The 68900-nt window shown below is 39.2% G+C and overlaps 3 protein-coding genes across 3 annotated transcripts; 1 reads left to right on the top strand and 2 right to left on the bottom strand.

Moving 5' to 3' along the window:
* Window positions 1-22424: 22424 nt before the first annotated feature.
* On the bottom strand, window positions 22425-22952 carry LOC110697659 (uncharacterized mitochondrial protein AtMg00860-like). The gene is made up of 2 exons (XM_021875337.1): window positions 22835-22952; window positions 22425-22735 (listed from the first exon to the last, which is right to left on the bottom strand). The coding sequence occupies exons 1-2, from the start codon at window positions 22950-22952 to the stop codon at window positions 22425-22427; spliced, it is 429 nt and encodes a 142-aa protein (XP_021731029.1).
* Window positions 22953-24135: 1183 nt separating this feature from the next.
* On the bottom strand, window positions 24136-24891 carry LOC110696781. Its single transcript, XM_021874407.1, has 2 exons — window positions 24436-24891; window positions 24136-24318 (listed from the first exon to the last, which is right to left on the bottom strand). The coding sequence occupies exons 1-2, from the start codon at window positions 24889-24891 to the stop codon at window positions 24136-24138; spliced, it is 639 nt and encodes a 212-aa protein (XP_021730099.1).
* A 28267-nt stretch (window positions 24892-53158) lies between these two features.
* Window positions 53159-56595, top strand: LOC110704388 (F-box protein At5g46170-like). The gene is made up of 2 exons (XM_021882193.1): window positions 53159-54869; window positions 56109-56595. Exon 1 carries the CDS (start codon window positions 53588-53590, stop codon window positions 54851-54853), a length of 1266 nt encoding a protein of 421 aa, XP_021737885.1. The 5' UTR covers window positions 53159-53587; the 3' UTR covers window positions 54854-54869; window positions 56109-56595.
* Window positions 56596-68900: the final 12305 nt, after the last annotated feature.

Here is a 68900-nt window from a genome sequence, read left to right as displayed (position 1 = left end):
CTCTCTAGTTTTGGAGTAGTGTAGAGAGAAAGTTTGGATTTCCATGGAGTTTTTGAGAGATTGAAGAAGCAACTTTGTGGAACTTCTTCTCATCTATTCAATTAGCATCTTCTAACTTTCTCTCATCTTTATTTCTTTGCTTAATTATTAGTTTTTTCTTTTTGTTTGTTGATTTGAGTAGATTAATTAGTTTGTTTGTTTAATCTTGTTTTTATTCTTATTTTACCTTGTTTTTCCATGTCTTTCTTCATTATGTTAGCTTAGGTCTTGTTCTAGGGAATTGGATGAAGGTTATATTAATGAATTGAATGATTGATTGTGATTAGTATGACATTGTTTCTTGATTATTGTGTATGGGTGATGCTTTTATGGATTAGAATCTTTCTAGCTAATCGATTCTATGCTCTTAATTGTGCTTTCAATCAATTGTGCGAGAGTGAGTTGGTTGAGAGCCTTAAATTCTTCCATACCTTTGCTAGGCTAGTTGCACGAGATTGAATTAGTTTAGTAGGATAATTAACATGCTTAATTGTGCGAGAGTGAGTTAAATGTGTTGATGTTCCTAATCGAGGTCATTTTCATCTATTTGTATGATGTTGTTTAATATATTGATGTGATTGGATTCCACTTTCCCTAGTTTTAGTTAATTGCTCTTAGTAGTGTTTGGTTTAATCTCTCTCTATCGCACAACCTTTCCCACTAGTCTAATTTGCACAAATTGATACACTTAGTCCTTTTGGGTTTGACCCTTTACTTACCACTAACTAGTTTAGTGTAAGTTTAGGTAATATAAATTTCTAATTTACTTAGGGTTAGTAGTCCCAACGACCTACTTCTACCTACGATCAAATTTTGGCGCCGTTGCCGGGGAAGCGGCTTGTTTAGCGTCTATTTTTGCTATTGTTAGAGTCATTTTATTTGCTTTCCTTTCTTTTATTTTGCTTGTTTTATCCTACTTGTCATTGCTAATCGTGTGCTTAGCTTTGTTGTATTCAAAGTGAGATATGGCAAGACAAGAGGATGACCTTCTTTTTAGGGAGTTTGGAAACCCGGAAATCTATGAGCTCACGAGTGGTATACTTCTCCCGACCACCGAGACTAATTTCACAATCCATCCACAATATGCTAGGATGGTGCAAATTGAGCAATTTTTCGGAGGCGTAAGTGAAGACCCCATTGAGCATTTGGACCGATTCCTTGAGTTGTGTGCAATGATGCAAACAAATGAAGTGAGCCAAGATTACATTCGTATGTATCTCTTTCGGCAATCTCTCATCGGAAGAGCAAAGAAATGGCTCAAGCTTTTGAAGCCCAACTCTCTCACCACATGGAAGGAAGTTGCAAAGGCCTTTCTCAAGAGGTTTATCTCCGATGAGAAAACCGCAAAAATGAGGAGGAAGATAGCTTCCTTTGAGAAGGAACCGGATGAAACTCTTGGGGAAGCATGGGAAAGGTTTAAGGATTTGATTAGAGCATGTCCTCATCATGAATTCAACCGTAATTTTCTCATGAGATTATTTTAAGATAGCTTGGAGCCAATATCAAGGACCAATCTAGATGTGGGTGCCGGTGGCCAATTGATTAAGATCCCTCAAAGCCAAGTTGAAGCTACAATTAAAGAAGTGGCTACTAGCTATTCTTGGGGAGGCCAAAGAAGGTCCCAAGGGAAGCAAGGAGATCTTTATGAGTTGGATAAAGTCGGCCAACTTAATCACATATTTGAGCTCTTGAATGAAGGTCTTTCCAAGTTGAACTCAAGTGTTGGTTTGTGTTCAAAACCTTCACAAATCATTGATTTCTCATGTGCTCGTTGTGGTGGGACAGATCATGATGCATCCTATTGTAGAGAGTTCAATCTCAAGCATGGTGAAGTTTTAACTTTGAGGGAAAAGAGTTTGTAACCCAAGCTCAATCCCAACAACTTCAACAACCTCCAAGGCAAGAAAACTCCTACCCTCAAGATGGACCTCTCTTCAATCCACCAACCCAAAACTTTTCCTACCTTTCCAACCAAGTAGAGAACTCTCAAGATCAAAATCATGACCTATGTCCTCAAGCGTATGAAGAAAAATCCCCACCCGACCACACACAAACCCAAATTCTTCAACAACGTCAAACTATTACTCCACAATTCCAAGAAATCAGATCTTACAATGAAGTTGTTGATTCCCAACTAGCCAAAACTTCTTTTCTCCATTTAACCACAAAACTCCCCTTATAATCATCTACTAACCCTTCACATACTTATCAACCAAAAACTTGCAAGGAGGACAAGGTTGTAGATGATGTGGTTGAGAAGAAGGTTCAAGAACAAAATGAGGAGCCATTTGATTTTAGTGAACCAAACAAGTTTGAAGGCCCGATTCCCTTTCCTTGTAGGCTAGTTGAGAATGTCGTTTTGAAGAGCCCTATGGCGTGAGCGTATGTAGAGTTGATGTGGTCGATGATGTGATGGCTAATGAGATCTTACCTCCACGTGATGATAAGGTGACAATGAGGTATGATGACTTCCTTGAAGTTCCCGCTTGGTTTGAAGGCTCTCTTGAGGAAGGTGAGGTTTCCCTTCCTAATATTGAGGATTCCAAGCTCGATCCCTCTTTTAGAAGGAAAAGAAAGAAGAGTGAAAAAAGAATAAGAATCAACAAGAAGAAGAGAAAGAGAAAAGATGAGCCACCATTGGCTCTTGATTCATTCCCTCCTTTTCCTTGTGGTGATGTGAGACCTCAAGGAATTCTAGTTTTCAAGTTTGGGGGCATCTACGATTTAATCCTCAAGTTGATGAGGGTGATGTTCTTTAACCCACCTTGAAAGAGGTGAAGGGTCAAGCTAGAGACCATAAACAAGCGCTTCCCGGGAGGCAACCCGGAGGTTTTCTAACCCTTTTCTCCCCCTCCTTTCTTTTTCTTTTTTCTTTATTTCTTTGTTCTCTTTTAATGTTTTCTTTTGTTTCTTATCTTGCCTTGTAGGTTTCTTTTTGGAAGTTTGGAGCGGAGTGACATTTGGTGAACTCTATTTTATGCTCCTTAATTATTTTAAGCTAACCTCCCGGTGAGACCTTTCTTATTTTTACTCTTTTACTCTTTCTTTGAGTGCTTAGTTTAGGACTAGCTTAGGGGATGGTATAAGTTTGAAAATTATGATAAAACACGCATTAATAAGTCTAATTAATGTTTGTTTATTCTTCATATATCCATAACCCTTAAGGTTATGTTTATCATTCCTAAAAAAGAAATACATTTGTTGTATATCATCTTTGGATAGTAATACTTTATTTGAATTATCTAACAAATGAGAAAAAAATTTAATGTTTGTTTTGAAATAATTTAAGAATATTCAAATTATATTTTTGTTTTTAGGGATATATCATTTGTATCATAATGACAATATGATGACAGTTGAAATTTTGCATTATTAATCAATACTACTTAGATTTTTTTTTCTAACCCTAACTAAACCAATTTACTACCTCTGCTTCACATTATTACTCACTCCGTTTTTAAATACCTGCTCCACTTTTCTTTTTCGGCCGTTTTTTAATACTTGTTCCATTTCTTTTTTTGGAAATCTTTTATAATATTTAGGGTATGTTCACATTTACTTAATTTCAGTTCAGTTCAGCTCCAATCAGTCCAGTTCAGTTTAGTCCAGTTCAGCTCTAATCAGTTCAGTTCAGCTCTTAATTTCTCTCTCTCATAAAATATTCATTTCAACTTAGTTCAGTTTAGTTTAGTTTAGTTCAGTTCAGCTCAACTCTAATCTACTCAATTCAGCTATGTTCAGTAAATGTGAACAAGCCCTTAATTTATTTTTCTCACCTAGTGGACCCAACATAAATCATATTTTATTAATTTCATATTCTCTCTCTTACAATTCTTTCAACTACTTTTTCTTTTTACAATTTTTTGTTCTTCCTTCTACCCCACTACCTCCATATTTTATTACTTTCACCAATTTCTCTTAAAACTCCGCGCATGGAGAAATGGAGCAAGTATTTAAAAACAGAGGGAGTAGCAACGATTAGACCACATTTCCTAATCAGACGTTATGTCAAATAATTGCAAATAATATGAAAAGAAGGTAATATAAAGAATAACGATATATTGATTCACACCACCACTAATGGAAAAAATGCTATTAGCAACTGACAAAAATTGGCTTTTAGCAGTTGGCGCGTAGGGCTGCTATTGCGGGGGCTACAAATAAGAATATTTTTTGCAACTGACATTTGTTCGCTGCTAATAGCATTTATTCGCAACTGGCGTAGGAGTAGGCCAGTTGCTAATAGTGTTTATTAACAGTTGGCGTAATATAATGCCAACTGCTAATAGTGTTTATTTGCAGCTGGCGTAGTACTAGGCCAGCTGCTATATTCTTTTTTAGTTAAATAAAAAAAACTATTTTCAGCTGGCTAAGGACTACACCAGCTACAAATAGTCATTTTTTGAATAAAAAAAATTGCAATTTTTCCAAATTGATACATAAACTACATTATATACTATTGTAACAAAATTTATGTTATTTTTGAAGTAAACATTAATTACAAATTATAAAATATGATTCCCTAAAAAAAATTTAAAAAAAATATGCAAGGCTTCTAAAGAAACACAATAACAAAAGCGTCCCGAAACAATGAAATTTATGAGCAGTAGAGATAAGAGGGCTGTTTCGGGTGATTTTTGGATTTACTCGGACACTGGTCACGTTCTTTAGGCAATAGAGACTTGGACACCTACAAAATTAACAAATATTCCTTTACCGGAATATTCGCCTCCGATGATTAAGTTAGTGATCTGAAACGGAAAGGCTAGAAGGAGAAAGTAGAGAGAAGTTGGAGCTATTTATTGCTCTTTTTAATGTAATGTCACAACCCACCCCTCCCATCATAAATGATTTGGGTATTTATAAGGGTGGGAGTTTGTGCCCCATTAGGGTTTGTACCCCAAATTTACTTGACCTGATTGGCTGCACAATCAGGTGGTGCCACGTGCAGGATGGGGGCACCGCTTTGCGGCTTTGAACAGTATTTCTCGGGATTTGGGCTCTGATGTAAGAAAGGCCCTTTTCTCTTATCTCAGGTGCTCTTTTTGAGCATTAGACATGTGTCATCTTCCCATATGGACACGTGTTGCCCTTTGGTTCAGCCACGTGTCACTATGGGATTGGACCACGTGTAAGGGGTATTTTTACTCTAAACATTTGCCCCTTAGAGGGGGTGGCTCGTATGCTACATGCCGCCTCCTCTGATCTTCTACTCATCTTGATGCGTCCGAGTACATGGAGATTTGGCGTGTAGCTAAGAAGGCGAATAAACATGTCCTCTTCTTCAAGGTTGGCCGCCTTGGGCTGGATGACTTGTCTTGTCCGCCTGAAGCTCTTCTAGGGGACGTTTGAGTCTGAGAGTTAGGCGGACGAAACATGCCACCGAAATTTTCGGAGGAGAGCTTGGACGCCCGGATTTTCAGGATGAAAACTTCAATTCCGTTCACTTGGTCGTATATTTGGATGCACCGTTACTCGTCCGTCTCTTTCTCCATCCAAATTAATTGAACCATCTTTTTAACTTTTTGAATTCTAAGTTAACTTTTTCAAAAAATAACCGTTCGGATTCCTGGGCGGGAAACATGAATTTACCATTTTGCCCCCATAAATTCGGCCTATAAATAGAAGAGGTTTAACCTCATTTTAGCACTTTAGCATCTTGAGAATTCTAGAGAGAAGTCAGAGCTTTTTAGAGAGAGAGAGAGTGATTTTTCCCCTAATCTTCGAGAGCTCCGCCGTGTAATTGAGTTTTCTGGACATATTTTTTTAGTGTTTTTTGGTCAGCCTTCAAGACTTTCAAGAACTTTTCAAGTTTTCTACACACATAGAGGTAGCCCATCTGTTTTCTCTTCCTTCTCCTTTACTTGTATTATATTTTCTTTGTTTTTAAATCTGGCTCAACACTCGGCTTTGTCCGTTTCTCCTCATGAGGCCGTCCGTTCGCCTGGGACAGAGGAGTCAAGAGTGGACGGAGACTAATTGTTTCCTTTATGAAGTGGTCCATTTTTTTGTGCGTACCAACTTACTTCCACCTATTCTTCTTTGTCCCTACAGTCGAACATGGCAAAGACGATGCAAACGCGCAAACGTCACGCGACCAGAAACCTAGACGGCAGTCTGGTTAATCCTAGGGTCCCTTATGACCCAAATAGTACAGACATAGAGACTGGGTCTACTACCCATACAACCACTTCCACGGTACTCATCACTCGATCGTGGAAGTAACTTCTTCTTTTGAAGAGCGCCAACGAATACAAGGCGTTTCTTTTGCTGCGGGAGCGTCCGGTCTAACCCCGTAACTTAGGTCCCCATAATATGCCAACTCGGTCATGGATTCGGTCGAGTTGCTATCTCGAGAGAAACCTCCTTCCCTTTCTCGGGCAGACGCTGCTGGTCCGTTCGTGTTAGTTCCTGCACAACCCCATCTCCAACATAGCAGGTCGAACAGGCCAAGGGTTAGGATATCCATTAATGAATTGTCCGACCTGCCTCCTCGCAGTGGCCCTTCTTCTAGAAATAGGGAGGCCACTACCAAGGACAAAGGCAAAGGCCCCTTAGTGCCTGAAGAGTTTCCCTCAGCTAGGGGCAGCTATGGCTCTAGGAGCCGAAGCTCGGCCGAGGCAGCAGATTTGGACAGAGTGCTGTCCTCTGAATTTGGAACTGCCCCTCGCCAAGAGGACGATGAGGCATAAAATGAGGCCGAGGGTGAGGTGGTCGAAGGTGAGGCGGTGGTCGAAGGTGAGGCGGTGGTCGAAGGTGAGGCGGCGGCCGAAGAGGACGTCGCCAATATTGACAATTTTAAGGACCCGTACGCCTGTAAGGTGGGTAACACGGCCTTGGGATACCTTCATGATGGGTCCGAGGAGTACAAGGCATTCCTCTTCCTTGGGGAGGAATTTGAACTGGTGGGGCCAAAGAAGTCTCATTCTATGGTCGCCTGGGAGGACGAGCAGTCGCGCAGCAAAGCTTTTAGCGTCTATAGGGCCACCCTAGACATTGGACTCCGCTTCCCCCTTCACCCCTTCATCTGCACAGTCCTGGACGAATACAACATTTCTCTCTTCCAGATGATGCTGAACAGCTAGTTGAATGTTTTTGTGTACTTGGTGACGTGCATCCACAAGGGCTTCAAGCCAGACTTTTCGGTTTTCTGCGAGATACACTCCAAGACTAAGCTGGAGAAGCACATGGACGGCTGGTTCATCCTTAGCACCACTAAGGATTAGATGGTAGTGGTTGACGAAGTCTCCAAGTGGCGAGACTGGAAGAACCGTTTCTACCGCATCAAGACTAAGGACGTTGAGTTCAATTTGCGAATGAATCGGTTTAACTCCAAACCGATCCAGCTTGGACGAGGGGACCACAAACCGTACAAGCCACCCGTCCATCCAAGCCAGGAACACAACCTTGACTACTTTAGAGTCAAGAAGGTGAAGAGGGACGGAAAAATGGTGGTCGTGCCAAAGAACTGGATTATTTCATCCAGTTAGCTTTTGGAACCAACATTCATGTCGGCCTACAACCTGTACAAGAATTTTCCCTAAGGTGGGAAGCTTAGATTTTCCTTGTACGCATATTGTTTTTCCTTTGAAAATTTTCTAACTATTTTATTCTTCTTTTTTGCAGCGAACGCGTACGCCATATTGGACAAGGAGCAAAAGGGGGAGGTGGACATGTCGGAAATCGACTTGGCCAGATACAAGGCTCGTGAAAAGATGTACGAGCAAACCAAGGAGATACATATTTCTTTCTCAGAATCTTTCGTCCGTTTTGATAGGTGTGGAGGAGACTCCTTCTCTTTTTCACGTGGACAACTCTTTACGTCCGTGTTGGTATGTTGGGAGGAGGCTCCTTCCTGATTCCACACGAACGCTGGTACATTGCTTCATTTCTGTTTCACTAACTTTTACTTGTTCTTTTCAGCTGACCACTCCCATCCCCAGGTCTAAGCAAAAACAGTCGTGCACAGCTGCTAAGGATGGGAAGGCGTCCAAGCAAAGGAAGATGGTTGCCCCCAAGACCTCTTCCATATCAGCGGCAAAGGCTACGTTGCAGGCTGCTTCAATTCTAAGTAGTCTCAAGGAGAGCCAAACTGGCTGGGTGATAGCAGGGTCTCCAAGTATGTGGATCCGGCCGCTAGGCCGTTCCATGATGAGTCCGTGAAGACGGACAACGGGATTAAGTAGTCGACCCCGGCAAAACCGATCAGCCCCTTCTCGACTTCGCATGTCGAGAGAGTTAAAAACTCTTATTAGTAGGAGGCCTCTCAGTCGGTTGGTGATTAACTCGGCCGCACCGGTGAGGAGGGTGATGAACCTATGCCGCCTCCTCCATTCACCTTCAACACTCTTTCTCCTCCGAGCTTATCGGACGGTTAGTTTAAAGCACCTTTTACACAATTTTACTCGTTTTGGTACAAGTCCTTTTGCTCGATCTAACACCCTTTTGCGGTCGTATGCAGATATTGCGGAGGAGATTAACATGAAGCTGCCCGACCAATCTCTTACTAGCGCGGGCAGGAAGGCTATGCGAGAAGCTAGGGCCAGGGCTGTCCCCCCAGCGCAACGAGACAAGTTACAGGGGATCCATAAGGGCTTCCTTGGCCCTATGATTTACTGCAACGCCGAGGTAACATTTTACAACCCTTTCCAATTTCATACTAAGAGTATTTTCCTTATTGTTTTGCTAACTTGTTTAGTCCTGTACGCAGCTCTTCCTCTGGCTTAACGCCTTCCTCGAATAGAAGGATAAAGAAAATGAGAGGCTGAAGAGGGCTTGGAATGAGGTTCAGAAGGTTGAAGACGCCGCCACTGGGACGTTTGCGATCCAATGAATCAACCTAGAAACCCAGATCACCGCGTTGTCCGACAAGGCTGTGCGGCAGACTGAAGACCTAGTCAAACTAGGTAAGGCTCTTGAACAAGAGTCTTTGGCTAGGGAGACCATGAGGTAGGAAAGGGATGCGGCCATCCTGGATGGCTAACGCTGGAAGGAGGGCTTTGAGGCCTCTAAGAACCTGAAGGGGGATGTGGCCCTTGCTCAGCAAAATCTTAAGGTGGCCTTAGATGAGGCGGACGCTCTTAGGGCCGTGGTGGAAACTTTAAAGAAGTCGGTTTTGGACTTATCATAACAGATGAAAGCACCTCGGCCGCCCAGTGCCGATAAGGTCATCTGCATAGAGCACAGCGCTGAAGAGAGGCTAAAAAGCCATTCCTTTGATGCTTTTGAACAGATGGTAGACGCAGGCGACGCCGCCTACTACCAAGAGCGCTTTACCAAGCGCCTTGAGTACGTCTGCCTCAAAGAAGAGGCTAATAAGGCTAGGCAACCTTCTCCTGAACTGATTGTTACCTCTCCCGAGTCTGGAGAGGACGAAGAGGAAGAGGAAGAGGCAGACGGCGGCGGGGAGAATCCAAAAGAAGAGACGTCCACCCTCGCCTCGGCCAATGAGAAGGAATCGGCCGTGGAGGAGCCTGCCAAGGATGACAATCCGGCTACATAGAGCTTAGGTCCTCCAATAGCAGCTGCCAAGCTTTAAACTTCTTATTCTCAGCACTTAGTTTATTTTTCTTTCTATTTGAACAATTCTTTTTTTATTTGGTGTCGCTTGTTTTGAGCGGCTTTGTAAGATATTTTACCGCCTTCTGAGCAGCTTTATTTTTAATGTTAATTTTGTCGGCTTCTGAGCGGTTTTTTATATTTGTTCAATACTTAGAAAATTTTTGTGGCGATTTTTAACGCTTTATTTCTTTTGTACGAACCTGGGGGTATGCCCCTTTATTTGTCGTTCGCCTAGTCCATACTCTGAGTGGTTTGATTGACTTGGTAGTTCTTATACCTTAAAGGGTATGACAACTAGCAAGTTAATCAAATCATAGTAATGATTGCCCTCGGACTAGGTGAAGCGCCAAATCAACAGCTTATGCGTCTGATTGATTAGCTTTATGTGAGCCGTTCGTTGAAACTATCGATCGGACGTACTCAAAAAATTTCAAGTAATATCTCAACTTGGAAATTTCTAAGTTTGGCTGGGCTAGAATGCCTAGGTATGCCCTTGCCCCAATTTTTAGGAGGTGAATGCCTTAGACAAACTTAGGATACCTGGTGTCTTTACCATCCGCCCCGGTGGGGGTCGGACGTTTACTTGTGACTTTCCAGTCAGTTTTTTTTTTTACCAAATTAATTGACTTAAGGTTGCCCTTAGCTTTGTGACCGGATTACTATATTGTGAGCAATCTTGTTTAGCCTTTATAGGTCGTGTTGCTATGTTGCAGGCAACATCATTATAGTTTTCACTCGGCATTTCAGCTCAAATAACGAAAGCATACGTAAACAAAATTAGACAACTCAATAAGATAACATTGCCTGACTTTTACATTAATTTGTCAAAGTTACATTTTTGGGGTCGTACGACTTTAATTACATTGCTCGGTCATTAAGATCTAGCTGTATATACAGCTTTTTGGCTAAGTACAAGGAAAAGAATTAAACATAATATTTTTTCAGATTGTCCGTGTTCCATGTTCGTGGAATTGGACGGCCATCTAAGGCTTCAAGAAGGTACGTGCCATCTCGAACTTCTTCTCTGATCCGGTACGACCCTTCCCAGTTTGGGGTTAACTTGCCATCCTCATTCGCTCGGCCTACCACTTCCATTTTTCTCAACACCAGATCCCCTATTTTTAGCGGCCGCTTAGACACTCGACAGTTGTAAGCTCTTGTCATTCTCAGATGATAAATTTCATGTCTAAGAGCCGCATTGCCCCTTGCCTCAGGAAGAAAATCCAAGGTGGTCTTCATAGCCTCCCAATTGGCGTTCTCATTGTATAGCATCACTCGGAGAGTTGGTTCTTACATCTCAATTGGGAGCATAACCTATGCGCCATAGACTAAGAAGAATGGGGTCTCCCCTGTGGAGCTCTTTGTTGTTGTCTGTATAGACCACAAAAGATTGACTAACTCATCAGCCCATAAGCCGCCTGCTTTCTCAAGCTTACGCTTGATACCATTGGAGATCAGTTTGTTGTAGGCCTCAACTTGGCCGTTAGCTTGAGGACGGTCGACCGAAGTAAAACAGTGAGTTATGCCCTGGTCACTTAACCATTCCTTGAGTTGGCGCGTCTCAAACTGAGGTCCATTATCAAATACCATGGACTGTGGTACCCCATAACGAGTAATGATGTTCTTCTAGATAAAGGTTGACACGTCTGTCCACTTAATTCCTCGGACGGCCTCGGCCTCGAACCACTTGGTGAAGTAGTCTACCGCCACCAGCACATACCATCTTGGGCCGGACGCTGGAGTGTACGACACTAAGATATCCATGCCCCATTTTACAAAGGGAAGTGGACTACTTATGGCGGAAAAACTATTGGCCGGACGGTGGATCAAGGTTGCAAATCTTTGGCATTTATCACATTTCTTTACCATTTTCCTTGCGTCCGCGTTGAGGCTCGGCCAATAGTACCCCAAGTGAGTAACTTTCTCAGCCAAGGTGCGTCCTCCTATATGCGACCCACAATGGCCCTAATGGACGTCGTCCAACACATCATGCCCCCTTTCTGGAGTCACACACTTCAAATACGGTTTCACAAAAGGCCTTTTAAATAACTCCCCTTTCTTCATCTCGAACCAGGTCGCCTTCTTTTTCATCAACCAGATCTCTTTTGGATTGTCCGGGAGAATTCCATCCCTCAGATAGGAAATGATTTCGTCCATCTATGTTGAGCTTCTATCAATAATCTGAATGGGCTCGGCATCAATACTCTGCTTCTCTTTTATTTCCCAAAACACTGATCTGGGAGTGTCACATGATGCCGAGGATGCTAACTTATAAAGTGCGTCCGCTTGATGATTTTTTGAACGGGGGACCTGCTGCAAAAGTTAAATATTCTAGGCACCCGACCTCTTCTTTTACCATTTGCAGGTCTTATTGTGCGCTCGTGTGCGCTCGCAAGGTCTTATTGATAGTCACTAAGCATGACAGCTTTAAATGGACTTGACAGTGGGTTCAACACCGTGATCTCATGAAAGCGTGGCTTGAGAACGCAAGAGCTAGAACTAGGAGCATGCCACTTTCTTACATCTTGAGTTTTCTCAATGCTATAATCTTGCTCCAAAAACATATTCCAGCTTAGTAAGCCACCAATATCAATACCCAAACCTCGTGGAATACCTACAACCACAAAAAGAGAACAAATAAAGGAGAAAACACAAAAAAAAATCATAAAAACACAAAATAAGATAGAAAAAGGAAATTAAATAGAAAATGCATAAAACTAATCATTTATAAGAAAGAAAGTTATGAAAAGTAGGTAAAAACAGCCTAAAAACTCATCAAATGAGTGCCATTTATGACACTCATCAAATATCCACAAGCTTAACTTGCTCATCCGCGAGCAAAACAAAAAACAAGCTAAGCAAAGGAAAATGATGATCTTATTCAAACAAACAAAAGAAATGGAGAGACGAGAATATACACTAACTCACTTTCGTAGGAATCACGATTTCTTTTAGCTACAACAAGCCCTTAAATCCCCAAAGTCGCCAATGACGAGTGAGTTCTCGTAAGGGTTTCCCAAGAGGTTAACTCACAGCTATCTCAAATCATGAAAATGAAACCAAAAGAAAAGAAAAAAAATGTTCATGAATGGACTTTTGCAACTAAATAAGCATAAATGAATGCAATTCTTTCTAAGCTAATAAGGGAGTGCACGTTTCAAGATATCCAAGGTTAATTGAAACATAAAATATGCTAAGCCTAGAGAACTTATAAGACACAATTCACCTTCATCCCAAAAAATCTTACCACGTTCTCCCTACTAGTTTCAAATCCACCTCTAGTGAGCATCTTAATGGTCCTCGAAGGAACCGAAAAAGAAGAGATTTTAGGGCTAATCGACATCTTGAATATGCAAACCGATCCATAGGCTTGACTTATATCTCCATCCACCGAGTTGTGACTCAACCAAAAAGGTCAAAAGGTCTTGGAAAAAGTTGTAACGTATGGGCGAAGAGGGTAAAGGTAGTCTAAAATTTGAAATTTGATGGTATACCTAATTTTTGAAGCAAAGGGTGATCAATCCTCAACACCATAATCAAGTTATCACCAAACAAAAACACCAACACCCAAAGCTTATTCAAAGAAAATATCACAAAAATATATATATATATATATATATATAAAGCGTAATAACGTTTCCCCCCAAGCTTAAATGGAGCATTGTCCTCAATGCTCTAAACTAGAGAGATCAAACTTACATCAAAATATTTTGTGCTTTTCATTTCTTAATTTTCATTTTTTTCTTCATGCTTCAAAGCATTTGCTTTTGCATTTCATCACTTTCTTTGAACGTTATTGGTTTGTCCTCGCCTCTTTTAACTATGGATGTGTAGGCATCGTTCGAAGCGCACCTACGTTAGCATATTGTGAATATGCTTGGCACTCATAGGAAATGGTAATTGACATACTATTAGGGACAACTATTAGGGAAAAAGCAAAGCAGGGAGACGTCAACAAGTTTTTTTATGAACTTGTAAACCATTCACGGATCATTTAAGGCAACAACGATGGTTGACCTGTGAAGGTTACACCCCATTCCTAATCCATGAGATTATTAACTCCATATGGTTTGGAACCATGAAAGGAGGATCAAGGATGATGGTACGAAGTGAGTCATGGAGTCACATTCTCTCATATTGGCCTCTATTCGATTCTTATTGTGAAAAGTATTTCCTGCGATCTCAAAGGCATACAAACAAATTCAATTTGCTCCAAAATTTAATTATGCTATATTGGTTGAATGTTAATGCAAAATATAATTCTAAAATATTTGTGATCACTTGAATTAAACAACAAGATTAAAAAGGAACCTAAACCGGTCGTCCAAATTATCTTATTAGGTGTGATTTTCAATTACATGCCTTTAAACATGCAATATGGTGATCAACAATAAAAAAAAAATAGAATAAAAATCAACATTGGAAGAAATTTAACAATAATATCGTTAGTCAAATAAAATTATAATAGTAACCTTAATCATGGTACTAGCAATATAAAATAAAATAAGAGTAACTAAGTGATTAATTACTCACAATCCGCATTTCCTTGAATTGCTACATCAAGAATAAATTGTTAGTAACTTCAATAAAAAAAATATAAATCAAATTGAAATTAAATTAAATTAAATAAAAAGTGGAGTTGATTTAGTCAAATCCCCTAGTTAATTAATTCTACCTTTCACGCCTTGGTTTATGGATGGAATCTCGGATCAAGTATGGACTCCTTGGAGTGCTTAAGGAAGGAATGATGTAATTAGGAATTTAATTTTAAGGCTTAGAATATGACAGAGAAGAGAGAATGATTTTTTGGTGTATAAGAGAGGAAGAGAGAATGATTTTTTATGCCCCGAAACTGATGAAATCATGTTCGTATTAATAGAGAAAATGCGTAGGGTGAAGCACATAACCCTAGAAGTGAAAAGGCGCCATGAAAAACCTTGGGAAAACACCGCATTACCATATATGCACCTCGACATGGCTCAAAATACCATGACACGGTGCACAATACCATGACACGACATTTATACCGTGCTGCGGTATTTTCCAATTTTCACGCGTTTTTAAAAGTATGATAACTTTTGATCTGTATTTCAAAATAAGGCATATAATAATTGTTGGAAATCTTATCAAGTCTAATTTCCCAATCCCTCGAAAAGTGCATTTATGGTCGTTTTTTGGCAAAAAACACAGTTCTTAAAGGGTAAAACCATTTCCAAAACGCCTTTTCCACCCAAATTTCACTATTTTTGGGCTAAAATCTGGGTTTGGGGCTTAAATCAGCTCTAATACGGGCTTAAAATTAATAAAACCGAGCTACTAATCTAATTAGCAACTTAAAACCAGAAAAATTAAGCCATAAAATACCTTGAAAAATATGGTTATAAAAATAAATGAGCAAGGCTCCGATACCGCTGTTGGGTTTCGGTGCAACTCACCGTGCAAGGAAACTCGACCCCAAAATTAAACTCACAATAATTATAACCATAAGCATAATTAACATAAACACAAGACTAAGTAAGAGATTATTACCTTTGAAGCGTGCTTCGCTCACCAAAACGAGCTCTTACTTGAAAGCTCTTTAGTCCCGCTCACACTGCAACCTCTTTCAAAGTTCACTCGCAACACGAGCACCAAACTCGATCTATTGCCTTGGAGTTACAAAGGCCCGACCTTAAAACCCGAGTAATTTGTGCTCAAAGGTTTTCACACTATGATGCCTTTTTCAACACTTACTCAAGTGAAGAATTCCCAACTCCCTAGGTTGGTATTTGTAGGCAAAGGCTCACAAAATTCCCATCATCTTTCCATGTGGGAGATTTTGATTTTTCCATTTTATTTTAAATCTAAAATAAAATAAATAAGCAAGCTACTAATAAATCAACAAGTGTCAAGCTCACATGAGGGGTTACGTGAGGATCACGCTAGGCCATATGTCCCTAGCACTCGGTTTGCTCGGGGCATTCCGATGCTAGGGGTATTTTTGTAATTTTGTTGACTTATTAGTATTTCCGATTCTAGGGGTATTTCCGGGGACCTCGGTTTTCTCGTCTTGTCTTTTATTATTTTTAACTCGACTTTCGACGCTCGGTTTATTTCGATGCTCCAAGCTCGAATTTCCGACGTCTGAATATTAATTACTCGGGCGACTCATTAATTCCTTCCGAATTAATTCGTCGCTTCGGTTTGCCAGTTGCTTGGGTGTGACCCGAAGGGTTCTGTTAATATTAAGCTATAATATTAATTATACATTAATATAATATTATAAGATCGGAAGCGGCCTCCACCCAGGCATTCCGATCACTTGACCTCACTAAATAATTAGCTTTCTAATAATTCCAAACTCTCTATCGGAATAATACACTTGTTTGAAGGACACCATTCCTTTCAGTTTATACATGTTCATATTTTTTTAAAGTCATCCTAGGTCCCTATAGTCTAGATTAATGATCAACCTTTTGTTGTTACTCGTAATTACTTTATTTGATATTGTAAAAAAAATTACAAATAATTTTGATATTAGTTAGAAATATGCAAAGTTAACATCCATAAAATACGAAATTAACATCATAATCTTGATGGATCAGGTGTAGGTGGTGGGTTTTGCAGGTGACTAAAGAGCAGATGGACTAAACGAGTGAAGCAGATAGAGTTAGAAGGTAGATGCTAATGAAGCTTCACCCAAACTAAATCTAAATCGTTGTCATCCTGAGGCAAGATGTGGCGTGTCGCGCTGCAACCAGACAATCCCAGTTCTTATGATTTTTGTTTTTATCATAACTTTTGATCCCAAAATTGTATTAAGGAAAATAAAATATCGTTAGAATTCTATGAAATTCTACTTTCTAACCCGATTAGAATCAAGTTAATATAAATTCTATGTTTTAAGTTATGGCCAAAATAATGCAAAGGTATTGGTTTTGAATTTATTTTAATATTTGGCTCATATTTATTTCGTTATAATTTGAAATTAGGCTTATGTTATATAATTGTAATGCTTATTTCAAGGGCTATCCATAAATTTATAATTTTGTTAATAATTATGAAGTACAAGGGACATATAGCTCAGTTTCAAGATGTAGTATGAAAAGAAGAAATCGGTTAAGGTTTGCGGATTTTGGGCTTAAAAAAGTGCTTGGGCTATTAAAATGGATAAAATGATTTATGAAATGATAGGAAATAGAGATGCCTTGGTTTTCTGAGCAAGGCTCTAGTGTTACTTTGATCTGATACATGACTCAAACTAAATGACAGTAAAAGGTTTTTCATCACTGGGTTTTGGTTGGGGAGACTTTTTAGGTGTCTACAATAATTAAGTAGTATTTTAAATCAAATACTCTTTAGTTTTATAATATATTTTCAATTGTGATTTTAACAAATCCATCCCTAATCAATTAATTCTCTATTACAACAAGATTATGTTTTTCATTCATCAATCTTCCCATTTATAAATCTATAATTACCATTAATTCATGAAAGTATTCATTTGATGTATAAAAATACTCACCTTCTCTTTTTTAAATTACAATGCCTTTAATATTCTTTTTATCTTTCCCTTACATATGACCATGTATTTCATTTATTTAGTCACGAATTGATCTATATTATTATTGGTTACATTAATTGAATAGTTACTAACTACATATATACTTCATGGTAATTGAATCTTATTTTATTTGATACTCCTTCTATATTTTGTTACTTTCTTAATTATCCATGCGCGGAGTTTTAGGAGGAATATATAGTTGAAAGTAATAAAATATGATGGAAGTGGGGTTAGTAGAAGAATAAAAAATCTTATAAAGCAAAAGTGTGTGTAAGCGGGGAGGATAGATTATATGAGAGCATGAATATTATAGAGTATGGATTTATCCTCTCATTCATTCTCTTTCCTTACCCTATTTTAACACCTCATACTCTCTTTCATCCACCTCATTTTTTACTATCTCTTTCCCCTCTTCCATCCTCTTCCATTTATTTTTCCCACATCAAAGGGTATCCTCTTAATATATTTTATACTATAAATATGGCCCCACCATATTATTATTGATTTCTTTAATGATAAGATCTAATAATAATAATAATAATAATAATAATAATAATATTAATAATAATAATAATAATAATATTAATAATAATAATATTAATAATAATTAGTATTCGATAATTAGCATAATAAAAATTATCATACTTTACCAACATTTTGATACAATAACACATGGCTTTAGGACTAAAAACACTAATTGATACACTAAAGTACAACAATACAAGAAATTAAAGACAAATAACTAAATATCCTCCTTTTTCCTTACCGATTACTAGTATGCCCAAATCTTGCCCACAAATGTTCTACCAAATCTTGTTTAAGTGACATATGAGTTTGTTTATCGTGGAGATTTTCCGTTGCTGCCATTAATGTGGTTAGGTTAGGATTTTGGTAGCGCAGGGTTATGGTGAAAGTCGTTGCTCTTCGGTTTGAAGTTCCTGCTAAATACTCGGGTTGTTCAGTAGCAAACTCATTAGGATCCCAATATTTAAGATAACTTTTGCGCTCATCTTCCACGATCATATTGTGCATGATAATACACGCCATAACAATTTTCCACAACATTTCGACACTCCATGCCAAAGTAGGGGATGAATAAAAAGTTATACCGCAAGTGCACGATGTCTGTTGTTAGCGCAGACTTAGCACAAATACAGGTCGAATCCCACAGGGAGACATGTTCTATTAGTTTTTTCCTAATTATTATAAACTATTTCGATAAACGAAGAGTGATTTGATGATTAATTAACTAAAGAATGACAATAATGAAAATAAGGTTGTTCACAGATAAATTAAAGTCTAGGGCATACGGTCGGTCCACCATGCTTATACCAAACCAAGAAATGCAAACAATCCATTAATAAACAAACTAAGTCGAATAATTAAAGCACTTGTTAATCCTACGATCGGGAATTAACACTTACGAATTAACATATGTAGTTTAGTCGCTAACATAATCAAATTCGCCAATTGTAATTAAGCCTCTAAAAATATGATCTTTCAATTCTAATTTTTATTACTAAATAATTAACTCATGATATTGGCCAATTACATGAATCAAACAATAAAGAAAAAATCAATTGGAATTATTCAAACCCTAATTCATAAATTTATAAATAATTAAGCACAAATAATCATGGTATAAACATGGCTTCCCTCACTTAACCCTAGAAAACGACTACTCACTCATAAATGAAATAAACAAAACAAAAGAGATAAATAAACTTGAATTCATAATTAATAAAATAAATAAAGAACGAAAGATTGAATGAAAATGCCTCAATGATTGAGTTAACGGAGAATGAAAAGCTAGGGTTCAACAATGGAGAGAAAAAACTAAGTGTTTAATCTAGAAAAATAAAGCATAAAAGAGGAAAATAAAATCCTCTCAAGTATTTATATTAAAGCTTAATCCTAAGTAAAATAAAATAGATAAAATAAAATAAGGAAATAAAAGTAACAAAGGTCATCTTTTAATTGGTCGCGAGAATTACAATCGACGGAAAGTAAGATTCCCGCACGCCAGACCCATCGCCCGATGGATGGCCGATGGTCGAGTGATCAAGGGCTACGACGACGAACATCGGCCGATGGATTTCCATCGGGCTAGGCAAATTCGAAGGGTCGTGTGTGCGGCTAAACCATCGCCCGATGGCTAGGCGCTTGCTGGCAGATTTGCTGGACCAATTTCGGAAGGTTGTAACTCACAATATAAGAATCGTATGAAGGCGTGCGACCTTTCATTGGAAATATATTCAAGTCTAGTTTTTAACCCAACTTGAATCACCTCAATACAATCTTTAGAACTTGAGATATGGCCGAAACAATGCACAAAGGTCATTTTTGATACTTTGCAAGCCTTCGTTTTCCTTTGTTTCTAACTTAAATTCAATTCCAAAAAGTGCATATTGATACTTGTGGATGATATTTTCAATTCCCATGCATATAATCCTTAGAGACAACATCCACGAGCATAAATCCCTCGGTCAATGAACTCGATCCATCTATTTCCATTCAAATATCATTCGAATCATCTCCAAACACTTCGAAAGCGTCCAAATGACTACAAAATCACCTGAAACATTAAGAAATACACAAACGGAGCATAATAGAGAGATATATGATGACTTATGCAAATATGACCCTAAAATCGACCAAAAAGATTAAGAAAAAGGTATAAAAACTAACATAAACGTGCCTAAGAATCTTATATAAATATGATTCATCAAATTCCCCCAAGCTAAACCATTGCTTGTCCCTAAGAAAAACTTGACTCAAGACGGAGAAACAAGAAAAATAACACTTTTAGGGAACCAGAATAAGACCGACTTGACTCTCGATAAAACTGTCAAACCAAAGTTAGCAAAACTGAAATCTGGCTCGGATACATATAGAACCACGTAGCACTCATAGTCCTGCAATTAATTCGCCAATCTAGAGGCCACAAACAGTCTCTTTCCAAGCTAGTCTCCGCCGATTCCTGTAGATATGCTGAAGTCGAGCACGAGAGGTGCCCTACCAGCTTAGGGTTATAACAGACACTCAACCTATACCATGTCGACTCGGAATGCAACAAATACTCTTTAACTTTGACTCAAAACTCATTTCACTTAATCATCACTCATGCACGAAGATCAAAAGGTCTTTATGAGGGTTGTAATGGGGCTAGGGTGAGAGGTAGGATTAACATTTTGGGAGATGTAAGAGTTGAACTAGCTGGGAGAGTGATAATAATAGTTTATAATAACAACACAACCATAAAATAAAATTTATACCTTCACTAAAATTTAAAAAGAAAAACAAACAACGTTAATAGAGTTAGTGAAGTAAAACAAAAACAAAAAAACTAAACGAAACTAACACTAAAAAAAAGAAATTAAAACTAGAAGAATAGCATACATAAATAAATAAATGAATAGAAAAATTAAAAATAAAAAAAAAGAAGGAAAGTAAGAAAAATTAAAAACAAAAAGGAAGAGAAACTAAAAAGAAAAGGGAAAAAAAAAACTAAAAAGAATCATAATAAAAGAAGAATTAGGAAATCTGTTTGCCTCCCAATAAGAGCTCATTTTGAGTCGTGAGCTCGACTTCTTACCTTAGTATCAATCTCAATTGGTGTATCGGAGAGATAAATCGTCTCCAATTTGCCGATGAAAGCACCCTCGGTATATAACTTTAAACGTTGTCCATTTACCTTGAATTTTGTGCCTTTTTGCTAGCAACCTCTATGGCTCCATATGCTTTGACATCGGTGACTGTGAAAGTCCTGAACCATCTAGACTTAAGCTTTCCAGGAAAGAGTCGAAGTCTTGAGTTATAAAGCAACACCTTGTCACCATTATTGAACTCTCGTTTTTGGATCTTCTTATTATGAAACTTCTTTGTTTACTCCTTGTAGAGCCTATGATTCTCGTAAGCATCGAGCCGAATCTCATCTAGCTCGTTCAATTGAAGAAGTCTCGCTTCACCGGCCTTCTCTAGATCTAAAATAATCTCCTTGACGACCCATTGTGAAAGGTATTCCATTTCGACCAGTAAATGACTAGCTTTGCCATACACCAACCGATACGGAGTTGTCCCTAACGGAGTTTTGTAAGTCGTTCGCAATGCCCACAATGTATCATCCAACTTCAATGACCAATCTTTGCGGGATTTGTTGACTACCTTTTCAAGGATTCTCTTGATTTGTCGATTAGACACCTCAACTTGGCCGCTCGTTTGAGGATGATAGGCCAAGCCAACCTTGTGAGTAACTCCATGTTTCTTAAGAAGAGACTTGAAAGTTCGCTGATGGAAATGAAAACCACCGTCACTAATAACAACTCTTGGGACTCTGAAGCGCAAAAGGATGATCTTTTTGAATAGCTTCATAACGACCTTCGAATCATTAGTAGGCGACGCAATAGTTTCGACTCTCTTGGTGACATAGTCAACGGCAACCAAAATGTACTGATTTCCACAAGAAGAGGGAAATAGTCCCATAAAATCAATGCCCCAGACATCAAAAGGCTCGACCTCAAGAATCCCATTTTGTGGCAACTCTTGCCTCTTCTATATATTTCCTGTTCTTTGACACTCATCACATGCATTGTAAAAGGCACGAGATCCTTGAATAATGAGGGCCAATAGAAACCACATTGAAGCATTCGGTAGGCAGTTGCAGTAGAACTAAGATGTCCACTAGAAGGTAGATTATGGAAATTATGAAGGATACCATGAGTATCCCAATCTGCTACACATCTCCGAAACATTCCATCAGCACACTTACGATAAAAATGAGGGTCATCCCAAAAGTACCGCTTGGCATCATGGCGTAGAACTTCTTGCGTTGTTGGTAAGTCAAATCTGGAGGATGTGAACCACCTACACAAAAATTAGCCTAGTCAGCATACCATGGAGATACAGAAGAAATAGAGAATAATTGATCATCGAGGAAAGAGTCATTTATAGGGCTATCTGAAGTAGACTGAAATCTCAATCGAGAGAGGTGATCCGCAACAATGTTCTCGACACCCTTATACTCTCGAATTTCTAAATCGAACTCTTGAAGGAGCAAAATCCATCGAATGAGCCTCGGTTTAGCCTCTTTCTTTGGTAGGAGATACTTCAGAGCGGCATGGTCAGTGTGGACAATTACTTTCGAACCAATGAGGTAAGTTCGAAACTTGTCAAGAGCATACACAATAGCTAGGAGCTCTTTATCAGTGGTGGCATAATTCATCTGAGCCTCATCCAAGGTTTTACTAGCATAATAAATGGCATGCAAAACCTTATTCTTTTGTTATCCAAGCACGACTCCCACAGCATAGTCACTCGCGTCACACATGATCTCGAATGGCAAATCCCAATCCGGAGGTTGTATGATTGGAGCAGTTATCAATGCCTCCTTAATCCTATTAAAAGACTCCATACAAGCATCAGTAAACTCAAATGTGGCATCCTTAAGCAATAATTGAGTGAGGGGTTTCGCTATTTTCGAAAAATCTTGTATAAATCGACGATAAAACCCTGCATGACCAAGAAAACTTCTCACTCCCTTGACATTCACGGGAGGGGAAAGTTTCTTAATCACCTCAATTTTTGCTTTGTCAACTTAGATGCCACGATCAGAAATAAGATGACCAAGTACCACTCCTTCATTGACCATGAAGTGACACTTTTCCCAATTCAAGACCAAATTAACGTTAGTACAACGTTTAAGCACCTTAGAAAGATTATGCAAGCACATATCAAAGTCGAAACCATAAACACTGAAATCATCCATAAATAACTCCATGATGTTCTCAATGAAATCAGAGAAAATGGCCATCATACACCTTTGAGGTGTCGCTGGGGCATTACACAACCCAAATGGCATTCTGCGATAAGCAAATGTATTATAGGGGCATGTGAACGTTGTCTTCTCTTAATCTTCCGGATAAATGGGAATCTAAAAGAAACCTGAATATCTATCCAAATAACAGAAAAAACTATGTTTTGCTAATCTTTCAAGCATTTTATCTATAAAAGGTAAGGGGAAGTGATCTTTCAAGGTGGCCGTATTCAACTTGCGATAATCGATACACATACGGCAACCTGTGACAACACGAGTAGGAATTAGTTCATTCTATCATTTTTAACAATAATTGTCCCCCCTTTCTTAGGAACGACTTGTACCGGGCTCACCCACTTAGATACTGAGATGGGGTAGATGATGCCCGCGTCAAGAAATTTCATTACCTCTTTCTTCACCACCTCTTGCATATTAGGATTCAATCGACGTTGTGCTTGGATGCAAGGGCGATGATTCTCTTCCAAATTGATTCTATGCATACAAAAATTAGGACTTATCCCTATAAGATCGTCAATGCTATACCCGATTGCCTTTTTATGCATGCGAAGCACAGTCAAAAGCTTAGAATTTGGCTATCATCGAGTTTAGCACTAACAATTACAGGGCATTCCCTATTATTATCAAGAAATGCATATTTAAGATGAGAAGGCAAAGGTTTTAACTCTACCTTTTTTACTTGTGACTCAGAAGTAGAACAAATAGTTTCCATTACCTCAAACCCCTTAGTGTTAGGGGCATCCAAGTCACGAATCAAGGAGTCAATCTCTGCATCTCCTTCTCCTTCAGAGACCTCTAGGGTGAGAACAGCTTCTAATGGATCATTAGCTAACTCACGAGGCGTATCATCTCTCACAATCTCATCAAGAACATCAATCCTGCAACAAGTATTCTCAAGCATAGGCGATTTCATCGCATTAGTTAGATTAAAAGTCACTGTATCATCACCAACAGACAAAGTAAGGGACCTAAACTTGGCATCAATAACATCACTTGTAGTACACACAAAAGGTCTACCTGATATGATCGGTATATTACTATCCTCCTCCATATCCAAAACTACAAAGTCAACATGAATGAAAATTTTCCCAACCCGAACGGGGACATCCTCCAAAACACCTAAAGGGTATTTTATAGAACGATCCGACATTTGCAAAGTGATCTATGTGCATTTTAAAGCTCCCATATTCAACCTGTTACAAACAGATTGAGGCATAATAGACACATTAACACCTAAGTCACATAAAGATTTATCAATGAATAATGCACCTACATGACATGGGATGGAAAAACTACCAGGGTCCTTAAGCTTAGGTGGGGATTTATTGCAATATAGCACTACACTCTACAGTTAGAGCAAATGTTTCTACACCACCAAAGTCTTTATTCTTAGTAATCATTTCCTTTAAAAACTTGCACACATTGGAACTTGAGAGACCAAATCATTAAAAGGAACAGTTACCTCAAGGTTCTTGACCATAGTCAAGAACTTACCAAATTGTTGATCTACCTTGTTCTTTTGCATCCGATGTGGGAATGGTAGCTTTAGCTCGATGGATGGAGGCTCGAAACCTTTCTTTTTCTCTTTATCAACCTCACTTGTTTTAGCTTTCCCATCCTTCAAGGTGGGAACATCATCCACATCTTTCTCTACAACCTCACTATTCTCCTTCTCAAGATTTGCATCATCAATAGGCATTTGGGGCCCTTCATAGCTAACACCACTACGAGTAGTGATAGCATTGGCGGTCTCCTTAGGGATAGGTTGTCCTGGTAAGTGGCCAGGTTGCCTTTGGATATTGGTGCCAGCGACTTGTGCGATTTGGTTCTCCAAATGCTTTGTCGTATTTTTCAACTCCTTGATGTTATCTTCAGTGTTTTGCTTCATGGATGTCATCATTCTCATAAGGTCAGACATAGTCGGCTCTTGAGTGCTAGCATTTCCATGAGTAGATTGTTGAGGTGGTCTATTGAAACCCGGAGGAGCATGATGAGAGGCTCCTTGTTGGTTGAGTGGAGGCCTTGTAGCATATTGTTGAGGCTGAGGGTTCTGAGGCTGTGACCACTGTTGCTGAGTTTGAGGGTTTTGAACATTGTTGCTTTTATATGAGAATTAGGGATGATTCCTCCAACCTGGATTGAATGTGTTAGAATATGGGTCATTTGGTTGCCTTTGTTGAAAAGCATTCACTTGCTCCATCTTATTGGTATCTTGAGAATTCTGAGCACATTGATATCCAAAGTGACCCTATATACCACATAATTCACAAAAAAGTTAGTTTGTAGAGGTTGAGAAGACATAACATTAACAGATACAAGATAGGATTCCTAAGTGGCCTGTAATGCATCAATCTTTGCAGTTAATTGAGCCATCTGAGAATTCAAGATTGAATAGGCTTCAACTTCCATCTTCCCTTTCTTTGCTCGCGTTCTTGGAGAAGAGAAATGATTGGCTGCAAGATTTGCAAGAAAATCATACCCTTCCTCGATTGTCTTGTCAAGGAAAACACCACATGCGGCAGAATCAACAATACATTTAGTCTCGGGTTCTAGTCCGTTATAGAAAATACGAACAAGATTCCACTTCTCAAAATTGTGATGCGGGCATGATCGTTGAAGATATAAGAATCTATCCCATGCTTCCCTAAGATATTCTCCCGACTCTTGAGAAAATGTTGATATTTGATGTCGAATCTTTTCAGTTTTTTCAGGAGGGAAATACGCTTTGAGGAATGCTTGAGAAATTTCGCTCCACTCCGTCTCCTTAACGGTATTCAACCATTTTTGAGCTCTATCGCGAAGGGAAAATCCGAACAACATCACTTTCAATTGATCTTGATTGATTCCTTTGTGATGAACAGTGGAGCACAATTGTTGAAATCGCTGCAAGTGATTAATTGGCTCGTCAATAGGATGGCCGCTAAACTGATTTTGTTGGACCATACTAAGAAATGCGGGTTTAATTTCAAAGTTCTCTGCAGTGATTGCTGGCATTTTAAGACCCGTTGGAATGCCATCTTGGGATGGTACCCCGTAAGAATTAAGACACCTATTATCAGTCATCTCTTTGCGTATGTCAAACTGTGTTGTAGAGCTCTTCTATGAGTGGATCTTTTGTTTCTTTCCTTTCCCTTGTTTTTTGAGTTGCCTAAGGGTCTTGTCTAAGGCCAGATCCGTAAGGATCAAATCACCTGTTCGTTTTGACCTGGGCATAAACAAAAAGAAAAGAAAGCAACGACAATGTCCCAATTAAAACTAGAAGTTCCAATGGGACAATGGAAACAGTTCAAACAATCAAACTAAAACTAATAGAATCTAGCCGTCTCCCCGGAAACGACACCAAAAACTTGATGAATAAAAAGTTATAGCGCAAGTGCACGGTGTCTGTTGTTAGCGCAGACTTAGCACAAATACAGGTCGAATCCCACAGGGAGACAGGTTCTATTAGTTTTTTCCTAATTATTATAAACTATTTCGATAAACGAAGAGTGATTTGATGATTAATTAACTAAAGAATGACAATAATGAAAATAAGGTTGTTCACAGATAAATTAAAGTCTAGGGCATACGGTCGGTCCACCATGCTTATACCAAACCAAGAAATGCAAACAATCCATTAATAAACAAACTAGGTCGAATTATTAAAGCACTTGTTAATCCTACGGTCGGGAATTAAAACTTACGAATTAACATATGTAGTTCAGTCTCTAACATAATCAAATTCGCCAATTGTAATTAAGCCTATAAAAATATGATCTTTCAATTCTAATTTTTATTAGCTAAATAATTAACTCATGATATTGGCCAATTACATGAATCAAACCATAAAGCACAAATCAATTGAAATTATTCAAACCCTAATTCATAAATTTATAAATAGTTAAGCACAAATAATCATGGTATAAACATGGCTTCCCTCACTTAACTCTAGAAAACGACTACTCACTCATAATTGAATAAACAAAACAAAAGAGATAAATAAACTTGAATTCATAATTAATAAAATAAATAAATAACGAAAGATTGAATGAAAATTCCTCAATGATTGAGTTAACGGAGAATGAAAAGCTAGGGTTCAACAATGGAGAGAAAAAACTAAGAAGCGTTTAATCTAGAAAAATGAAGCATAAAAGAGGAAAATAAAATCCTCTCAAGTATTTATATTAAGGGTAATGCTATATGCAGCCCTTAGGTCTACATATAAGCATTTAATATACTTCATTTTTTAGTATTAAGTTGGGAATTTATCGACAATTCACGAGTAAATCGGTGTAATAAATGTTTATTAATTGTCAATTCTTTCTATTTTTGGCTTCTTATATGCAGCCCTTAAGGCTGTATATATCTTTTTCCTTATATTAAAGCCTAATCCTAAGTAAAATAAAATAGATAAAATAAAATAAGGAAATAAAAGTAACAAAGGTCGTCTTTTAATTGGTCACGAGAATTACAATTGACGGAAAGCAAGATTCCTGCACGCCAGACCCATTGCCCGATGGATGGCCGATGGTCGAGTGATCAAGGGCTAAGACGAAGACCATCGTCCGATGGATTTCCATTGGGCTAGGAAGATTCGAAGGGTCGTGTGTGCGGTTAAACCATCGCCCGATGGCTGGGCGCTTGCTGGCAGATTTGCAGGACCAATTTCGGAAGGCTGTAACTCACAATATAGGAATTATATGAAGGCGTGCCACCTATCATTGGAAAGACCTTCAAGTCTAGTTTCCAACCCAACATGAATCACCTCAATCCAGTCTTTAGAACTCGAGATATGGCTGAAATAATGCACAAAGGTCCTTTTTGATACTTTGCAAGCCTTCGTTTTCCTTTATTTTTAACTCAAATTCAATTCCGAAAAGTGCATATCGATCCTTGTGGATGCTATTTATTCTCATGCATATAATCCTTAGAGACAACATCCACAAGCATAAATCCCTCGGTCAATGAACTCGATCCATCTATTTCCATTCAAATATCATTTGAATCATCTCCAAACACTTCGAAAGCGTCCAAATGACTACGAAATCACCTGAAACATTAAGAAATACACAAACGGGGCGTAATAGAGTGATATATGATGACTTATGCAAATATGACCCTAAAATCGACCAAAAAGACTAAGAAAAAGGTATAAAAACTAACATAAACGTGCCTAAGAACCTTATTTAAATATGATTCATCAGTAGGACGTCTTATAATGGAAAATTGAGCTTACAACACTCCAAATGCAATTTCTACATCTTTTCTAATACTCTCTTGTTTGGTAGTAAACAATCATTGTTTAGGGATTTGCGGTGCAGTTATTGCATCTATAAATGTTGCCCATTTTGGGTAGATCCCATCAGTGAGATAATACCCCTGATTGTAAGTATTTCCATTAATGGTGAACTGAATTTGTGGAGCATGACCATTTAAAATGTCGTCAAAGACGGGTGAACGTTGAAGGAAATTAATATCATTGCAGGATCAAAGTGTTTCGAAAAAGGCATGCCATATCCACAAATCACAAGATGCAACAGCTTCTAAGATAACCGTTGCCGTTTTCGATCGCCCTTAATACATCCCTTTCCACCCCGCTGGACAATTTTTCCACTCCCAATACATGCAGTTGATACTTCCCAACATACCAGGAAAAACTTTTTCCCCTCCTTCTCTTAGAAGGTGATTCATATCTTAAGGGATTGGTTTCCTCAAGTATTCTGCTGAGAATTCACGAATCACTCCATCAACAAAGTGCGTGATACAATGCCTAGCCATAGTTGCCCCAACCTTGAGGTACTCGTCAACTTGATCAGTTGCACAGCCATATGCTAACATCCTTATAGCCGCTGTGCACTTTTGTATTGGAGAAGCACCCAAACTCTTACTAGCATCTAGATGTTGCTGGAAGAATCAATCAGTTTCACTTAGTTGGTTCACTATCTTCATAAATAGAGGTTTCAGCATGCGAAACCTACTTTGACACTTATCATATAATGGTTGTTCGCTGAAATAGTCAGCAACCAACTGATCATGTGCTGCTTTGCGATTATGTGGTATAACTTCCCTTCGTTTTCTCTGGTGTGGAACATCTTCTTATTGTTGTTGCATGGTGGTGTTAACCACATATCTCAATGACTCGATGCATCTTCTATGATTTGTTGTTGCCAATTTTCCTCAATAAAATCAAGCAACATGTAGTCATAGATTTCATCACTAGAAGTGGAAGAATTTGAATTACTACTCATTTTAAAATTAGTAATATGTAGTTGTAGTTGTAATAGTGAAAGTGTTGTAAGTGAAATAGGTCAATTTATAGACAATTGAGATAAAATTAAAGATACAAAAAATGATTTGCAATCTGGTAAGATAAGATTTTTTACCATAAGATAAGATTTTCTAACAGAAGATAAGATTTTATTAACAGTGGATAAGATTTCGTTAGATAAGGTCATATTTTATGGCAGATAAGATAAGATTTTTTGGCAAATAAAATGAGATTTTTTAACAGAAGATAAGATTTTTACCAGAGGGATAAGATTTTTGGTAAATAAGGTAAGATTTTGTTATAGATAAGAGTAATTAACATAAAATATTTTTCATGTGAAAAAACTTATATAAGCTCTACTTAATAGAAAATTACATTTTTTTTTTGTAGAAACATAATATTATTACTCCAACACATAAGATTACAACATCTAATATCATTTAAAAATACATACGATTAAATTACTACTACATACTACGTACGATTACATCTTAAGTACTACAACAAGTCTTAAACATAATGTTAATACATAACAATAACAAGAACTTAACTTGATACAGAAATGAAAAGATGAAATAGTTAATACATAAAAATAACAAGTACTTAACTTATATATTTTAAAAAAAAAACCTATTACTAAACTCCTTTATAAGCTTCTTGTACATTTCGGCTTCAAATTCATCGAGGACGGGTTTTGCCATCAATGAACGTAACATGCCGAATTTCATCTCCTCCTTCTTTTGCTTTTTCCTATCTTTTCTCCTTTTACTTATCAAGTCGATCATTCGTTCTCCTTGATCAAGCCGCTTATCACTAGTTTCGTCAAGAGTTGTGATGAAAGCTTCAAGGTTTATTGATGTAAGAAGAATTACTACCTTTTGCAGCTTTGATTTTTTTTATACCTAGAGGTCGCTTTCGTCCAGCACCCACACTTGGTGATTCTGGTTCAGATCGTTTCCCACTTCACTCGCTATCCAAAGGAAGCTCTTGGACCATATGTGGGTCCCATTTAGGAAAATTTTGCATTGTTTCAAAACAATGCATCATAGTAAAGTGTTTTCCATGATTGAGTTTTGCATAATACTCATGGGCACGTTGGACAGCGTCCCTGCCTGAGTTTCCACTTTTTAGGTGTCTTAGGATACAATCGTATGCTATAACCCATTTTGAAACTCATTTGCTGATAAAATCCCAACGTTGTTGCATGGACTTAATGGTCCGTTCTTTTATCTCTTCAAGGTTCTCTACTCGTGCCTCTTCATATAACTTACCAATTGCAGCCCATAAATCGGATTTAGTTCATTTTTTATTTATGGTAACATTTCCACCGGCATTGATAGATGTGGCCTAAAACAAGCGCCTTATCTTCTCTAGTAATTTCAACAACATCATCATCGAGATCTTCTAGATGTTGAGCTTCCCGTACATCTTGTGTTGGAGAAGCAGTGCTACTAACATTTATTTCATAGAGATTGATCCATGGGTTGGGTAAAATGTTGGGACATGGGAAATAATGGGACATTTTGTGAAGATGAACTCTTATGAAATTGGTGAGGAATTTGGGATGTATAATTCAGGTTATAAGTCTTTGGTGGCTACCAAACCATTACAAAGCAGCTTGAAATTGTGGATTATTGAATATATTTGGATCAAAAGGGGAGTATTTGCATTGCATTTAGTTGGGAAATTCATATTTCTTCCATAATTAGGATTATTTGGATCCATTACATAAGAAAATTTTTAAAATAGAGGAAAGAGAGGAAAAATATGAAAATATGAAGTGCATAAAAAATGGCCAAAATTAAGTTCATTTTATAGAGAAAAAAAAATATAAAGTTGTTGGTGAAATTAGTTTTTTTAAATAAGTTACCGTTTGTTATTAATTACCGTTATAAGATTTTTGTGCTAGTGAAATCATGTAACAAATGTAACAAATTAAAAGATGACACTTGTCAATGTAGACACCCAAATGTGTCTCCCCAAAACCAAACCCAGTGATGAATACCTTTCATGTCATTTGATTATCGAACAAAGCGAAAGTGTGAAAAGTCTAGCTAGTGATGGTGATGTTTTTATTAAAATATCTCTTCTTTCTGTTTTTGAAAATATTTCTTTTCTTACCTTTTTTTTTAAAAACGTGCATTCAAGTTTAGTTTGGTCCATGATATGGGTCCAATAATGGTGTAGTTGGATGGGGCTTGAAAAGACCTTTCCAACGATATATTATAAGCCCAATTCCGATGAATAATGAGGAAGTTATGACCAAAATACTAAACTGGGCCCAATCCGGATTTTATCTGCGGCTGAATGATCTAGAGGAGGGCCTATTATTAATTATCATTCCTAAAGATATTAGGATTTATTATAGTCTTCTAGAATACTCTAGAAGGTTCTTTTAAATCCTAATGGAGTTAAGATTGATAATTATGTTTTAAAGAGTTTGAAATTGAATTAAACTACTCCTTTTTAAAATCCTTGTTTTGTACGAAGTGGAATATATTCAGATTTTATTTTCGTGCCTCATAATATTTATAAAAATTTTATATGGTTGGATAGATCTTGAAATTATATTTCCAATGATATATTATAATATTAAATCCGAGCTATAACGAAAAAGATATGAATGAGATACAAAACTATATCCAAAACTGACACCCTTTCACTATTTTGGCCATATCTATTTATCTACAAAAGATTTTTATCTGATTCTATTGGGTAGGAAATTAACCTTTAAGAGCTTTCCAACGACATATTATATGCCTTATTTTGACTTCCGGATTAAAAGATATGATAAAAACAAAAACGTGTGAAACTGATTATTAGCGCCTGGCGCTAACCTTCAGCGCCTGGCGCTAATCGTGTTCTATTCTCGTTGAAACTCTGATTCGTTTTTTATCCATCCGACTGATTTTCTTCATAAATAGCCTCTTAAAATTCTGTTTTCAATCATCAATTCTCAGCAATCATCAATTTCCATCAGCTCTCTAATTGTCTCTCTCACCAACTCTCATCAATAATTTCTTGATTCTCTCTCTCTTTCTAAACCAACCCTTTTACAAACGCAATTCCTCATACATTAGCACTAGACATACCTAGCTAAATTCGAAGTTGCCTTCGCCCTAGACGTGAAATGTTTTAATTTGTGAGGGTATGGTCCCAAATCTCTCTTTCAATTATTATTTAATTTAATTGTTTTATTTATTATTTTCCTTCAAGTTACTAACGTGTGTATTTTGTTATTAGAAAGAGGTACGAGGCATCCAAATAAGTGCTTTAATTGATTTTATTGGTATTATGATATAGAAATCATGTCTAGGTTGTTATTTTGATTCCTAGTATCATGTTAGGATGCTTTCCTTAATTTGATGTTTAGGGTGACAACAATAAGTTCCTAGTATCATGTTTAGGGAAAATTTAATATCAAATATGACAATTGTGATTTCTATGATGTCTTTTATTGTCTTTCCTAATAGTATCATGTTAGGGTAAAAGCTTTGATTTTTATTGTTTAGTGACATGCTAGGGTTTGTTATTAATCATGTTAGTATCATGCCTAGGATCTTGCTATTATTATTATGCTTTATTTTTAACATGATTATTTTTATTATAATTATTATTTTGATTATCATGATTATGATAATTATGATTATGATTATAATTATTAGTTTGATTATTATTATTATGTTGCTTGATATTTATTGTTATTTCTTGATCACGCCTTTTATGCACGTTAAAGGGAATTGGTACTTGTAATCACGCTTAATAAGATAATTAATAATCTTGTTCAAGGTTAATTTGATTATAATTCAAGTGATCGACAATAATAGTTTTATTTGTGCATTATATTCAACCAACATAGATAAACAGGTTTAGGATTAATCCTATTGATAGCATGTTAGTCAGAAAGCGCACATGAATACGATCAGAATAAAGTAGAGGCCTATTATTAGGGCAGGTTCAATCTCTTTTAGGTTGGATTTGTAGCTTCATCCCCGAACTACCAGTCATGGTTCCAGACCTATTGGAGTTGACGATCTCTTGGATCGTTAAGGGGTGTAACCTTCACCTCGTGAACGATATACAAGTTCCTAAAACTTGTTGGCGACTCTTTTGCTCTATCTTCCTTCCCTTTGGACGCCACCATACTTAAGTGTATGATCACAGTGGGGTTCAAGTTTGGGGTAATTTTTGAAATATTCCCTACAGTCAAGCAATGGAAGGTTGGTTTTAAAATATTGTCGTAGCATGGTCTTCGTCATTTTGTAGTTCTGATGTTTGTGTCAGATGATTTATTTTTTCCTTTTTTTAACAAAAGGTCATCGTTTGTTTTGTTGTTTTCTTGAAATGTTGCACTTATTCATCCTCTTGGCGCGGTAGACCAGGTGTAATTTCCTTCAACAGAAGAGGATTCATGAGCATCCTCCTCCCCTCCAAGATCCTCAATAATTCCTAGCATCAAAGAGGATATGTCCATGTAAGCAAAAATCACCTTCAAGAGCATAGATATCCTCTCCAATATTCATGTTCTGAAAGATATTAAAATATAATGTAAGAGGAATTCTAGTGGGAAGGGAAATAGATAAATACTTTTAAAAAGCTTTTAAAATAAAGAAAGGGAGAAAGTAATAAAATTCGACCAAAAGAAAAATGGACCAAGTAATAAAATACAGAGGGATAAATAATTATCATCCATTGGTCTGTTTACTTTACCTATTGTTTTGATTTTAACTTTTCAACATATTTGACCATATTTATTCTTAACTCATTAAATTTTGATATTTAAATATTTAAAGGAAAATTTTGAGGAAACTTTCACTTTTGCTACCACTCAAACACCCCCATTTCACTTTTGCTACCCATCTAAAATTTTATTTTATTTTGATACCACCTAAAATCACATAATTTAATTTTTACTACCACTTAACAGAATCTGTTAGGATTCCGTTAAGTTTATTCAAAAAATACAAAAAAGAGTTTAAAAATAAAAAAATAAATAAAAAAATAAATAAAAAACCTAGCCACCATCAACTGCCCAGCCCCTTCCCGTCAGCCACCCTCCCCCTCTCCTCCTTCCGGCAGCCAACCCCTATAGCTTTGGTCGGCGCCGGCTACCACACCACACTCCCTTTTCCGAGGAAGGTCGCCAGCAAAACCACCATAAGCAAAATTCTAAAATTCGTTTAAGGTGATTTCAAAAGGTTAGGGGAAGGGGAGGGAGGGTCCTCGGCGTCGACCAAAGCTTTAGGCGCCAGCCGCCTACAAGGGGGAGGGGTGGTTGAATGGGAGGATGCTGGTCTTTTGGTGCTTGGGCTTTTTAATTATTTAAATTTTTTTTGGCGGCTGACGGGGAGGCAATTAAGGTGGCTGGATTGGCTGCGCTGAAGATGGAGGGGTGGCCGGAAGGTGATAGTGAGGGTGACTGGATCTCAGTAATAGAAATAATAACTAAAAGTGTTAAGTGATAGTGAAATTTAAATTATGTGACTTTCGGTAGTAGAAAAATAAAATAATATTTTAGATGGATAGCAAAAAAGAAATAGGGGTGTTTGTGTGGTAAAAAAAGTGAAAATTTCCAAATTATAAAACCACCCTCAAACATCAAATTTTAATTTATCACGTGTTTTTTGTTTATTTTAAATAACTTCCTAATGTAGGGCTATTCATCGGTCCAAGATCGGACTGGGCTTTCAAGGACTGAAGAACGGACTGATTAAGTTGGGAACGAACCTGGACTAGACCAGGAAAATCGGTCCAAAACCCGTGCTGGACCAATTTGGACCGTTTTTTATTTTTTTAAAAAAAATATTTTGGGAAACTTGAAAAAAAGTAAAGGGAAAACAATAATTATGTCTTTTTATGTATGTTTAGTACAAATAAACTCATACAATTAATGTTTTCTAAGCTCATTAAGGATAATTTTTATCATTATTGAAGGTTTGATGCATACTTTTAAGCAAAAACTCGTTTTTTTATAGGGTTTTGGAACGGATCGGACCAGACCAAAAACCGGAAAAATGAATTTCTCAACCCAGAGACTAGAGCGATTAATTCGGTCCAGTCCGGCCTGAGGTCGATCCAGTCATGCCCGGTCCATTTTTTTCCGATCCGGATCGGTTTTTGAACACCCCTACCCTAACTGTAAATAAAGTTAGATTTCACCACCCTTTGTATGAAACTAGCCAATTTCGATTGTGCGGCCCTTATAACGACTAGCCTTTTATTTTAAATACTTCTCTCTTTGATTTTTTTCCCTCTTACATATTTTGCACTCATGCTCTTGTAATTTTTTCTAAGTATTTGTCTTAAAAAAGATTGTTTTCTATTTTAATACTTAAATTTTTCTATAGATAGTTAATCTAAAATTAGATAAATTATTAAGGTTCAAGTTTGTTTAATTGGGGGATATTTTAAGGTTGAATGATTTATTGCAAATTAATCAAATTTTTGGGTTTAATAATCATCATCATTAGAACCACCATAACCAAGCCAACATGTTGCTTCATCACCACAAGCGCCGACAAAATTTTAGGCAGTGTGCAACAATCGTGCAATTCATCAACAGTAGGCCATGCAAAACAAGGAGTTCGTCTTGATCATCGGTTGAGAATTGTGTGCGTGCAATTCAATTATTAGGTAATTTGTTGTTCAATGTGTAGTAAATTGCTCCTTTATTTACGTAATTGTTATGTGAATTTGTCATTTTAAGTAGAAGGAGAAATAACAGTTCATGTAAATGAAATTGGGGGTTTCTTGAAGTTGAAGGATTATTGCAAATTAATTATTTTTGTTACTCTGTAGATTTTATAAGCTTAATCATGTTTAATTAGCCATTTTATTGTCAAAAATCGTGAAATAGTAGAAAATGGGGAGACAAATAAAAAAGTGGGCCCCAAAGTCAAAAATATGATTGGACTCGGGCAAAGGGTGGTGAAATCTAATTTTATTTAATTTTAGAGCTAGTTATTTAATACAAAAAAAAAAGGTGGTAAATCAAATTTTGGTCTTTTGAGGGGTGCTTATTTACATTTTTTCTTATTATAATTCATGATATAAATTATATTAATTAATGTGTAACGCAAATATCACATGCATAAAAAAATCTAGTATAAGTACAATGGGGGCTTTCTACTTGTAGCTACAAAGAAAATTGACCACAATTGGCAGCCTGAGCTTGTGGCACTACTATTTCTCGTTATGTGGTGGAGGTTTCCAGGAGAATGGTGTTCAAAAGAGTTGTGCTTAAGTGCAATGCATTGAATGTTGTTCGAGCAATTAGGAGAAACAAGGCGCTGCTCTAGAGGTGATCAACATAAGTCCGTCCCGCTAACCCGATCCGATCTGGCTCGCTAACTTGACTTAATTCGGTCCAAAAATAGGACGGGTTTGGCTAAGCCTAAAAATGTATTTTAGTTAAAAACCTCAACCCGATCCAAAAAAACCCACTTTGGCCTGACAAGCCCACAACATTTTTATAGTTTGTGCACGAGATATGATGTTAAGGCCCAACCTGACCCGGATTTTTAATCACCTCTAAGTTACATCAAGTTGTCACTTCTTCGAGGACATTAGTCGTGCTTATAAGGAATTTATTTCTTTTAATTGTGTTCTTGTAATGCGTGCGGGGAACACCATTGCCCTGATACATGCATCAGTTTGAAATGTATATTGGTATACATATGAATTTTCTCCCCAAAGTTTTAAAATATTGACGGATCTTGATTCAATAAATTGAGTTTTCCGCGTTATCTAAGAATAAAAAGTGTTCAAAGTATGGATCCAAGGGTTCTGTTGGGTGAGCTGGGTCCCGTCAACAACCTACACAACGCAGCAAACGTAAACTGCCCTCGGGGGTGGCTCGAGGAAGCTTAAGTTAGAGAGTGTTTAGAGAGAGAAAGTGTACTTGGAGAGATTTATAAAGTATAATAACTTGAATGTCTCACCTCTTTTCCGTTGTACTTTATCGTCTATTTATAGGCGTACCATCTCCTTTGTGGAGAGTTCAGCCTGGTCAGCCCTGCAGGCTGACTCCACCGGGCTGATGAGCCCTCCTTAATTGCTTTCTCGGTAGTGAGTGCACACCCTGGGGGTTGGGCGATAGTTCAGCGGGAGCTATCCTATACAACTAGCCCCTCAAGAAGTGGTATGAGGTCACTCATGCCGACTCTTTATATGCAGGTACATTCTTCTTAACTGAGCCCAGCTGGAAGGAATAACTCAGCAGGAGCTATCCCCTACAACTAGCCCCTTAAGAGATGGCGTGAGGTTCTTTTCATGCCAGCTGTTCTGAGCATGTAGCCTTATCGGCCATGGCTCAACGGGTCGTCTGGCCAAATTAACCTGCACACTCCTAGCCCCTCAAGTCTCTAGGGTGTTGATGCGGCCTGGAGACTTGGGAGGTCAGGTTCCGTTTTTGTTGGCTGTGTTTACATATTGTTTGCATGTTGACGATGGCTCTAGATTTGGGGAATGACAAGCTCGCGGAGAGGAATTTCGATCACTCCCGTTGAAGTCTTAGAAATGACGAGCTTGCGGAGAGGATTTTCGATCACTCCCGCTGAAGTCTGAGAAATGACGAGCTTGCGGAGAGGATTTTCGATCACTCCCGCTGAAGTCTGAGAAATGACAAGCTTGCGGAGAGGATTTTCGATCATTCCCGCTGAAGTGCGTATTCTTATTATTTTTATATTTTATGATCTTGTTTTTTTTTGCGGGACCAGTGTTTGCATGAGTAGGACACGTGTCGATGATCCAAGCCGTCAGTTTTGCTTTTACTGAAGTGGCATGGCGGTTTGGTTTTTCTTTGTGCCCAACCGCCTCTTTGCTCCGTATTAAATTCATTGTCCCCTTTTTACATTCACTTCTTTTACTTCTCCACTTTTTCATCTTCCCTTCTCCATTTTTATTATTTCAAAATTTTCGCTCTTCATTTCTCTCCTTCAAACGCTTGTGTTCTTCGATTGTTGTGGTAAGTTCTTGTCTCTCTCGCCCTTATTTTGCTTCATTTTCCCTGTTTTTGCTCCTACACTTCACTGATTTGTTTTTCTTTTGCCTTTCTTGGTTGTAGTTTTAAACTTCGTCTTGTTCGGGTTCTTGCGATTGCCATTGTTGTTGTATTCTGTTGCTTCTGCAAATTTTTCCCCTAAAGGTACTTACTTTGTACCTTTTGTCATATGTATTTACCCAATTTCGCTTCTTTTTTCCTTTTTCCGTCACAAAATTGTATCTTTTGATTCTTCCCAACTGTCGTTCAAATTTTGCGCTGCGAGCGGGATGGGTACTGCTGCGACTCCTGCTGCTGTGTCTGGGTCAGGCAGTAGTCATCCCGCTGAGGTAGTGCTTTTCGCCCTTTCCAGCGCAAACCCCGTCCTGATTTCTTTGATCCTTATTGCGAGCGGGTGCTCATGCTGGATGGGATTCCTTTAACCCATCTCACCCATTTGAGGATGCGCGCAATGCGTCATAAAATGTTAGCTGACGCTGTCAAGGCTAATCCCCCTAACGTGTCTCTTGTTAGCCCCATTCCCCATGTTCAGCCTTTAAATAGTTTTGCTTGGCTTAATAACATGGCTAACGTCCATCGGTTTGATCATTATGTAGTGCGAGGTGGCAACACTAAGACTCCATCACCGTCTCCTTCTCTAGGTGTTCAATCAGGCAGGATGACTGAGTCTCCTGGTGACCGCTCTTATTATGACTGTCAGCCCACTTACGTTGTGGAGCCCATAGAGGATGGCAAAACTGAGTTTTTTCTGGATGACAAATGTTATGGGCCCAAAAATTGTGTGTTGGACTCCAGCTGGCGTAAGGATGATAAGAGGCTGGATCTGGTTGCTGTTGGGCAGAAATTCTATGGTTCCGGGGAGGGTTATGGGCTGGTTCTCCATGCTGATGGTGCGAAGCTATCAGCTCCTCTTGCTGGTCACATTGTTGTGTTCGCTTCACAGCTGGATTTGGGCTTCAGGTTTCCCCTGGACCCTACCCTGGAGAAGTTGCTACATGCCTTCAATATTTGTATATCTCTTGTGCATCCTGCTTCCCTTCACACTTTGATCTGCTTGCTGTGGTTTTTAAGATTTCTAAGGTATCATGAGTCCCTGCACTTTTTCAAGTCTCTGATGAGCCTGAAGAGATCTTCTTCTGGGACTAAGTCGGGGTGGTATTATGTTGCTTCCAAGGAGAGCAGGGTCTTGTCCTACCCAAAACTTGGCCGCTTCAGGGATTGGACTGGTAAATTTTTCTGGGTGAAGTTGCCTTCCAATTTTGCTGCCCCGCACAACTTCAGAGAGATCCGCACCAACATGGCTGGAGTCATAGTCTCCCCTACTGAGCCTGCCCGTGAGACAGAAGCTTTTGAGGCTCTGCAGGGAGCGGGGACTGGTGATTCTAAGTTCCCCAAGGTCTGGCTGCCCAACTCCATCTATATTGTGGGCAACGAGCAACTCTCTGCCATGTGTTTGTGCCGTACGCATGAGTCTGGTAAGCTTTCCACTTTTCGTCCTTTCTTTTTCTTCCTCGTCTCTCTTTTTTTTTCTTTGCCTTACTTAACTTTTCTGCCCTTTTGCTTTTCAGGCTATGATAAGTTGGACAATCGTATGCTTGGGCTGGCTGATAATTGGAAAGACCCTTTGACTGCTACCCCTGAGAATCCTCCTCAGCTCTTTGACACGCTGGAGGTGTTTGCGGGCTCTCTGAAGGGTGGAGTGCGTCTAGCTTCTGCCGTGCTGCGAGCTGTCGTTGGCACAGCAGCTACTGGTGAGCGTGCTGGGTCCAGCTACGCTGAGGCTGAGCCTTCGTCTTCTATTGTTGGGAGTAGGCGTGAGACTCGGCCTACTCCTCGAATGGTGGCTTCAGAATATGAGGCGTTAGTGGCGTCTGATGCTTCCCCTGAGAAGCAGTCTGTCGCGGCTTCCGGGCGGGTGGCACCTCAGACTTTTGCTGCCAAAAGACAACGTGATCAAGCTTCTGATGATCCAAAAGCTATTACCGATGATTTTGCTAATAATGTTCTCTAATTTTCCTCTGAGAGGGCTGAGACCGCTGCTGTGGGTGAAAGACCCATTTCTTCTGCTGAGTATGTTCTGCTCTTTCCTTCTTCTGTTGATGATGCTATTGCTGCGAAGGATACTGTTGTCCCTTCTGCTGCAGCCACTGACTTCCAGCTCCCTGACGAAACTGTCATGGAGCTTCCTAGATTTCTGCCGCGTCCCTACAGGCTGAGAGGGCGGCTTCGAAGTGCTTCAAGGGGTGGGCTCTCCCGGGCAGGGGGTTCTCACCAGCATGATCGTCCAATTATCGACTTGGAGGATGATCCAGTGTCCTCTGCCCCTACTAGAGATGAGCCGGAAGCGAAAAAGGCTCGCACCTCTCCTGGTCCTGATCCTCTTGCATCTACATCCGCCAACACCGGGCTTCCAGGTGGGAATGCTGATAGGGGGGTGGATACTCAGAATTCTAGTGAACTTAACCGTTGTGTTCACCAATTCTTGAGTGATGCTTTTGAGAACCCTCTGTCTGCTACCTCACTTTCTGCAGGAGGAACTTTTCGCCCTACTGGGCTATTGAGTTTTCTAAGGTTCCCATTGATGTCCATCTCCGCCCATTACTCTGCCCTGCTGGAGCTGAGAATGCTCCCTTGCGGCCCTTGATGAATGTGAGGGCTGATGAGTCTTTGTTTGTTGACGACCCTCAGAAAGGTGGTACCTTGGGGTACCGCTTGACTCAAGGGGTTCATCTTCCTGCTGATTCTACACGCAGCTCAGTCAGCCTCCCAGCTACTACGGCCTGCCATGACCTGCAGAAGGTTAGTTTCTACTTTTGGTCTTTCTCTTTTTCATTTTAGCTTTTCTTTTCTTCTCTGCTTGCTCTGTTGTTACTATCTTGTTTTACTTTTATTTTTAGTTAACTTTTTCTTTGGCTCACTCCTCCTTCCCTCTGACTTTCTTGCAGCTTGTTATGTCTGTAGGAGATTTATCCAATGCTTTGTTGTTAGTGGAGAAGGAGAATCAGAATCAGGGCATAACTCTCTCTCAGAAGATTTTGGAGGTTCAGCAAGCTCAGGCTGTGAGGGATGCTATGGCCAGTGAGGTGACTCCACTGAGGGAGAGGGCGGACGCCCTGCAGCTCCAGTTGGGAGAATTTCAGCTCACTCAGACCAAGTTGAAGAGCTGCGAGGAGCAACTGAAGACCTCTCAAGCCAGGGTGCAAACGTTGGAGGCAGAGGTTTCAGATCTGCGAGCTGCGCACACTGTTGAGCTGGAAGCTGCTAGAAAGGAGGCACTCAAAGCCTTCATGCTCTCCTCTGCTTTTGCTAAGTTACTGGCTGATCGCCATGATGGTGGATGGGAGGCTGCAGCTCGGTGCGTAAGCAGCTTATATGGTGAGGGTGAGAAGCAGCGGGCTCATTTCAACGATTTTTTGTCTAAGGTTGAGGTTGCGGGAGAGGCTGGTGCATTTAATTTCCCTGCTAATCATCCTCGTGTTGTTAGCTCGGTGTGTAAGAAGCTTATATGGAGGTTCTGAACTTGGAGGTTCCTCACTGCCCTGATGTTGCTGCGGCTATTGGAGTGGAGTCTTTGGCTGGTGACCAATAAAGGCTATGGCAGCTGTCACCCTCCTACTCCAGTGGTTCTCCTGAGTTCCCCTCACCTAGATCTGTGGTAACCAAGTAGTTTTTGTTGCTATCTTTGGGGTGTATAGCCACCAAAGATTATATTTCCCTGTGTTTCTGCTGAACATTTTATCTTTTTTTGCTGGACCTGTCCAGCTTGACTTAACTTTATATTTTCCCAACTATATTCGCTGAGTGTTTCCTTGTCTTGGTGGACGAGGGCTCAGTGTTGCATATGTTGTAATTAACTTGCTGGATGTTACTCTGCCTTAGTGGGGAGGGGTTCAGCTTTGTAATTATGATGATTTATCTTGCTGAATATTTCATAGTCTATCATTTTACCTAGTGATTATTTCATAGTCTGCGTATTTGTCCTGCTGAGACTTATTTGTGTCGATCACCTTTTTTACTTGCTCCCTTTATGTCATTCAGCTTGTTTTGATGTGACTTATTTCTGTCTTTCAGCTTGTTTATGCTGTGACTTGTTTATGTCGTTCAACTTGTTTATGCTGCTACTTGTCATTTTGTGCCTGCTTACTTCTTTTCGTAAGGGCTTATTGTATGTCTGTCTCCTCCTTTCCTCTCCCCCTCAAAGAGGTGGGATAAGTGGGACTAAGAGAACCCTAGTGCTGCCCACGTAGCTCATCCTCTTCGTTTCCCCTTCTCTCTCCTGCTCAAGCTGAATGTGTCAGGCCTCCCCCTCAAGCGTCCCCGAGGTGGTGCCCTGTTTTTCTTTGAGCAGGTGAGGTGAGGTTTTAGGGAGGGATGCTTTAAATTGTCGTTTTAACGGTACTTTGCCACTTTGTGCTAGAGTGTTTCTTGCCTCTAACATCTTATAATTATTCTTGTTTGGCTTCTGCATGTGAGCATATGATGCTGGGGCATAACATATTAAACAGATTTAGGCAACATACTCCTCACGCAGAGGCTTGTATTTCATTGAATAAAAATGGCTCAAATGCCTTAATTAACATAACATGAACTGAATAAAGGTTTATCAAACTTGAAACAACTATATTTGTTTTTCAGGCTATTTAAACAAAATATTTCTTTAACACATCAGCATTGAAACTGTTTCTTAAGACATGACCTTCTTGATCTGCAAGGAGGAATGCTCCTGGTCCAACCTGCTCGTGAATGATGAAAGGGCCTTCCCAGTTCGCTGACAACTTTCCATGCTGATTTCCTCTTCCCACTGCTGCTGTTGTTCTGAGGACTAAATCTTCGGGCAGGAGCTCTCTATGCTTAACCCTCTTGTTGAAATCTTTTGAAATCCTGCTCTTCTGGGCTGCTAGCTTGAGAGCTGCTTTTAGCCTTACTTCTGGCAGGAAATCTAGCTCTTCCAGCATGCGCTTTTCGTTTCCTTATTGCTCATAGTGATGTATCCTCAGGCTGGGAATTTGCACTTCCACTAGGACGACTACATCAGCCCCATAGGCCAGGGTGAAAGGGATTTTACCAGTGGACTCCTTCTCAGTGGTTCTGTTTGCCCACAGGACCTCTGGCACTAGGTCTTCCCATAGGCCTTTGTATTCCTCCAGCTTCCTTTGCAAGGCTGTTAGGATCAGCTTGTTTGCTGCTTCTGCCTGGCCATTACTCTGCGGATGGAAGACTGTGGCACTTGCATACTTGGTGCCCATATCCTCCAGGTAGTCCTTGATGGTGTCACAGTCGAACTGACATCCATGATAAAAGACTATGCACTGTGGCACACCAAATCTTGTGATGATGTTTTTCCATATTAATGTCCTTACTTGGACTGCCTTTATGTACTTAGTGGGTTCAGCTTCTATCCACTTTGTAAAGTAATCTACTGCCACGTTGAGATACTTCCTGCCCGCTGACCCAGTGGTGAAGGGTCCCAATATGTCCATTCCCCACTGAGCAAACGGAATCAGGCTGAGGATTGGAGTTAGATCATTTGCTGGTTGGTTTATAACTGGTGAATAATTTTGACACTTGTCGCATTTTATCACATATGCTAGCGCGTCTCGCGAGAGAGTTGGCCAGTATGCCCCCCTTCTGAGGACTTCTACTCCCAATGCCTTTCCACCAATGTGGTTAGCGCATATTCCCTAGTGGGCTTCTTCCATAATGCCTTCCTGCTCCCACTTTGGGATGCATCTCAGCAGTGGTTTTGAGAAGTCTTTCTTGTTGAGCTCCCCATTCATCACCACATACCAATTGGCATCCTTCTTCACCTTCTTAGATTGTACTTCGTCATCGGGCAGCAAGCCATGAACTTTGTACGCCAGAATGTCTGAAAACCAAGCCCTCTGCTGGCCAATGCAGTTTACCTGCTCCTTTTCGGTAATACTGCTTTCCTCTAGGACTTCAACCATCACTGTCCTTGTGAGGCTCTGTAATGTGGAACTAGCTAACTTAGATAAAGCGTCAGCCTGGGAATTTCCAGCTTTGGGAACTAAGTCTATCTGAAAGTGGACTAGCTGAGCTGCTAGCTCCTTTACTTTAGTTACATATTTCAACATGGCGGCTTCTCTAATCTCATACGCTCCCTGCAATTGGCTGGCGATGAGCTGAGAATCAGTTTGCAGATGTACTTTGCAGGCTCCCGCTACGATGCTCACACGCAGGCCTGCCAGCGCTGCTTCTTATTCTGCTTTGTTGTTTGATGCTTTGAACTTGAATCTTATGGCGTACTCGAATACATTTCCCTCTGGGATGTTATTATGACTCCTGCTCCACTTCCCGTTTGGGCTGAGGATCCATCTACTTCCACCTTCCAGACCCCAATATCATCCTCTTTCTCTTCATAGGAGGCTTCCAGTATGAAGTCCGCTAAGGCTTGTGCCTTGATGCCTGCCCTAGGTTTGACCTCGAATTCGTACTCAGAAAGCTCAATTACCCACTTTAGGAGTCTGCCTGATGCATCCATTTTCTGTAACGCTTTTTCCAGTGGGTGATTTGTGAGGATTTGTATTACATGCGCGTCAAAATATGGTTTTAGTTTCCTTGCTGTGGTGACCATTGTGAAGGCTAGCTTCTCTACCAATGGGTACCTTTGTTCTACCTCAGTCAGAACGGCTGCGATTGTCTGTATTGACGCAGAGATGTACAGTTGCAAATTTTCCCTCAGCTCCGGGCTGATCATTGTTGGGAGCTAGTCAGATGATCCTTAATACCCTCAAAGGCTTCTTTTTCTTTGGCTCCCCACTTAGATTCTCTGTTCCCTTTCAGTAGCTGATAGAACGGTAGAGCCTTATCCGCTGACTTGCTGATGAACTTGGTCAGCGCAGCCATTCTGCCCGTCAACCGCATGATATCCTTGATGCACTTAGGCTCAGGCAGGCTTAGGACTGCTTCGACCTTTTCTGGATTTGCGTCTATCCCTCTCTCACTGATCAGAAAACCCAAGAACTTTCCTAAGCTCACTCCAAAGACACATTTATTTGGGTTGAGTTTGATTTTATACTTGTTTAGGGTGGCAAATGTTTCTTCCAGATCCATGATATGCCCAACCCGCGTGACGCTCTTAACAATTGAGTCGTCAACGCATACTTCAACATTCCTGCCCTTCTAGTGTATGAATACTCTATCCATTGCCTTCTGAAGGTTTCCCCAGCATTCTTCAGCCCGAAGGGCATAGCTATGTAATTGTACACTCCCCCTTCGGTGATGAATGCGGTTTTCTGCCGGTCTGGTTCATGCAAGTTGATCTGATGGTACCCTGAGAAGGCATCCATGAAGCTTAGCAAGGCGTGCTCGCTGGTTGAGTTTACCAGCTGATCGATCCGTGGCAGCGGGTAACAGTCTTTTGGGCATGCCTTATTGAGATCTGTGAAATCAACACACATTCTCCACTGGCCATTTGCTTTCTTCGCCATGACCACGTTAGCTAACCACTCTGGGTAGTCACAAGGTTCAATGAATCCTGCCTCCAAGAGTTTCTCCACCTCCTCCTGGATTGCTTGATTTTTCTCCGTGGAGAAGCTTTGCCTTTTCTGCCTAACTTGCTTAATATCCTCCTTCACATTCAGCCTGTGTACCATGACTGCAAGGTCAATTCCGGGCATCTCATCTGCGGAAAATGCAAAAATATCCTTGTTCTTCCTCAACAACTCTACGAGGTGTACCCCTACTCCTTGATCAATGTCTTTCCCAATTTTCACCGTTCTCGAGGGGTCACCTTCTGTGAGCTCGACTGTGACATGCTCCCCACTAGGAAGTGGTCTAGCCATCTCCTTTTTTGCAGGCTCGAAGTTTTCCATTGCTAACTTCTGTTTATCCTTTTCCCTGTGATATTCTTCACGCTTCCTTTTCCTTGACTTCCTCTCAGCCTGCTCAGGGGGCCTTCTCTCTGAGCCAGGCTGTTGTCTGGTTTTTGCGGGCTTCTTTAGGGCAATTATGTAACATTGTTGAGCCGTCTTTTGACTTCCCCTGAGCTTTGCTGACCGTCCCTCATTAGTTGTGTAGGCCATGGCAAGGTGATAGGTGGATACCACTTCGCCTATCTTGTGGATGAGTGGTCTTCCCATGATCACATTGTAGGGTGAAGGAGAGTTTATCACAAGGAATTCTACTCGAACATCACGCCTTCTTGATCTCTCACCCACCCGGACTGAGAGATCGATTATGCCTTCCGGGGTTAGCCCTGATCAATTAAACCCGGTGACTTCGTAACTCACCCTCTTCAGATCCTTCTTGTCCAACTTCAGCTCGTTGAACGCGCTGATGTATATGATGTTGGCTGAGCTTCCTCCATCTATCAATATCCTATTGATAGGTTGTCGTACACCTGTCAAAAATAAATTCCTAACAAAACCAACTAACAATGTAGTAGGGTAAGTAGGGTTGAATCCACAGAGAGATGGTTATTCAATCTAACTTCTAAGGTATGGAGAAACTAAACTATGTCACGAAATTGGGATAGAAAAATAGTCTAAATTAAAAGAGGGAAAAAGTAATAAATAAAAAGACCTAGGGTTATGGTTCACCATGTTTATAGTTCTAAATCTATCAAATATCAATAACAATTCGATAATCAATTATCTAGAGCAATTGCTAAGCCTACTGTCGGGTCTTAACGCTCTCAATTCAACATATGTAGTTCCGTCGCTAACATAATCAGGATTTCTTATTGTAGGTAAGCCTCTAAAAGTAAGATCTTTCGATTCAAACTCTTATTAACAATTATTAATCAAATATAAGGCAGAGTTTGGTTTTTTGGGAGTGATAGTGGAAAAGTTGACAGATAAGTGACCCTTACTGCCACTCTACAAAACCGTACATGAGATTTTCACCTCATACGGCTCCTCGTTCAATTCTTTCGAAGCCATTGGATCCTTTCCATAATTCTTTAAGTCCCATAGGTTTGATCCTGTAGAATCTGACCCACTTTTTCATTGAGCGAAGGGTACGAAAAAAATCCAATTGATTTTGATTTTTCGATCAAAAGTACTATGTAAAATCCTCGGTTTTTCCTCTTCCTCTATCCCTATCCCATAAGTACAGCGCTTGAATCAATAGAGAACCTTTTCTTCTGCATGAATCGATATTATTACATTCCAATTCCTTTCCGATACTCCCAAGGAAAATCCCGAATTGTATCATCCCAAATTGACGGGTTAGTGTGAGCTTATCCATGCGGTTGTGCACTCTTCGAATAGGAATCCATTTTCTGAAAGATCCTGGCTTTCGTGCTTTGGTGGGTCTCCGAGATCCTTTCGATGACCTATGTTGTGTTAAAGGGATATCTATATGATCCGATCGATTGCGTAAAGCCCACGGTAGCAAGAGAACCGGGGAAAGTATACAGAAAAGACAGTTCTTTTCTATTATATTAGTATTTTCTATTAGATTAGTATTTGTTAGTGATCCCGACTCAGTGAGTCCCTTCTTCCGTGATGAACTCTTGGCACCAGCCCTACATTTTGTCTTTGTGGACCGAGGAGAAGGGGGGCTCGTCGGGAAGAGGATTGTACGATGAGAGAAGCAAGGAGGTCAACCTCTTTCAAATATACAACACGAATTCTGGCAATGCAATGTAGTTGGACTCTTATGTCGATCCGAATGAATCATCCTTTCCACGGAGGTAAATCTTTGCCTGCTAGGCAAGAGGATAACAAGTTAAAAATTCTGTCTCGGTAGGACATGTATTACTATTACTATGAAATTCATAAATGAAGTGGTTAATGGTGGGGTTACCATTATCCTTTTTGGAGTGACAAATGCGGTATGTGTTCCTAAGAAAAGGAATTTGTCCATTTTTCGGGGGGGCGCGGAAACACATAAGAACTCTTGAATGGAAATGGAAAAGAGATGGAACTTCAGTTCCTTTGGAAAGGGTAAGATCTGGTTGCAAGATTAACAACAAAACACTATCAATTAGAGAAATCAATAATCAAAATATTAAAATTATCAATCAAGATTCATAGTATAAACATGGATTCCCAAACCCTAGAAATAAAACTACTCAAACATGAAATAAATAATTAAAACTAGATCTAAGGAAGAAAACATAATTAAAAATAAGAGATAGAAATAAAATACCTCAATGAATAAAATTAATAAACTCAAGAACAATCCATGGAATTGCTCTTGAGAAAAACTAGGGCTAAGAAAACAAATGTAGAAACGGCCTAAGGGAAAAATAATCCCTTCGGTATTTATAAACTTCCTAAATTCTAATCTAAAAATAAATAAAGAAAAGAAATAAGAAAATACAAATTACACAAGTTGTATTACTATTAGGCGATAGATGATGACGTGGCACGAAGATGATCGATGCAATCGAGGAACGAGTGAAGATATGCAGCGGCAAAGCCTCGTGGGCTGCTGTGGCTGGTCGGCAGAACCTGCGGCCGCAGGGTGGTGGCCGCGCCCTGGCAGTAGCAGCAGGGAGGATCGAGTGGGCGCGGGGTTTGGTCGCAGGGTACATAACTCGGATTAAAAAAGCCATAACTTCTGTTCTAGGAGGCTTCTTGGGGCATGTGACCTATGATTGGAAAGATCTTCAATTCTAGTTTTCAACGCAATTTGAATCGCATCAATCCAATCTATAAAACTCAAGTTATGATCAAAAGAGTGAGAAAAGGTCAGTTTTGCCACTTTGTAAAATATCGTTTTTCTTCGTTTCTAACTCAAATTCAATTCCGAAAAGTGCATAACGACCCTTGTGGATGTTATATTCATTCCTCATGCATATAAATCTCAAAATCAACATCCATGAACATGGGATCTTCGATTAATAAGCTCGATTCATCGGCTTCCATCCAAATATCATCCGAATCAACTCCAAACACTACGAAAGTGTCCCAATGTCTATCAAATCACCCGAAACATTAATAAAAACACAAACGGAGCGTAATAGAGTACAAAACAAACAAATTATGTATTTACGACCTAAAAAGCGACTAAAAGACCTAAAAAGCAACTATAAACTTAGCATAAACGTGCCTATAAATCATATATAAATGTGATTCATCACCTATCCACTTCCTAGTTTGCAATTCTCATTGTCACTACCAGTGGATCATCATGAGGGTAAAATATGCCCTCCTGGTCATACTCGTCAAACGTGGCTCATGGCTGCGGGGAAAGAGGTGGCCATCTACGCTTCTCATTGTCGTTTATCTGATGTATCATCGCCCGCAGGTCAGCCAGTGCTCTGTTAACTGTTCCTCTATGCAATGGACCCCCACTGATCACATATACCCTGCCTTCTGGCTTGCCATCTATGTCTCTGTCTTTAGCAGGACCCCTATGACCTCCTCTGTGGTCAGCGCGACCTATTCTACCCTCATCCCTCCTTCTGGGAGGGTCATTGCGCTGCTTAAACTGATTCGGGTGCACTCTCCTGACTAAAACTTCTATGTTATCCTTCAAGTGTGTGCATTCCTCAGTGGTGTGGCCATGGTCTCTATGGAAGTCACACCACTTGCTGGTATCACGGTTCCTATTAACCATCCTTGGGGCCTCTGCCATTTATCATCAGCTTTATTCACGCTGAATATATGAGACCTTTAGTGGGTTAGTGGGGTGTATTGGTCGAACCTCCCAGGCCTTGGCCCTCTCTTTGGATCTGACCTTCTCACCCCCACTGCTATGTCCGCTTCTCTGAGACTTTGCTCGGCCCTGCTCGACTGGTCATCCCTGGGTGTGTTCTCTGCCCGGGTGACCTATATCTTCTTAATTGAGTCACATAGTGCCTTCCTACTCAGCATTGCTCTGTCAGTCTCGTCTGCTTTGATGAACTCGTGCGCTTTACCTAGCGCTTCAGCAAATGTTTTGAGGCTCTTACGCCCCATATACGCTCTGAATGGTGAGCTTGGTAGTAAGCCACTCTGCATTGCTAGTAGTGCTACCTCTTGACTCATATTTGGGATTGTTGTTGCCTCTTTGTTGAATCTGGTGATAAACTCCCTCAGGGGCTCGTCTTTCCCTTGAACTAATGACATCAGCTCGGTTGTCATTTTAGTTCGGTCTACCAGGTTATGAAATGCTCCATGAACATTCTCTTCAACTGGTTATACGAGTATACGGAACATTTGGGAATAGCTCCATACCACTCCGTTGCCAGCCCCTCTAGGGTCGGCGGGAACGCCTTACACCACACTGAGTCCATCATAGTATAAAGTACCATGTGGTTCTCAAAAGCAGATATGTGACTTTTGGGTGTTGTGGTTCAGTTGTATCTACAACTCGACATCTTTATCTTTTCCATTGGTTCTTCCGGAATCTCTCGGCAAAATGGGAAATCATCTGGAACAACCTGGATTCGCGCTTGCTTGTCTCTCCTCCAGGCTGGGTCCCCGCTCTGAGGCTGGCGACCTGCTGCGGGGGACCCGCTTCTCCGGGCTGACCTGAGCCGGAGTTATTTCCTCCACGCTCCATTCTCGATTCAGATTACGAGCTTCCAACTCCAATACCCTCTTCCTTAGCTAAATGAGCTCTTTTTGCTCAGGGGTGAGGGATGAGGAAGCCAACTTCTTTGTTGCGGGCTCCGCAGTTGCCGTTGTCAGTGAAGGATTCGCCCCCTTACCCATATTGGTAAGGACCGCCGTCATTGCTGCCAGCTGCTCCTTACTGCACTTAGAAAGGCTTTGCAGGATGACTGCCATATTTACGGGCTGCGGTTTCTGGGTTACAGGTGCTGAAACAATGAGCTCATTGTTCGCGCCTGTTAACGGCATTCTGTATTTGAAAATGGAACTGGATCCTGCCGGATCGACTGGTTTCGACGCCGCTTTAGCTGCAGCCGATGTCGATCCAATGGGGTTGAATTTCTGAGAGATGGTCGATTTGGGATTTCTGGTGGATCCTTTTGGATCGAGGGTTACTAAGGGTGTTTTTTGTGGTGTTTAGTTGATCTCATTAGCTTTGGACATGGGTGTCGGTACAATTTCTTCTCCGGCTATGGTGGTTAGTTAACTAGTCCCTAGCTCAGTTGGTGAACCTCAGGTTAGATGATCCTTCCCCTCCTTCTAGCGACAATTGTTCCAGGTATGGATCCAAGGGTTCTGCTGGGTGAGCTGGGTCCCGTCAACAACCTACATAAGGCAGCACATGTAAACTGCCCTCGGGGGTGGCTCGAGGAACCCCCCTCCGAAGCTTAAGTTAGAGAGTGTTTAGAGAGAGAAAGTGTACTTAGAGAGATGTAGAAAGTATAATAACTTGAGTGTCTCACCTCTTTTCCGTTGTACTTTACCATCTATTTATAGGCGTACCATCTCCTTCGTGGAGAGTTCAGCCTGGCCAGCCCTACGGGCTGACTCCACCGGGTTGATGAGCCCTCCTTAATTGATTTCTCGGCAGTGAGTGCGCACCCTGGGTGATGGGCGATAGTTCAACGGGAGCTATCCTATACAAAAAGTTAAAAAAAAAAATCATGTTTTAATTCAGAATATTTATTTATGAATATTTATTTATTTTTTAGAATAGATATATATATATATATATATATATATATATATATATATATATATATATATATATATATATATATAGATATATATATATATATATATATATATATATATATATATATATATATATATATATATATATATATATATATATATATATATATATATATGTATGGATTTAGAGGCGCCCCAGGTTCATCTCAGTGATAAACTAGAGCGTTTATGTAGGGGTTAATGGTCTTTTCACGTCATAAGTTAAGGGTGCGAAGGTAAATTGCTTGCAACGGAATTTAGCCTTTTGCCCAAATAAAAGACGTCGTTAAGTCTTTAACGTTAACCATAGTTAACTAGTGTCTGTTTCTTAAAATAACATCCGCAAATTCAGCACACTTCTTCAATGCTCGACTACTCTCTAGTATGAACTATTTTTCCACTAATTTAATTCATTAAATTGCTGAACTCGTCTTCGTTTGTCGTCAATTTGTCTATTGTGATTGGGAATGGTCGATCTTGATTGTTGTGGTTGTTTCGTCCACAAATCCAAGTTCGAAACCTCGCATTAAAAATTCAATTACGGTCGAAATTAGATCCGAATCAATTCCACATTATCCGAGTTCTAAACAATAGAAAAAGTTGCAAAACCACCATCACTTTGCTTTACAAACCCACTATCATGAGCTTTCGATTAATTTAATCCACCATTTTCATCTTGCTCCTTTTTACACTAACACCAACACCAACATCGATATTAATGGCGGCGGAGCCGCCACCAAAAACAAATGAAAAGCCCACAAAAAATAAAGAAATTTAAAGTAGGATTAACCCTAAAGGGTAATTGATATTTTCCTTCTCCATTGATTCACCATTGAAGATGAGCTTTCGATCTAGTGAAGTTAGACTTATATGAACACAAACTTCTGTTGATAGCCGAAAAACCACCGTATCCCGACCTAATCTAGCCAACACTACAATCGTAATTCACATGTGGAATCGACCAGTCACCACCGCAATCGTAGTTTATTGTATGCTTGTTCGAGTTTTTTTGGTCTTATTTTTTTACGACTAGTTAACTCACTCTGAGTTAAGACTGTGAAGTAGGAGTTAACGTTGGAAATTCGTTTGTTTTATCGTTACTTGGCTTTTGCATGCCAAGTGACCCATTTAGACCGATAAAATTGTGCTTTATTGTGCTTTTGCGAATCCCAAGACATTTTTATTATAGAAATGCCATATAATAAATTATCCAAGTTTATCACCCAAATAACTTAGATTTCCTCATGGATTTATTTTCAGTGTTTTAAAATATTGCTAGATCTTGATTCAATATACTTCTTCCGTTAATGGTTAATAGTAACAAAGGAATATTTTATATCTCACAAATAATACCTTTTTGTTGCAATTAACCATTAACGGAGGAAGTATTGAGTTTTTCGCATTTTCACAAAATAAAAATATAAAACAAAAAAAAAAAAAAAAACACATCATGCATCATATCATCATCCGTGAGTTGTGACTCTGTTTCATTGCTATCTTAAACGCGCCTAATATGATATGATATCCCCACTTTCCCTGTCTCTTTCTTTCCTTTTCCTCATTTTCTCTCTCTTCTTTTCCACTTTCTCTCTCCTGTCTCTTGTGACATACCCGTGGATCCATCCCTTCCTACCATTCCTCTCCCTTCCTTCCTTCAATCTCTTTGTATTTATACCCTCATACTCCACACCCCATCTGTTCTCTCTCCTCCTCCTTCTTCAATGGCTTTCTCCTCTTCTTAACTCCTTCTTCACTCACCTCTTTTTCCAGATCTATTCTCAATTCCTCCCATTTTCTCTCTCTTAGGGTTTGAATTCAATTTATCTTCATCCCCTTTTCAACAATGACTTCGTTTCGGCCAGATCTGACGGCCACGGCCAGAATCTATCCCGAACCATTGATGGAGAATCGTATCGATGTTGTGGTTGATGATGATGAAGTTTGTGATGATGGGGTTGATCACTTTGATAGATTACCGGATTCTCTGCTATTGTTGGTTTTCAACAAGATCGGTGATGTCAAGGCTTTGGGTCGGTGCTGTGTTGTTTCTAGAAGGTTCCAGACGTTGGTACCCCAGGTTGAAAACGTCGTCGTTCGAGTTGATTGCGTGATCTCCGATGATGATTCCTCCGTTGCTTCTTCTGCTGCAGATAAGTCTCGTTCTCCTTTTGCGAATCTTGTGCGTCTCATTTTTGGTAATATTTTTAAGCCCATTCAAGCTTTGGGTCAGTTGTTGGGCCCTAAACGATCTGGGCCTGTCGGTGTGTTGGGTACTGGCCCATCGTCTTCGTCAGCCTCGGCTTCTGCCTCGTCCTCCTTATTGGTGGGTAATGGGGTTGATGATGAGGAAGGGGAACAGGGTGGTGTTACTCACCATTCTCCAACTCAGGTTTTGAAAAACTTTCTTGAGATTCGCTATCTAAGGATCGAGTTGCCTAGTGGTGAATTGGGTATTGATGATGGGGTTTTGCTCAAATGGAGGGCTGATTTCGGGTCTACTTTAGATAATTGTGTCATTCTTGGTGCTTCGTCAGTTGTTAATAGCGCGAAAACTAGTCAATTGAGTGAAAATGGGGTGATTAGTGAGCAAATTAGCCCGAGTAATGTGGTTAATGATGATAATGGTAGTATACCGGAGTCGTTTTACACTAATGGGGGTCTGAAATTGAGGGTGGTGTGGACGATTAGTTCGTTGATTGCAGCATCAGCTAGACACTATTTATTGCAACCAATAATCGCAGAGCATCAAACTTTGGATAGTCTTGTTTTAACGGATGCCGATGGTCAGGGTGTACTGTGTATGAATAGGGATCAGTTGGAAGAGTTGAGGGTGAAGCCGTTGTCGGCTTCATCTGCATCAAAGAGGACTCTCGTGCCTGCATTGAATATGAGGCTGTGGTATGCACCCCATTTGGAGTTGCCTAATGGAGTAGTATTGAAAGGGGCAACATTAGTTGCTATTCGACCCAGTGAGCAGTCAGGAGTGATTGCCAAGAAGGAAATTTCGGACTCATCTTGGGTTTCCACTGCTTTTGAAGAGCCCTATGGTACAGCGGCAAAGATGCTAGTGAAAAGACGGACCTATTGTCTTGAGATGAACTCATTCTAAGTTACACTGAGTGCAGGTATACGTTCTCTTTATTTTTCATAATCTTGTTCATTTCTGGTCTGTGATCTTTTTCTTGCATGTATGTTCTTTTTTCTAATTTATTGTAGTTTTGATGTTTATATTCTATAATCTGGCATGAAATGTTGGGTAGACAATTTCGAGACATCTTTGTATTAAGCATTTTATGATTGATGTTTAGGCGTCATTAAATTGTCTACTACTTGTTGCTTGTGAAGTAGGAAATTGTTTATGAATTTCTTGTCATGATTCAGTGGTCGGTGGATATTGTCTTAAATCGAAACACATTATCTCAAAGTAAAGTGTCTTTGGAGGTGTTTCTGTTTCGAGTAGAGTGTTGCATTTACTTGTAACTTATGCTGTAGAAAATTTGCCATGACTTTGAAATTTATGTGGTGGCAATTTTAAGTTGTCTGGACTTGCATATGATGGTACAGGTTTAGTGTTCCAATTTTTTATTTCTTTTGCTTATTGCCTGCCTGAAGTGATTAGAAGACTAGGCTCTTTAGGTATGGTGGCTAAGTCAGCTTGGCTGATATATGTCTGCAACTGCAGAGTATATGCTGATTGAGTATGGATGCTCTTATCTTAGGTCACTAATGATCAATATCAGATGTGGGATCTTGATAACTTTAATAGTTCAGGTTTTCTTTTTAGGAAATGTGTCTTTTCTGAAAGCAACTTTTTGTCTTGATTTGATTCTAGATTGTGGATGAATTATGTGCCCGTAGTCCATAAGTTTCTCTAGATAGTATACTAGTATTGGGACAGAATTTTGTTTTGATGTCAATTTCAAATTTTTTATCAGAGGACATGGTGGTGTAGCCTCTGTAAATTTTTTTCGTACTTGCAGCTATTAATTCTATTCGTGTGCCTTCATTTAGCTGGTTAACTTTTGATTTTTTCTGTAATTTTGTCCATTAACTTGGAGTATCCTAATCTATTACAACAAAGCCTTGACTGTGCTATGTAGCAAGTACTTTTGTCTTGTTTTTCGTTTTGCTTGGTAAATTGGATAGTTGGATTATATGTACTCTAGGGTCTTCAGATTAATTTCTTTTTTTAGGATTCCCCTTGACTGTGCTAAGTAGCAAGTAGTTTTGTCTTGGTTTTCATATTGAATTCGTGATGATGCATCTGCTGGTTGAAAACCTTTAAAGTTCTATATTGATGCACTGTGCTAGGTTTGCTGTTCTATATTGCTAACGAACATCCTATATACCTGATGTCTTCTCAGGGCGGCATGTTGTGTCAAGGGAAATGGGAGCTTGAGACTGTTTCTGAAGACAGGAAATACAATTTTGTTTTCACAGTACTCATCAAGGGGGGGGGGGGGGGGGGGTGGTGCTCTTCGTAATCAACAATGCTAAACTATATGGTGGAGGCACCAATAATCCGTCCCGTGTATAAATGGAGCTCATATGGCACCCTACTGGTACGAGTAGTAACACATCTGCATCTAGTTCACTTGAAGCCATATGCTTTGTAAGAAATGCAGACATGCATCTAGATTGAAGTTGGAGCTTTTGAGTTTGTGGATTCTTAATAATTTACCTATCATTGTGAATATTTTAGGCATGGAATATGTTTATCCTTTCATTTGATGTAAGTTTTAATGTCATCAAGCAGTGTACTTTTGCACTCTGATGTACTTTCTAGTCTTCTTAATCCAACTTTGAGAAAGGACACAACATGATTATACTGAGTCTTTGTCATGTGAAAAATTCTTAATTGTTAACCACGACATAGTATGATAATTGTGCAAATTAGTTCAAGGTCTTAGTAGCCAATTATGTTTTAAACATATCTAATTAATTATTCTGGAGCTAATTTCGCGCTTAAGCCCTCGTGTTTTCTTGCTTATCTATGAATCTATCCGTTGTATATTAGTTATGGTGTTTTTTAAGGAAGTCTGCGTTAGGTGGATTCATAGTTAGGTAAAGTGACAGCCAGCTTGGAAGAATGCAGCTAACTTGGTTGGTAGTCTTATCTCTCCTGCCAATGCTTCAATTTGCCCGCCATTAACGCAACCTACAATCGCTAATTTAGATTATAGAATGCTTTCTACTCCGTATTATATTGTTGGATTCTTATTGGAAAAAGTCTGTTCCAACTAGCATTAATTAGATTTGGGGCTTTTGAATTTCTGTTGGGTGGTAGAAAAAGTCATTTACTCTTCTGTATAGTGTAGTTTCTTTGACCTTTTTTCTTTCTTTCTTTTGCCATTCTCTTTTTCTTTTTTCTTTGATTTTGGGGGATGACCAAAATATTTTTTCCTGTTTTATGTTAAGATGAGCTACTATTTCTCTAAATATTGCTCTTAGTATACTTCTATTTGCATCATGTACACAGAAATGGCAAGCTTTCTATTAGCGAATCATGAAGTAATACGGAGTACTAGATTTTAGTTATAATTATAACGGTTATTTCGCTAAATGCCTGAGTACTTAAAAAATTCACCAAATGCTATCAAGGTTTTCAAAATTCACCAAATGCCATCGAGCTTTTAAAAAAAATTCACCAAATGCCATTAATAACTAACAGCCGTTAAATCCGTTAGTCATTAAGATTAAATATTGACACGTGTCATAATATGACTAGTTCATTTTAACTATCTAAATTAATAAAAATGATATTTTTTTTTTCATTTTCGTGGCAAAAATTGCTCGGGTATAGTTTTGGGGGTCAATTTATTTCTTTATGGCCACAATTTAAGCTCGGAATTGACAAAAAAATAACGTAAATGCTCCGTTTTGTGTGTTGAAAAATATTTCGATTAGTGTGTCATTATTTTTTATCCATCAAAATTGATCGGGTAAGGTTTTGCGGCTCATTTTGATCCTATTTGGAAACAAATTAGCTCAAAATTGACAAAATATTAACCTAAATGCTCCATTTTATGTGTGAAAAATATTTCGATTAGTGTGTCGTTATTTTTTAACCATCAAAATTGATTGGGTAAGGTTTTGGGGGTCATTTTGATCCTTTATGGTAACAAATTAAGCTCGGAATTGACTAAAAAATAACATATATGCCCCTTTTTGTATGTCAATATCGTATTTTTTTTTTCGAAAAAAAAATGCGAAAGGGGGCATTTAATTTTTTTTTTTGCCAATTTCGAGTTTAATTTGTGCTCATAAAGGGTCAAAATGACCCCCAAAACCATACCCGACCAATATTCGTCAAGAAAATTGAAAAAGTATTATTTTTATTCATTAAAATAAATAATTATTGTGTATTAATTTTAAAAACTAATGGCATTTGGTGAAATAATTTTCTAAAGTAATGGAATTTGGTGAAATAAGAATTGCATTAACGGAAAACTAATGTCCATATGCTATTAGTGGCACGAGGTGTTATTGTATTGTTTGTCAGTGACATTTGGTGAATTTTGAAAACTTTGATGACATTTGGTGAATTTTGTAAATATTCAGTGATATTTGGTGAAATAGCCGTAATTATAATACGAGTATATCTTTCGGTTAAGGCTAAAATTAGGAATGCTTGGGTTCTTCAAGAGGCTTTGTTCTCTTTCCTATCACTGATTAAGTTCGTTGTTCTGATCGACTACAATCATTAATAATAACATAACTAAAAGAGAGACCTGTGTCACTCCTTGTTAATTTTTTCCCTCTACAAAGTTCTTCCTTTTTTTTTTGTTACATCTTCCTTTTGAAGCTATTATTTTAAAATATCTTTTCCATTTTTAGCTAACATGTTTTCTTTCATATAATTATATACCTTTATTTATACTGGGTATTCATAAATCCTGATGAATTTAAATATGGTGAGTATTATAAATCAATATTTTTATCATTTTATTCTTTTCTTTCTTTGTTCATAATTTTAATTTTATTTGATTTAAATATAGTCAAATTATTTTGCTAGTAAATATATGGATTAGTATGTACATAACATACACCGATAGAAGATTTACATTACTGCAATTACAAGTCATAATAATTCTGCACCAAAAAAAAGTCATAATAGTTAGCAATGACGTGTCGAAACTTAGGCCCTGTTTGATTCACCTTAATTTTGCTGAACTTAAATTATTTTTATTGAATTGAACTTAATTTTACTGAACAGAAATTATTTTTAATGAACTTAAATTATTTTTACTGATTTTCTATTTTAATATTTCTTTAAGAAAACTGAATTTTACTGAACTGAACTTATTTTTACTGAACTAAAATTTTTTTACTGAACTGAAATTAATTTTACTGAACTGAACTTATTTTTACCGAACTGAAATTATTTTTTTAAGGTGAAGAGAACAGGGCCTTAGTGCACAAAACTTTCATCAATTTATTTTGAAATTAAAAAAACTTAAAGATAACAAATTTTTTTTATATATATAAAGTACTTTTTAAAATTATTCTTTTTCATCTTAAATGTAATTTTTTTTTTTTTTTTTTTTTTTTGGGTGTAAATATAATACAATATATAATTTTAGCTAATCTATCAAAATGATTATAAATTCAACATATATAAGATACAATATTATTATTATCTAAAACCTTGTGCCGATCAAATTATTTCAACAAAATAGCTAGGGATGGAGAGTGTTTTGGGTATTTTTACCCTACCGCTTGGTTCACTGTGAGTTTAACACGTGTCACTCTAGGAAGGCCTCCAAATGGACCAACCAGGGGAAGACATGTGGCAGGAAGATACCCTTCAGGAATTGGCGGCTGCCTTCAGGGCCCAATTCTTGAGGTCGCCGCAAAACGGCGCAACCCAAATCCCTAGGTCATCAAACCCTAGGACACCTTACAATCATTACTTCATTTATTATTGGGACACCTTACAATCGTTACTTCATTTATTATTCTCGAAAACAGAGAAGACACCTGATCTCGGAATCCGAGAAGATATTTACTTTCTGCACGTTTTCACTTCGAACGCTTACTAACTTGACCGTTGGAGGCAAAACTCTGACCATCCGGAGCTTCAGTGTTTTTGCAGGTAGCAGGTATAGGCTGCCTTGGACCAGTCTTGGTGTTGTAACTCTCTCGCAGGACACAAAAAATCGCTATACATCTATCTGGCGCTGTCTGTGGGGAGAGTACCTCTAAGATGGTTGAAGAGTATGTACCGCCACCTGAACCCAACCAACCTAAAGTCGATGGGCAGGTCTATTCAAACCATGACACAAACAACAACTTTGAAGTTAAAACCCGTGTGGCCCTTGATGGGTCACTCATCTCTAAATGCATCCGCCCTAGAGATAAACTTGAATGGGCCGATAGTCAAGCAGGTCCAAGTAAATCTTCCGGATAGCCGATTAGGGAATCCCACACGGCTAGAGGACAGGCTCTTGTTACTAGAGACGAACTCATGAAATTCATGACTAGTTTCAAGGGAGAGATCAAGGACCTGATCAACTAAAAGACAGATGGCTAAAGCAAGGGTTAGTCGACCAAGAAGACTCCTTAGGCTGAGAGGAGAAAGCCAGTCTAGGACATGCAGCCTACTCCACACCCTAAGAAGAAGGTTGTGACTGCGATTGACTGGTCCAAAATCTTTCTTCCTCAAACGGGCATAAGGAAGGTCATCCGACACGTTCAAAAAATCGTTCTCTGAAGCTTATCAGAAGAAGAACCAACAGTTGTCGAATTCACCCTCTACGTCGAGCTTCCCAAACAACTTCAAGAATACCTTAGCAAGGTATTCCCAATCTGTTCATAAGAGTCTCTCAGGCGGCAAGACCGTCCATACTAGCCCTCATATGATTGGATCAACCTCGTATGTGCCACAGATGAAATACGGGCAATATGCCCCACCTTACATGCAACCAACCCTCTTAAGAGGTTAGACGACATACAACGTCCAGCCTCTAGAATGACAGCTTCATCTGCTCAAACTTGGTGAACAGTTATCTGCGTTCACCAAGGAGATAACTAAGGCGGGAACAACTGGCCAAGGTTAAGAATGTTTTTGTTGGGGCCTATGATGGTACCACCAAGAGGACCACCTCATGGCTTACACCAACCTCATATACTTGTAAGGGTTGGATGACGCTTGCTAGTGCAGGTGTTTTTCGGCTACATTGAAAGGCATTTCCCAACAATTGTTTGGCAACCTGCCGGTCGGATGTATTGATAGCTTCAAGAGGCTAGCCTTCTTGTTTGGTTTCAACTTCTTAATGAATCCCTTCCATGAAAATAAGTCTCGATTTGAGCACCATCTTGAAAGGATATAGAGAAGGGCTTCAAACCTACATTAGGCGGTTCAATCTGGTAAGAATCCACATTCAAGGACTGTATGACAAAGTGGATGACACAGACTTCTTCAAGGGTCTGAAGAACGAGTAAACTTTTAAGTTTGACCTTGTCTAAAAGAGAGTCTTCACTCTCCAAGAGGCGTTGATGGAGGCGGAAGCTTATATATAGGCGACCGACCTCTGATTGCCTAGTAACCAGTCTAACTCTAAAAAGACTGACAAACAAAAGGAGAGTCGCCCTGCTCAGCGATCTCCCAAAGTTGAAGAGAGCAAAAAGAGAAAAGAGATCTGGGCGGTTGGTGACTCTGATCAGCCGTTCCAGAAGAAAAGGAAAGAATATAAACCGTACGTTCTAAGGTACGAGTTTAATAAAAAATGCTACTCCATCCTCATGGAGATAAAATACCAGCTGACCATTGAAAATACGGCTGTAATGAAAGGTTCCGCCAAAAATCAGAACACAAACAAGTATTGCCATTTTCATGAGGATATCGGCCATGACACCAACGACGGCTATAGCCTCAAGCGGATGTTGGACCGTTTGGCTGATCAGAGGGTGTTGAAGTCCTACATCCTAAAGTCTAAGGTTACCTTGAAGACAAACCCGGGGCAGTCATCCAAAAAGACTACCCATCTTACTAGTAGTTCGAAGACTAACAAAGACCCGATCTACAACATAAAAGGCGTCTTTGCCGGAGGGCGCCCTACCATCCGTGGCACCAAGGACCATCTAAGGAAGATGGACGTCAACTATTCCGGCGATGGTCAGGCATCTACCAGTAAATTTCCTAAGGTCGTCATCACTGAAAATGACCACGACTCAGTCCGCCGACCGCATGATGACCTAGTTGTCATTGAATGCAAGGTCGCCCATCAGCTGGTTGGCCGGATTCTGATAGATATTGGTAGCTCCTCTGACATCATCAGCTACAAGTGCTTCCCAAGGTTGAGGTATAAGCCTGACAGCCTACACAAGGTCTACCAGCCCTTAGTCGGTTTTAGGGGTGGGGTGGTACATCCAGTTGGCCAAATCGATCAGCCTAACTGGCCGGAAGAGAAAGGAAAAGGATGCCATATGGTAATCCTGTTCTTGGTCGTTGAAGAGCTAACCGCCTACAATCTCATCTTGGGGCGTCCGACTCTTAACGAATCCAAGGCAGTCATCTTCCCCTCCCTCATGCTAGTTAATTATGAAAGGGATGATGATTCTGTTGGCTCCCTAAATAGGTACCAAAAGATGGCCAGAGAGTGTTATCTCTCAAACGTCAAGCCCACGGCGGCGGCAGGAGGCCAAGGGGAGGAGCCAATAGACCTAGACAACGTTAACGAAATCGAGCCTGATCAAGCAACAGCTGACAAAAAGAGAAAGGCCAGCCAACTGGTGGCCATGAAAAAAGAGAAGCAATAGCAATCACTAACTGGGAACGGTCAGATGAACTCTGTTCCCAGCCAGCTGGTGATCACATTGATATTGCTATGAATGACAACCGTTCAGAGTGTAATGTTAAGGTGGGGATGATTAATTTTGCAGATCTGGGTGCAGACTTGCACCACATACTAAAGGAATTCAAAGAAAACTTTTCCTTTGAAGTGGAAGATTCTAGGCATTAGCCCGGATCTTACTGTCCACAAACTTGTCGTGGATCTAAAAAAGAAGACAATCAAGCAAAAGAAAAGAAATCACAGAGATGAGAGAAGTCAAGAGGCAACCTCTAAGGTGAAAAAGCTATTAGACGCTGGGTTTATTCGACCATATAATTTTCCTGACTGGGTTGCGAATGTAGTGCTTGTAAAGAAGCCGAATGGTATGTGGCACATGTATGTTGACTACTATAGGAATATTTCAAGCATTATCCCTAGCTTGAACCCCACTGTGATCATACACTAAAGTACGGTGGCGTCCAAAGGGAAAGAAGATAGAACAAAAGAGTCGCCAACAAGTTTTAGGAACTTGTAAACCGTTCACGTGGTGAAGGTTACACCCCTTAACAACCCAGGAGATCGTCAACTCCAATAGGTCTGGAACCATGACTGGTAGTTCGGGGATGAAGGTACAAATCCAACCTAAAAGAGATTGAACCTGCCCTAATAATAGGCCTCTACTTTATTCTGATCGTATTCATGTGCGCTTTCTGACTAACATGCAATCAATAGGATTAACCCTAAACCTGTTTAATCTATGTTGGTTGGATATTAATGCACAAATAAATCTATTATTGGCAATCACTTGAGTTATAATCATATTAACCCTAACAGATTATTAATTATCTTATTAAGGATGATTACAAGTACAAATTCCCTTTAAACATGAATCAAAGGTGTGATCAAGCAATAACAATAAATATATATCAAGCAACATAATAATAATAATAATAATAACAATAATTACGACAATTATAAAAATCATAATCATGTTAAATCATAATAATAGCAAGATCCTAGCCATGATACTAACAAGATTAATAACAAACCCTAGCATGTCACTAAACAATAAAAATCAAAGCTTTAACCCTAACATGATACTAACATGAATATTAGGAAGAGAATAGGAAGCATCGCAGGAATCATAATTGATTTAAGAAACTTATTCTTTACCCTAGACATGATATTAGGAAGCATGCTTTTAATCATACTTGATATTAGAAATTACCCTAAACATAATACTAGGAAGATCAAAATAATAACCTAAACATGATTTCTATATCATAATATCAATAAATCAATTAAAGCACTTACTTGGATGCTTCATATCTTTTCTAATAACAAAATACACGCGTTAGTAACTTCAAGGAAAATATAAAACAATTAAATTAAATAATAATTGAAATAAAGATTTGGGACCAAACCCTCAGAAATTAAACCTTTCACGTCTAGGGTGAAGGCAACTTCGAATTATGCTAGGTGTGTCTAGATCTTGTGAATGCGGAATTTGGTAGAGAAAGCTAGAGAGAGAAGAGGAATTCTTAAAAGCTAGAGAGAATAAGAATACTAGAGACTTGATGCTAATTCTTGAGAATTGATGATATGTGATGATTGAAAAAGGAAGGTTTTAGGAGACTATTTATAGAGAAAATCAGCCAAACGGATAAAAAAACAAATCAGAGTTTCGACGAGAATAAAACAGGTTAGCGCCAGGCGCTGAACATTAGCGCCAGGCGCTAATCCCTGTCGTCAGGCGCTAGTCATTATTTTCACGCGTTTTCTTAATTTCGATAAAATTTAGCCGTACCGAGGGGCAAAATCGTATTTTCCTTAAAAACACTCTTTTATTCTGATTAAAACTCTAAAAAGTCAACCAAAGTCAATTTATCAATGCTAATTGAATTAGGATGAAAAGAACCTTCTAGAAGACTCTAGAAGACTAAAATCAATTCTAATTGCATTAGGAATGTTAAATCCATATTAGGCTATCCTCTAGATTATTGGGCCGCACATAAACATCAAACCGGGCCCAGTTCAGTAATTTGGCCATAATTTCCTCAATATTCATCGGAATTGGGCTTATAATATATCGTTGGAAAGCTCTTTTAAAGCCCCATACAAATACACCATTATTGGACCCTTGATATGGATCAAAACAAACTGGATTGGTTGTTTTCTTAAAAATAGGTTTCAAAAAAAGAGAGAAAGAAAAGAATTAAAACTATCCGCAACACTAGACTTTCCACACTTTCACTTCATTCGACTATGATTAGATGTGAAAGATACTCATCACCGGGTATGGTTTTGGGGAGACACAAATGGGTGTCTACAACTACACTGACTTGAACAAGGCATGTCCAAAGGATAGTTACTCGCTTCATAAGATAAAAAATCTATTCGACTCTACGGCCGGGCATGCCTTGATGAGTTTTATGAACACCTACTCAAGCTTTCATTAGATAACTCTGTGGAAAAAAGATCAAGAGAAGACGACATTCATCACTGATAAGGGGTTATTTTGTTATATTGTGATGTCGTTTGGCTTGAAGAATGCGCCTGCTATTTTCCAACGAATGATTAATACTGTATTCATTAATCAGATTGGGAGGAACGTAGAAGTGTACATTGATGACACGATAGTCTGTTCCAAGCAACAGGAGAATCAACTTGCTGACCTCCGAGAAACATTCACCACACTCAGGTGGGATAAGGTCATGCTCAATCCCAAGAAGTGTGTCTTCGGTGTTGAGTCTGAGAAGTTTCTCGGATTCCTAATTGATCAAAGAAGGATAGAGGAAAACCCTGAAAAAATACAGGCGGTCACTGACATGAAGTCACCCTGCACGGTCAAAGAAGTTAAAAAGCTAACAGGTTGTCTGGCAGCCCTAGGGAGATTCCTCATCCGGTCAGGTGACAATCGCCTCTATTTATGAAAGGAATGGTGTCCTTCGAACAAGTATATTATTCCGATAGAGGGTTCGTAATTATTAGAAAGCTAATTATTCAGTGAGGTCAAGTTATCAGAATGCCTAGGTGGAGGCCGCTTCCGATCAATAATATTAATGTATAATTAATATTACAGCTTAATCTTGATTGAAACCTTCGGGTCACACCCAAGCAACTAACGAACCGACGCGATGAATTAATTCGAAAGGAATTAATGAGTCGCCTGAGTAATTAATATATAGACGTCAGAATTTCGAGCTTGGAGCGTTGAAACCGAGTGTCGGAAGTCGAGTCAAAAATAATAAAAGCCGAGACGAGAAAATTACTAATTATTCAAAAAAATTACTAAAATAACCCTAGTATCGGAATGCCTAGAGCAAACTGAGTGTTAGGGGCATATGGCCTAGCAAGGTGGCTAACAAGCGCACCAAGCCAAGCCTAGGTTGGCTGGTGCGTGCTAGCGCAGCATGGCTAGCTAGGCTGGCCAGCAGCCCGCACATATGTGCGTGGCGTGCTAGCAGGCCTCGGCCATCAGCCCGCACATATGTGCGTGGCGTGCTAGCAGGCCTCGGCCAGCAGCCCACACATATGTGTGTGGCGTGCTGGGCCGAGTGTGTGGCAGCAGCCATAACCCACTTGGGGTGCCTTGGTGCCCAAGTGGGGCTACAACGTGGCGTGCGTGAATTGGAGGCTTGAGGGTGTAGGTGGCCGGTTGTGAGGAGAGCTTGGGGAGCAAGTTTGGTCCCCTCCCCTCCTTGTGGTCCTCACCTAAATCTTCTCCTAAATATGCCACTTGTTGATTTTTAGTAGCTTGATAATTAGTTTTATTTTTATTTTAAAAATAACTGGAATAGTTAGTTCTCCCACATTGGTGGAAGAGTAAATCTCACTCATGCTTTTCCCTATAAATACCCAAGTTGGGGTATTGGGAAAAGTACTTTATTAAGGTGTTGAAAAAGACATCTCCATTGAGAAAACCTTTGAACACATATAATTACTCGGGTTTAGGTCGGGCTTAACTAACCTCTAAGCATTGGACCATTTTCAGGGGTCGAGTTGTGGGTGGACTTTTGTTGGAGGTTTTCGTGCGAGTGAGACTTAGAGCTTTTGAAGTAAAGCTCTTTTAGTGAGCGAAGCACGCGCCAAAGGTATTAATCTCTTTCTTAATCTTGTTTTTTAAGTTAATTATGCTTTATGATTATATTAATTGTGAGTGTGGTCTTGGCTCGGGTTTTCTTCCGCGGTGAGTCGGACTCATTGAAACCTAAAAACAGTATCTGAGGCTTGCTCATTTATTTTTATTATACTATCATATTTTTCAAGGTGTTTCTATGGATTAATTTTTCTGGTTTTATGTTGCTAATTAGATTAGTAGCTCGCTTTTATTATTTTAAGATCGTATTAAAGCTGTCTTCAGCCCAAAACCCAAAATTTTGCCCAAAAATAGTGAATTTATGGTGGAAAAGGTGTTATGGAAATTGTTTTACCCTTTTAGAGTTGTGTTTTTAGCCAAAAACGCCCAAAAATGCCTTTTGTGAGGGATTTTTTGTTTTGACGAAATTTTTTAAGTCTTTCTAACCTTGAATCTTAATGGCATATTTATGGTGGTTATGTATTTGGTTCTTTCCTTAATTTATATGCAATTTTAAACCTCTTTAAGCATGATTACTTGGTAGTAATTGGTGCTTGAAAGATTGGTTCATATTTTCACATGATTACAAACCATTGCATTAAGTGTGAAAAATTTGTTCTTTAATACTTCTAAGTACTAAAGATTCAATCTTTAATTGTTTTAAGTGATTGAAACTTTGAGTTACTAAATTTCATGAATTTTTTGGTTGAACTTTTGATTTAATCATGTATTAAGTTGATTGGAATCATAAAGTTTGAATCTTGTGATAGAAATTTCATTTATCTTCATATTGGAATATATAATTTTTCAAGGATTCACAAGTGTAAAAGTTGGAATCTTTATTTGAACTTTTATGTTCATATTTTCAACTCCTTTTTATTTTGTCAAAATCTCATGATTAATTTAAATTAATAGTGAGTGATTGCCCTTACTTATTTTATTGCACCAAGTTAAACCAATTTTATTAAAGAATGGTTCTTGGAAATTTTTTTGGTTAAGTGCACCTTGATGAATTTTATTTAAGTTAGACTTGTATTAATTTCTCATTTTGGCTCATTTTATTAATTATAAAATTAATTTAGAATTAATTATCAGTCACGCAATATTCGGGTTTGAAACCCGAGGATATGGCACGAAAATCAAGGCAAAAGCCTCACTTGGCTAGCCGGGATGCATAGGAGCTTGCATGTGGATGCCAAGAGGCTTCCTTAAGCTTGCATGGGGACATGTGCGTGGTTTTTGCTCGCTGCCAGCATCGTGGCGCTCCAGCCAGCTATAAGCAGCAGCATCATGCGTGCGCGCACCGTGCGTGCTGCTGTGCTGCGCATGGCTGGCCGTGGCTGGTGTGAGCTTGAGCGGGTGTGTGCGATGCTTGGTGCTTGGTGCAAAAGGGTAAGAAGCCTTAGTGCGTGTGCCTTGCACTACGCAAACCGCAGTAAACTCTACTAGGCTCGACCTAGCTAGTGCTAAGTGGGGTGGTGGAGGCACATGCACCAAGCCACATAGTCCGGGGTTGCTAGACGACCTTTGCTTGCATATGGCACGCGCTTAGTGCATGAGCCACTTGAGTGCGGTTGGCTACGTGTTTGCTTATTTTTCCTTTTTTAATAATTTTATTAATTTAATTTGGTTTTAATTAATTTAATTTAATTTTGGAGGATAGGCCTCGGTTTTTGAGCGGCATTGGAAAAAAATTTAGTTTTGGCAAATATTTGGGTTTATCGGCTTAATTAATTAGATTAATTAATATGGATGAAGAATTTAGTGGGAGCTTCAATTATTAATTGCGCTAAATTAGATAATCAATTAAACAACTTTGACTAGTTTTATTAGACATGTTAATTGGATTATCGACCTAAATTAGTTACTAGTTTACGCGTGTTTTATGCATTTTTACTTATTTATCGTTGTAAAATGCATGGGCCATTCACAAATAGTGAATGGATGAATGTAATGTATGTTCTCTCATAGGTTTTTATAAAATGACAACTAGTGGGGCCCGATTAGGATAGAATATACGGACTGCGATCCGTGATGTATTTTTGTAAATCTAAATACGGTCTGCGAACCATTGAGTATTTTTGTACCTTAATATTTAGATTAGTCCTAATTGTAGATACTAGTATTTGCATAATTATGGTCATGTCTTGAAGATGGAGGTTCTTGGAAGACAAAGCCATAAAGTTGCAAAGCCGTCCCTTGAAGACTTGAAGACTCAAGGGGTCATGCTAGTTGCCGAATGCATCATTATTTATGTTTTCGATAAATATTTATGAGTATTTATATATGAATTATATGTTAGA

The sequence above is a fragment of the Chenopodium quinoa genome, unplaced genomic scaffold (assembly GCF_001683475.1).
Source record: "Chenopodium quinoa cultivar QQ74 unplaced genomic scaffold, ASM168347v1, whole genome shotgun sequence".
NCBI classification, from domain to species: domain Eukaryota; kingdom Viridiplantae; phylum Streptophyta; class Magnoliopsida; order Caryophyllales; family Amaranthaceae; genus Chenopodium; species Chenopodium quinoa.
The sequence above is the reverse complement of the archived record's forward strand: the minus strand, read 5'-3'. Positions and strand labels throughout refer to the sequence as shown.

Excerpts from the sequence above, each read along its gene's own strand:
- LOC110704388 (XM_021882193.1), top strand. The coding sequence starts at position 53,588 with ATGACTTCGTTTCGGCCAGATCTGACGGCCACGGCCAGAATCTATCCC.
- LOC110697659 (XM_021875337.1), bottom strand. The coding sequence starts at position 22,952 with ATGGCCATTTTCTCTGATTTCATTGAGAACATCATGGAGTTATTTATG. Across the intron at positions 22,736-22,834 it reads TTCTAAGGTGCTTAAACGTT|TTGACAAAGCAAAAATTGAG; the intron begins GTACTAACGTTA and ends GTGGCATCTAAG.
- LOC110696781 (XM_021874407.1), bottom strand. The coding sequence starts at position 24,891 with ATGTCTGACCTTATGAGAATGATGACATCCATGAAGCAAAACACTGAA. Across the intron at positions 24,319-24,435 it reads CTATGGTCAAGAACCTTGAG|AGTGTAGTGCTATATTGCAA; the intron begins GTAACTGTTCCT and ends CTCTAACTGTAG.